We start from the raw sequence: 70889 nt of genomic DNA, 5'->3' as shown, positions 1-70889 counted from the left end.
AAGTAGTGAATGATGAAATTGGAGAGATGGGTTGCGAATTAATCATGTAATGAAAAAAGTACAATGCTTCATTCAGAGTAAATTACCTGATCGACAGTTTTCTTGGAGGAATTTAGCAAGTGAGGATCGTTCTAGGGGTTTTTTCGAAAGAATACAAAACTTCATTGTTGGAGCTTGAAGTTGTGAGGTTGTGTAAGTGAGCTAACAAAGATGAAATATGACCTTTCAGAGATGGGTTTCGAGAGATTGAAGACGAACGAAATGGGGATCTCAAAGCCATGTATGAAGAGCGTTTTCCAGGTTCAAGGTTGGATGGTTGCTTTTCGGTTGCAGGGGGTTTTACTTTTTAAATTCCAAAATTATCCAGTTGACCAAACCAACTAAAGTAAATCTTGTTATTGAAATTTGAATTTAATTTACAATAATATTAAAAATGTTTTTCTTTTTCTATTTGTTCTTTAAAATTTTAAATATATCAAAATTTATATTTCATATAGATGAATGTGATATATTAAAAATTAAAGATATTGGTTTTACTTTTTAAAAGTTATATGAATAATTTTTTCATATAGCTTTTATGAAATATTTGTATTATTAAAATAATATTGTGTATAATTTATTATGATTACTAATTTTATATTATATAAAAGAGTTATATTGACAGTCTTGAATACTAATTTTATATTATATAAAAAATTTATATTGACAGTCTTGAAGTTTGATATAATAAAAATAATCTAATTTATGAAATAATAAAAATTGTTACTGTTAAATTATAAAGGTTAATTTATAAATATATGTTTAAGTGGCAAACTAATAGTTTATCAATAACAAAGATAATTTTATTATTTTAAAAATCTTAAGAGAATTTATATAATTATAGTGAACCTCAAAATAGTTGATTTGATGTCTTTAACTCTTTATGATACTATTGTAATATTCCACATTATTTTTTTAGTAAATAATTTCTATTATGAATGTGTTTTCAATAATATTGTAGTCTCTGTTATGACCCTGACTGCTTACAAAATTTCGAAACAATGGTACCCATTAACAAGAATTGGATAACAGATGGTAGAACAATTATAATTTGCATAAGCATTTCAAATGCTTTTTTAATACAATACAACTCATTGCTACAAACAAATTGGATGACAGTAATAAGTTATAGAAACCAATCAATGATATAAACATTCTCTTGACAGTGTGATAAAGGAGTGACTGTAAAAGATCATTAAGCATTTTACCATCCAGTACCTTTAGAATGCAAGCAACTTTTCAAAATTATGCTTGATATCTATACAAAGATTCTTCCTTTACTTTTATTTTAATCTCATTCTTAAGGTTTGGCCTTGTTAGAACCCATGGGATTGCCCATCTGGCCAACAATGCATGTAACATGGTCTTGTAAGAGCCTATGGAATTGCCTATGGCTACATCGAAGCAAACTACCAAAAGCATCGTTATTTTTTTTTATCAAAAACGTTGGATCAAATTTGATTCGAATATGATATTGGAATATTTGGAGTTCACATATCCTTGATCATCTTCTCAATAATTTACAAAGTTAAATTCAGTACAAATATATCTAATGGTCAATGAAAAGATACCTTGAATCTTTCTTCTGCTTGAAACTTTTGGCTAAGTAGATGAGATGAGATTCAACATTTCAAGCAATCGCGACTATTAAAGACAGTGGATATCTAATGGTCAATTAAAAGATTGAACAATTTTGAGACAAAGCCTAATTAAGCTACCAGATTATGTACAAGCAGTTTAAAACTCAGTCGACAAAAACATTGAGTCATGGAATCATTGCCAATCGTTTACCACTGTATAGGCATTGGGTTCATGCAATATCCTGTAATTACGAAGAAATGACGCGACGAGAGCTGGTAGATAGCATATCAACAATGTTTTTGATTTCTTTCTACAATTAAGGAAGCTTTTGCTAGACCATTTAGTTTTGTTGAAATATTTGTATTATTAAAATAATATTATGTATAGTTCATTATAATTACTAATTTTATATTATATAAAAGAATCATACTGACGATCTTGCGGTTTGATATAATAAAAATAGTCTAATTTATGAAGTAATAAAAATCTTTATTGTTAAATCATAAATATTAAAATAATATAACGAGAACAATTTAATAATACTTATTAATTTATAGATATATGTTCTAGCAAAAGACGAATAGTTTATTAATAACCAAAGAAATTTTATTATTTAAAAAATCATAAGAGAATTTATATAATTATACTAAACCTAAAAGTAGTCGATTTGATATCCTTATCTGTTTATAATCTTTATAATACTATTATAATGTTCCACGTCAGTTTATCCATAGTGTTCAAAATCTCTGTCACCCTCTCATCATTGTAAGCAAGTTGAGCTATTCTGGTTTTTCCCAAACCTCCTAATCCAACTATAGGGATAACCGAAATTTTTCCATTGACCCCACTTCCTCCATTTGATAATACTTGCCGTACTATAACTTCTTTATCTTGACCACTTCCAACAACTTTTGATTCAATTAGGAAAGACCCAGTTTGTCTGTTCTCTTCAACATCACACCTTCTTTCAACAACCCCTTCTTTCAAGTGAAAGTTAAGCCTTTCAACAACCAAAAAGTCTAATCTTTTTCTAATTTCTTTTAGCTTAGGGAACAATTCAAGATAAACTACAATTGGTTTCAAAGAAGGAAAGAAGTCAATAAATACCTTGATCATGAAGAAGCCTTGGCTCCTAGCCATTAGAGCATCCAAGCAAAACTCATCAAGTAAATTGTCAGCATCATAAGCAATATCTTTAAGCTCACCCAACCATATTTTCACTGCTTTCTCCTTCACTTGTCGCTCTTCTGCATCTTCAAGAACTGCTTGAATGGTGTTTAGTGGTGGAACAGCTAAACTAAAGGTTCTTTACCTACGGCTATTACGACAGTTAAGGACGATAGCAAAAGAGTCAGCTTGAGAAGATAAAGTGCAAGTACAACCTGAATCAATTTCAAAACAGTGTAAGCCCAAAATTCGACAAAGCAAATATCGAGCATAAAGCAAAAGAGAGAAACCACAACATAATGTTGATGTTGGATCTACACCCATCAAATAACAAATATTTATTACAACAATTGTAAGAATAACAAGGGAGAAAATAACTTATAATTAACCAGTAATTGCATTTATTATGATCCAAAGAATCATATCAAAACTAGGCGAAGGTATGCTTAGAACTTTGAGACCAAATCCGTAGAGAAGGCATATCAAATGGTCAGTAGAACTGAAAAATCTTCCAAACAATCAACTTGACGATATAATCACATAAACTGACAAAAGCCAAGAGGATAGTGAAGGCAAGAGCCCATTGAAATGCACCATAACGAAAATGATGAACTAATAAAATCCAACTTAAAAACATGCTCTACAAAGCAAGGTCTTTTAGTGAATATCAGTTGTATTTTACTTAAAATTTGAGCAATTTATTACATATGGGCTTTCAGTTGCAATAACACACAAAAATGCCTCATTCATCAATACAAAAATAAATATAGAAAACCAATTAACAGATATCCTTCAGACAGTGATACCTGACATAACTAGATATCGGGTATCAGACAACAACTTGAGTGCTAATGCAAATGATTAGGGCTTGTACCAAGCACAACCCAGTCAAATAATTTTTATATACCTGGAACAGTTTTGATGTTTCCTATCATGTTGATATTGAGTCATTAGCTTTGCCACCCAAGATAACCAAGCAAACACTAATAGACTTATAACAACATTATCTTCAGCCCAACAATTTCAAAAGGTTGCATCTCTGATAAAATTAACTAGTAATAGTATTAATGGGTGGATATATTGAACACGGGTAACATATTGCATCCTGGAGTTCATATTGTTTTGTGGTAAATTAATGAAGTTTGGCAATAATGGGTGCATTTAACACTAGTGCAAGGAAAGTGAACCTATCGAATAATATAGACGGGCTATGGCAAACTGGGAAATGAGAGCCTGATGGTGATGAGCAGGATTTCTGGATCATACACAAATTAAGGTAAACTAAATTAACTATCGGTTTCATTATGATATCTTTTAAGTTCAACTATTATGATTTAATAGTTAATTAATTAGAAGAAAGACAAGATTTACATATTACTTGTTGATCAAGCCTTGCTTTAATATCCCCACATGAACAGATATTAATTGCATGATCAAGCCTGTATGGCAAAAAACTTAAAATTAACTAGTAATCGTATTAATTATGATCCTAGAGGATCTTTATATTAAAAATCTAGTATACTAAGTAAAATAAACTCATAATGCCAAAATTTATGTGGGACATGAGAACAGATAACTTTAATGTACCATGCAAGGCAGAAGAATCAGAGTCAAAATCCATGCCTTGATGAAGTTATTCCAACCAACCCCTTTGGCCAATGTTCTTAAATTCCAAATCCCCTGGTTCCATAAAAATGCTATTCTTGCGATTGGTTTTTTTCTTAGAGTTTCTGAGATCTGAAAACTAGACAAAGGTATGCTAGGAACTTTGAGACCGAATCTGTAGAGAAAGAATATCACATAGTCAGTAGAGCTGAAAAATCTTCCAAGCTATCAACTTGACGACATAACCACGTAAACTGATAAAAGCCAAGACATCAGTGAAGGCAAAAGCTTAATAAAAAATGGATATTTTACAATATGAAAAGCACTGTAAACTGAAAAATGGAGAAAGTACATACAAAAATGAGTCACTTGTAACTTACCAAAAGTGTTCTATTAAAAACTACCCCCTGATTTAAGTACCTAAAAATAATCAAAAATGAATTTTTGACAAGATTTTATAGTAGTCAGTATAAACTGGAAAACACAAATCACCGAACGGTGGCGAAAAGTCGCTGAAATGGTGTACGACCGACTAGATCTAGTCGATAGTGTGCTGATCTGGCCTTTTTCGATCAGATCCACCATAGATCTGGCTGTTGACGACGGCCATATCTTGGCCATCGATTGGCCATCAACGACGGCCAAGATATGGCTATCACTGATGACTAGATCTTGGTCGTAGATCTGACCTTTTTCGGCCAAATTCATAGTAGATCTAGCCGAAAAAGGCCAGATAGGCACACGACTGGCCACATCCAGCCAGTCATGTGCCATTCCAAAAGATTCAAGCCACCTTCCGATGGTGGTGGCCGGCTGCCGGGAATATGTGGGTAGATGAGAGTGTTTTTGTCAATTTATAAACTTTTATATTTGAGAGTGTTTAGTTAAATTAACAAACATAGGGAGTCAAAAAAATCTAAATATTTTGAGTTGAATATAATAGGATTGGATTTTGAGAATATTGAAATAAATGTATATTCTATGTAACAATTACCATAAAAATCATGTCATTACCCTTAGAAGGTGCTAGCCCTCTTCGAATAGTCATTTCTCTCTCTTATTCTTCTCTAACTTTTCAAGGCTATTGGTCTGACCATGTGGGTCCACCATGGATTAGCCATGAGCCAGTTCTGGATGAATTCGAAAATCTGTCCGGAGGCCCAACGGCTATGGTAAACATCTAGCAATATGTCATAGTCCCTAAACCATAATGAAAAAAATACTTCATCGAACCCTTTTCAGATCATATGTACCATGTAGGTAAAGTCCCTCCATTAATACATCATGATCGAGTACAGATTCATGGAAAGTCAAAAATCCTAAACTCGATCTTCTACCAAATCGTCAATTAATATGTCCGGAACTTGTCATCACAAACTTACTTCCACGTGACTAATAATATACTCTGGCCAGAGATTTTGGTTTCTAACATTTATCGACATTTGTCCAGGAACCCAGATCCAGATGGAGTCAACGATACTCCTAATCCTATATTTATAAGTCAATGGATCCTGTCTTGACCATCGTTTGTTTCCGCATATGAGCAACGTATGACCAAATAGGATTTCTTATACGAAACATAACTAGTCTCGTACTTATACACCATATGAACCATACTCATCCGTTTCGAATCCGACCTCTATGTCTCAGGTCAAAGGACCACATCGTGCACTGATATAACCAAACGATAAATCATTGACTAGATGCTTTTCCAAGTGATTTATCGTTATTTGGTCACGTTAGAAAAATAGTTCACCAATTGCTAATCCATACTAATGCCCTAACGACATGACTATCATTATCATCCGTACTTATATCAACTCATGATATCTTTTGGAAGCATCTAGTATGCCTACTATGCAATATAGTTGCCCAAATAATATTACTTTCGTGAGGAACCTTTTGATACATTCATATACATACTTTATTTTAAATGCATGACTGAATAAAGGAAGCAATTTATATATATGAATTGAAAAACTCCTTCTTCTATCATTTATGATATATTGATACAAAACATAATGCTCTGAAACTGAAAACACAAATGGTTTCTAGGGCATACACTAACAAACTCCCACTCGTACTAAAGCCATTTGATGTTGTATGTCATACCCATCTTCTCAATATGATGGTCCAATTACTTTAGTGTCATCGCCTTGGTCAGTGGATCAGCTACATTTTCTACTGAAGGTGTCTTCAGAATTATAACCTCCAACGAATTCTCTTAAAATATGATACTTGCGCTGAATATGTTTGGATTTTTGGTGTGCCCTTGGTTCTTGTGCTTGTGTAATAGCTCTAGTATTGTCACAGAACATGCTTATCGGCTAAGCCATGTTCGAAACCACACCTAGTTCAATTACGAACTTTTGCATCCAAACAGCCTCCTTTTGCTACTTCTGAAACAGCAATGTATTTAGCTTCTATAGTGGAGTCTGATGTAATTGTCTATTTGGAATTTTTCCAACTAACAGCACCTTGACAAACATACAAAGTTTAATCCTTCACAAATGCACGAGTCACAATCACAGCATAGTGTACAATAATGGTCAATCCCCAAAAACTGGAAGTGCTCTTGCGATCCTAGAAACTGTGCCTTGATGAAAATAACAAGAATTGAAATAAAGAAAACATATAAACGACATTAAAATAAATCTAAATCTAACTGTCTACAAAGAATCCTAAGGCTCTAACTCCATCATAATTATCAGGCTATGTGTTGGTCGCTGATGGGGTTTACGCAGCGGAAAACAAAAATAAAATCCCCAATAACAACATTGAACCCAAGAACCTTATACCTGATTTACGTTATTTACATATGAAATGATATTGAATATAAAATTTCCAGATTTCATACCAACATTTGGAGGCTCCTTCAATCGATACGAATTGCTTCCACTCTAAGATAAGAGTGAACTCTCGGTATCCACAGGAAGACAGGGAGGTGATCGACTTGCGGTCCAAGTGCTAGCAAGACACAAAAGCAAAAAGGATGCAAAATTTTTCTTCAAGAAAAATTCTCTTCTCCACCAAGTGAAAAACGTGAGAGAGAGTGAGGTAAGTGGCCTGGATTTAATTAATGTGTTCACCCATTTTATTTTAATTTTAAGTTGCCTTTTATATGCAACAAAAATTAAAACCCTAATCTAGTTAGGAATAAATTTATTCTATGACTAGAACAGTTAATCCTCATCACCAAGTAAGGTAATAATCCACATGGCATCTTATTCAAATTCAAATATGATTTTTATATTCATATATTATCTTTATTAATATCATCAAATATTAATATTAAATAATATATATAATATTTAAATATATGAATATATTTAAATACATAATCTCACTAATTTTAATTTCACTATGAAATTAAATATAGACAACGACCTCAACAAATTTAATTACACTTTGAGATTACCAAAATGTCCTTGCATCTCAAAAGACAAAAATATCATTTCCATCATAAATGACAAAAATACCCTGTCTCACCAATTCATCCTTAATCTGTCTACTATGTGTGTGACCCGAAGGCTTCTCATCATATCAGCAGTGAGTAGTCTAGCAATTGACATCAATCAATCGTCTCACTAAACACAGACCAAGATTGGCCTCTAGCAAGGCATCATGGCCACCCAATAGGTTTGAATTCAGCGAAACAGCTTGCCTATCAATGATATGGTTACCGTGCAAACCAATCCTTTCATCATCTGTTATCTCATCGAGGCTAAGGTACAGAAATAGTGTCAACCTCAGTTATCTTCAATATCTTTGTATTCAATTACTGGACCAATGACCGGAATAATAAATTAGATTGAGCAACAACTCAATCCCACTGTGGCCATAGCTTTAGTATCATTGTCATTCACTGAATTACGCCGTGAGATAACTTCTCCCATACCCGGGAGTGATGAATCCTTTGTCAATCCACCATAGTCTTGATACACTCCTCGATGCAGCCAATCATTACCGTATTGATAGCTCTAAATAGAACTACGTTAGGCTAGTGTCAAACTACATCAGTCAGTGCACAAGACGTTCTAGTGATCTCAAGTCTAAGGATCACATGCACTACCATTTGTTAGAGAATTTCCAGTGAACTTACCTACAACAAGCACCAATGTGTCACACCAGGTTGTCAGCAAACAACCTTGACAAGTGAGATCAGTCATTGTCTTTCGACAGGGTCGTTCAACACTATGATAGCACTTACCGTATTATTTATGTCCTTAGTCAAAATAATACTAGGGCTACGGACATTTCTAGAATGGCCACCATATGTGATCATAGGGTTCTCACTATCAAGATTTGAAACACTTGATATCCTCGTCACAGTTCTACCATCCTAAGGACATATATTAATACACGCAATTATGATTTACATGATATAGAGGAAAATTGTCTTTTATTGATTAATAAAAATTATTTCAGAGAGTTAATTCTACAATAATTGATTGGCTCTAGGGCACCTACTCTAACACAATGTATTCATCATCAAACTATCATTCTTTTTGCTCCGTTCTAGGGTTCGTACATCATCGGGTTCAACCTAGTACTTTCATCATTCAAACTAGCTAGTGGCATATAGCCTAGTTTAAACAACAAAGGAACCAATTCGCATAGGCACAAATTATCCATTCACAGAGCAAATTAAGATAGACGCGATGTCTCTCGTTTCTAAGGTATTATCGCGGCCATTTGGAATAACCTAGTGTTTCCATCAACTAAACTAGCTAGTGGCGTATAGCCTAGTCTAATAACGAAAACCTATTAAGTGCAAGACGATTTTAAAGACAAAACCAATCTATACCCAGGCAGGGTTACAAATCAATCATTCCATAACCAATCATGTCTCATACAGTCAATTAACTAACATCAAGGTTGATCAGGCCTTATATCAACTAAAGATTGAGTTAAATGCAATGAATGAATCTAGAACATAATAGAATGGATCAAACAAATAGAATAATAATAAAGCACAAGCCTTCAATTAGATTACATCAAATCCCTAGAAAACAAACCACAACATAAAGGAAAAGAAATGATTACACCTAGAACCATAATCGTGAAGAACAAAGGAGGAGGAGAGGAAGAGAACCTCCTCTCCTCTCCAAGCTCCACCTTTCCAAGAAGCCCTAAATGTATTCTCTCCAAAATGTGAATCTCAAACCTAAAAGCTTCCTAAAAAAAGACTAAAGTTGCCTTTATATAGTTTTTAGACAAAATGGCAAACTTGTAAATACTAGTCGCCAAAATTAGGATTAGAAATGCGACATTTTTACATTCTACGCAATTTGCACCTCAGCACAGTTTATTTGCGCCACAGCTCAGTTTAATTGCGCCCCAACGCAGTTGAATTGCACCCTGTTGCTTTTCAGGCTATTTCTTCTTCGAAAAAAATCGTACCATATCGCAGCTTAGGAAATCATGTTGCGATGCAAAGTCGGAATTTCACTCTTTTTTTCTTCTCGCCTTGATTTATCCGCACTCAATGGGTCCAAGATGTCTGAACACTAGCATAAGCACGAATAATCCATTCTTTTGCACCTAAATACATGAAAACACGCACAAAACCCGTGATTCAGAAAGATAATGAAACATGCAAGGATTCACATCATAAATCATGCATTAAACTTTAAATTCCTTACAGTTTCACCCCCCAAATCACTAAATAAATCTGCATTTCCAACACTCACACACCTCTATGACATATAAAAATGTACACTGATGTAGACTTTCTATCGTAAATATCTAACTGGAAATCAGATTCTAAGTATCCTTGAATGTTTAATTTTGAACATCCATAACTCAGAATTAGATCCTTAGTTCTTTTTAAGTACTTAAGGATCTATTTTACAATTGACCAATGTTTCTCCCCTGGATTTGACTGATATATGCTCGTAACACTTACAGCATAAGCTATATCAAGTCTTTTACATAGCATTGTGTACATTAAGCTGCCTACGGTAGACGCATAAGGCACACTACGCATCCGATGTTGCTCTTCATTGTTCTTTGGACCCATCTCTTTGGAAAGATGAAGATCGTGAGTGAAGGGCAAGACACCTCTCTTAGAGTTCTCCATGCTGAGTCTTTTCAGCATTTTCTCAATGTATAATTTCTAGGATAATCCAGTTATCCTTTTCATTATATCTCTATAGACATGAATGCCAAAGACATAGGTCGTTTCTCTTAAGTCTTTCATTGAGAAGGTTCTAGATAACCAGACTTTAACCTCAGTCATCATACCTACGTCATTTCCCATAAAAAATATGTCATCTACATATAATATGAGAAACGTGATGGCATGATCTTTAACCCATTTGTAACACAGGGTTCATCCGGATTCTTGACAAAACCAAACGATTTGATTATGTCGTTAACTCGAATGTTCCAACTTCTTGAAGCTTGCTTCAATCTATAAATGGATTAATGCAACTTGCATACTTTATGTTTTTCAACAGAGGATATAAAACCTATTCATTGTTCCATATAGATGTTTTCCTCAATAAACTCATTAAGGAAAGCTGCTTGGACATCCATCTACCAAATTTCATAATCATGGTATGCTACGATGGCTAGCATTATACAGATGGATTAATCATAGCTACAGGTAAAAAGGTTTCCTCATAATCAAATCCTTGTTTCTGAGTATAACCTTTCACTACCAAACGAGCTCTGAGGTCTCTACCTTCCCATTCTTGCCAACTTTTCTCTTGTAGACCCATTTACAGCCTATAGGAATTATTCCCTTTGGTGGATCCACAAGTGACCATACTTGATTGGCTTGCATTGATTCTATCTCATAATCCATTACTTCTAGCCACTTTCCTGAATCTCTATCCAGTATTACTTCTTCGTACCTTCTAGGATCATCACATGATCATCTACTCCCACTAAGTAAGATTCAAAATCTTGCTCATGTATGAACACATATCTTTCCAAAGGTTTAGATATTCTAGAAGACTTTCACACTGGAACTATAGTATCTAATACTAAGGTTCGCTGAGTGGATGTTCCAGCTTTAGCAATCTCGATTCTTGGCTTTTCGGACTCTTCCTTGAGTTCAATATTTCTTCAAACACTGCCTTTCTATAAGAACTCATTCTCAAGAAAGCGTGCATTTCTACTGATCCAAACTCTTTGATCACTTGGGAAGTAAAAGTAATATCCTAAACCATCTTTAGGATATCCAATGAACCGACCCTTCTTAGATTTAACATCCAGCTTATCATATTTAATTAATTTAACATATGTTGGATAGCCTCAAATCTTCATGTAATTTAGACTTCGACAGTTTCCATACCATATCTCATACGGTGTTTTTTGGACAATTTTAGACGGGACCCTATTAAGGATGTGCACGACTGGTCTGGAGAACATATCCCCACAAAGACATTGGCAAGTCTGGAAAACTCATCATCGATCGCACCATATCCAATAGGATACAATTTCTCCTTTCAAACACTCCATTAAGCTGGGGTGTATAACGAGGAGTTAATTGTGAGATGATCCAATTTCTTTTAAGAACTCCCGAAACTCTATACTCAAGTATTCACCCCTTATGATCTGATTGTAGTATTTTAATACTCTTTCCAGTTTGATTTTCTACTTCATTCTTGAATTCTCTAAATTTTTCAAAGGATTCAGATTTGTATTTCATTAAATACGAATACCCATATCGTGACATATCATTTGCAAAGGTAATGAAGTATTCAAATCCTCCCTTGGCTAAAGTACTGAATGGTCCACACACATTTGTATATATGAGTCCTAATAGTTCTTTAGCTCACTCTCCTTTATTCTTAAATGGAGACTTGGTTATCTTTCCTTGGATACACAATTTGCAGGTTGGATAGGGTTTAAAACCTAATGAGTTTATGATCCCACTTTCTCCAAGCTATACTAATCTTCTCTCTCCTATATGATCCAATCTATGATGCCATATAATTTTAGGATTTGATTCAGATCGAGTTCTTTTATTGGAAATGGCATTGATTGAAGCATAATCATTTTGTTCCAAGACATACAAGCCGTTTGTATTCACAGTTTTACCAAAATATATTGAACATTCATTTTCATTAAATAGTACATGGTAACCTGCTTTACACAAAGCAAAAATAGAAATGATGTGTCCTAGTGGCTTTTTCAAAGTACAATACTTTAAATAAATTCAAAACATATCCTAAAGGTAGTTTTATTGGGCAAGTCCCCAAGGCCTCGATTACAACTCGTGCCCATTTGCCATCCTCAAAATGATCTCACCCTTTGTCACCTCAGAACTATTCTGAAATACATGCAAAGATGAACAAAGATGAGATGTTGCTGCTAAATCTAGTATCCTGGAATGACTATCTGAATTAACACCTAATTCATATTCAATCATAAGACATTGGTTTGTACCTGCTTTTCCTTTGCCTTTTCTCAGACTGTTTAGGTATTGAGGACAATTCCTCTTCCACTGTCCATCTTCTCCATAGTGGAAATATTTTCCTTTTGCATTGACCTTCTCTGCCTTTGCCGTTGGCTTCTTGAAGCTCTTATTCTTGGGTCCGACCTTTGGACATTTCTTCTATATGATCACATAATTAATTATAACATTACATAATTAAATAATTACTTAATTAATTATGACATTATATTATAAAAATTAGTAATTTACTACATCAGCATAATACTTAATTAAATGAATAGAAATTTAATTAATTATAATATTACATTATAAATTTATAGTATGATTACTTAATTAATTATAACATTATGTTATAAACAAATGATTACTTAATTAATTATAACATTCTATTATAAACATTAGTACAATACTTAATTAAATGAATAGAAATTTAATTAATTATAATATTACATTATAAATTTATAGTATGATTACTTAATTAATTATAACATTATGTTATAAACAAATGATTACTTAATTAATTATAACATTCTATTATAAACATTAGTACAATACTTAATTAAATAATTACAAATTTAATTAATTAAAACATTACATTATAGTTAAATAATTACTTAATTAATTCTAACATTACATTATAGATTTATAATATGATTACTTAATTAATTATAATATTTCATTATAAATATTTGTACAATACTTAATTAAATGATTAGAAATTTAATTCATTATAATATTAAATTATAGATTTATAGTATGATTGTTTAATTAAATTAATTAATTGTTTTGGTTTTGGTTTTGATTGAGGAATTTTATGTGAATTGTGATGAATTGATTGAATTCAAATGTTGAGATTAGAGGATTTATGAGTCACATTGGACACAGATGAATGAGTAATCAAAATTTGTTAGGAGTGTATTTGTAAACTTTTAAGGTATTTTTGTTATTTTTTTAACTAATAGGGGGGTAATTGATTTTACCTGTATTTTAGTTCCGGTTCCTTGAATTTAAGAACCTACACTGTGCGGTTCCGATTCCTTTTTTTGAGAACCTGCACTGTGTGGTTTCAATTCCGGTTCTCTTGAAAAATACAGGATACCCGAAACCGCTCACCCCCAATTTTATAAGTAGATTTGATGGTTTTTCACTTTTTCTCTCCAATTGGCTTTGCATTTCCCGCGTGTGATTTGTGTTGGGCGATAGTTAGTCCAACCCTTCTTCCTTCATGAGATCTAGTAAATCGATCAAGATCTAGCCCGGGATGGATCTTTTTTATTTTTGATTTGGGTTCAAATTTCATAGTAAATTTATGAATAACTAATATTAAATATTTTTTAGTAAATTCTAAAAATTGTTTAGTTTTAGGTTTCACTATCTTGAATTGTTGCCACAACTTTGACTATCTAATACGGTTCAATAAATTACCAATTAGATTAAATTAAGGGATATTACTTAATTACCCATAATTTGTACCAAAATAAAACGACTAACTTCCATGACCCTAAACCAAGTGAACTAACTAATTTAATTTATTACCATCATGTCCATTTTATATACACTCTACACTTCTCCATAGGGATGTGCAAGAATTTAGGATAGAATCGGAATCAATGGGTACCCAAGGTTCTGGTTTCTACCTGGAATCGAGCCTATGAGGGTCATGTCTGGTTCTCGAAAGTTAGAATCAAGAACCAGACTAAATTAAAATTTTATAAAAATATGGGGACCATTTGAAAATTTGACAAGTCAATTAAATAAGCCAAAAAGGAAAACGCAAAATTCAATTTATGATTTGTAGAAGCCCTAAGTTTAGTTCCATATAAAGAACGTCATTGAGCTTCATGAAGCAAAGCCTCTAACGATTAGATGTGTACCATGGTGAGAGCTTCGAAGACCAAGACAGAGTAAGCAGAAGAATCTGAGGCTGAAATGGGGTTGTTTTTGTTATCAGATGAGGAGGAGGTGGTGCCATGAAGGCTTCGCCATGGTGTCTTTTGATTTGAAACAAAACGAATTCTTTTATGATTTTAGAAGCATTATAAATTTGTTGTAGTAGGAGTGATGGAGAACTAGCAGAAGAACAAGATAGATTATAGAGAAAGAGTAATACTACACTTACAAAGAAATTTTATAAATATCTCCACACAAAGTGATGTGACAAAAAATGAATGGAATAATGAATTTAATGAGTTTGACTTTTTGTTTCACTCTTCCATTCATTTTTTGCCACTTCACTTTGTATAAAAATCTTTGTAAGATTTTTTTGTAAATATAGTATTATTGATAGAGAAATAGGGAGAAAAAACCGAGGATAGACTAGGGAGTTCTACATAATGTAATAACAAGTTCTACGTAATGCTGTCATAGCAGTATATACGTATTACCATATAATATATATAGTTCACATAAATTCCATTAGCTCTTACATCTAAATAGTAGTATATCATCTATCACTTCTTTATTCAATTATTTATATTCCAGCTAGAAATAAATTGAATGTACGAGATATAAATAAATTGAATGTACGAGATATAGCTTTAGATGCACTTCTTTGAGCATCAAGTATAATTAGGTCTTTAACTCTTATCATTTAATTAATTACAACAGCCAATAAATGCATCTGTGTTGATGTAGAATAATAAAACTAGCAGTTGTCTATGTAATACATGCATCTTTTTATTGTGGTTACTTGTCATGCTTCATGTATGTGTTTATAGAGTATTACTCTAAACATTATTAATACTCCATGAAAATGCTAGTATTACTATAAACATGTCTCCCCAAATTCAAAACACGTCTAACATGTTTGCACGGAGATGAATAATATGCTGAATATCACCGAAGTACCCGGCCAGAATGTGGCTGCATCAGTATCAAAGAATTAGTTTGTATATGGTTACAATAGTAATATGTATATCTGTATATTTTAACTAAGTGTTTTTTGCAGTAACAAACATAAAGAGGAGATGCATCAGTAAAATAATGTATTAGTTGATAGCTTTCCTATTTGAATTTGCAGATTAAATGATCAATCTGGATTTCGGAAACATGCATGTATGAGTTAAATTTAAGTTGGACTAGAGAAACACGAGTTAAAAAGTCAGATTAAATTGAAGTGAAAAATATCTTTTAGTTATCGCTCATTCAAGTCAATTAATAATTCAATTTGATAATATTCATTAATTTTTAACTCAATCTTCGTTCAGGTAGTGCGGAATCAAGAGACTCCACTAACACCAACATTGTGGAATGAACATGAGCTGATTAAGAATTTCTTTAATTAAATTATGTTATGTTTTTGTATTTGTATTTGTAAATTATAATTTTGTATTTATGTTATTTTGTTTGTATTTGTGTTTTAGTGTTTATGTATTTGTTCTCTATAGACTATATGCTTGCTGGTTTTAAATTGATGAGAAAGTGGTGAATTGAATTAAATTTGGAGTAGTTGATTGTGAGGGTGTGTAATTGTAAAAAATAAAATTGTAGAAATTGTGTGGGTATAACCGTCAAAATTGAAAACTAGAGTCAATAGTACAGGTAGACTATATGCTTGCTGGTTTTAAATTGAAAACGGGCGAGTGGGCGGGCTGGGTAAAGACCCAACCGGTACAGATCTAAATAGATCCAAAATATTAAACTCGAACCTTACGCTATACGGTTACAATTGGACTTGCAGGTATCCATATTGTTCACTCAAATTTTCAATTTTGACAGTTACACCCTTATAATTCCTACAGTTTTCATTTTTTACAATTATACTCCCATAATCAACCACTCCAAATTCAATTCAATTCAGCACATAAGTTCACGACCAACTCAATTTCTCATCAATTTAAGACCCGCAAGCATATAATCTATAGAAAACAAGTACATAAACACTAAAACACAAGAAATTAAATATGTAAATTTGAAGAAAATCTGAAGCCCAATCTCCATCAGGGCAGTTTATAACAAAATGCATAACAAAATGTAGGTAACATGGTACACTCAAAAGTTTTCTCAATGGATGTGAATGAATTCTTGTGGTAGAGTACATAGACCATCCTTACATATTATAATAGGAGCCAATCAGTGCTTATACATAACATGGATTAAGCAACATTTTTCAACTCCCTAACCATGTTTTAAAACCTGATCCGTTCAACCGGTCATACCGGATCTGGGGCCTTTACTAGTCCAGACTCCAGACACTCATTAAACCTGGTTATAGGATTTAACCCTCATTAAACCTGGTTATTTGAAACAGTAGCAAACCATTGATTCAATCGGTCCGGTGCCAAAATGGGGTCAGTGAAAATGCAAAATCCCTAACAAAATTTCTTTCTGCATTTTCAAAGTTCCATCTTCAGATTTCAATCTTCATCTTCAAAGTTTCAAAGCCACTCTTACCCAAAATCTCTTTGATCGTTTGGATGGTTTTCCTCACTCCCACAGACAAAATTTGAGTCCCACTTTCGATTCACGCTGACCCACCACTAGTGACCATCTCAAACACCACACGCCGCTGCCACAATCACCACCGAGACAAAAACCCAAACACTCACTAAACTCCAATTTCAACACAAACCCACCAAGTTTCCACCCCAGAACAAGAGACCCAATACGCAGAAACACTCAATTAAAGAGCTTGAAATGCGTAAAGTGTCTGGTTTCGAGTTTGGTTGGTTATAGCAGGATCTCGAGCACCGGCAGTGGATTTAGGTTGTAATAAGCGAGCCCAAATAACTCCTTTGAAAGCTTGCTCGACTTCAAAGCCGTTGACTTAAACAAGCTGAGGTCTTCGTAGTTCAGATTCGTCAACCAATGATCGTTTTGAAACTGCCAACTACATTTACAGGCATTAATTAAGCCACTCTGATCGCAGAAGAAAGATCTACTACTTTCGTGAGGAATTTTATGGGTTTCGTTTGAAGAGTTTGAGATGGAGATCACCGCTGATCTTTTGAAGTTTGTTAAAGACAGCTGAAGGTCGTTGAAATTAACCAAGTTGGGAACTCATAAAGGGGTTAAAGAAAGTAGAAGCATTTAGAGATTTTTTGCTCTCTACTGACGTTGAGCTTTTGCTATAGCCTCCTTTTGTGCTGACCTCTGATTTCTAACTGTAACTATTCTCAAAATTTAATATGGTACCAGCTTAGTATTTTTGTTTTTATCTTTATGTTTGGCTGAATAACGTCCACCCACCCATAGTTTGTCATAAAGACATGTTGGTACCCAAAAAATTTAGAAATGATAAACACCCACTCTCCGTCAGGTCTGTTAGTGAATTTCGTCAGTTGAAGGATAATGTGGTAAATTCAAAAACAAATAAAGGATAATTATGTCATTTTATCGCTTTCTTGTTCAGTTAAACTCACCTTTCTTCCATCAACGCTCCATCTTCCACATTTCTTCTTCAAAGCCGCAGCCGTCGCTGGCATTCTTGTTGGCTTTCTTTCCTTTTTCCTTCACCTTTTCTGTTGATCTCACCTCCCATCACCATCCTCCTCCATCCCCAACCGGATTTGAAAAATCGGTTTTAGAAATATTCAATCAAAATCAAGTCTCTCTAGCAACCATGAATTCGATGTTCAACATCTTTGATGCTTTCTGTGCTGAATTCTTTCTGCAGAAGGTGAGGGCTTCTTTTTCTTTTTGCAACGAAGAAGGTAAACAACATGCAGTCGGAGTCGAAGGATTCTACAAGGGTGAATAAAACTTCCCACATGGAGAAGAAGCAAGTGGGTTTATCTTCATCAAACCGAGTTTTGGGAAGGCTAGATTTGCTCCAGATTTAGATGGACTCAACTATTTTGAGACAATCATCTCCTATTGATTCATTTTTGTGCTTATTATATTGTTGAAGAAGCTGATGCCTTTTTTATTGAAGAGCTACAAACATATTCTCTCTCTCAAGTGAAGAGTTTTTACTTGTTTAAGGGAATTTAGTTGATTCATAGGAATTAGAGTTAGTGAATACAGGATTTTCCTCCTCCATTCTTTCATTCGTATCTCTGTAAAATCAAGATTACTTAATTGATAATATGCTTTTTAATCTTAATGTTTAAGGTTTGTTATTCTTCTTCCTTTTTCTTCCTACTATTATTATTTGGGGTAAATAATTGTTGATCTTGAGCAAACCGACTCTCCTCTTCAAAACCCATTCCTCCACTAGCACTCTCCACTTGTCATTTGCCGTCCATGACCTGCATTTGTCACTGCGAGACAGTCACGTTTTGCGGCCTTTTCTTTCATGTTTTGCTAGTTTTTTGGTGCTTGATAGGTGGGTGGCTGTTTAGAAGTGTTTGTGTTGCTGTTGTGGTATTTTTTCTTGGTCGCCGTAGCTTTATTGTCAGCCACCACTTGTTCGACTTTTTGTCGCATCCAACTCTTAGTCTGCCCAACAACCGACTGCTGGAGTCTAGGCTTATTGGTGACTGATTGTAAGATTTCTCCGGTCATTTCCTGTCACCGGCTACCAAAAATTTTATGGATTTGAAAACGTCCACCACTTGTTTGCTTTTTTTTTTTCGGCTAAATAAAAAATTACCACACTGTCCTTCAACAGATGGAATTCACTAACAGAATCTAACTAAAAGTGGGTATTTGTTATTTCCAAACTTTTTAGGTACCAAATTGTCTTTACGATAAACTATGGGTGGGTGCATGTTGTTTGGCCTTTATGTATTAATCAAATTTTGGATTTAATTTAGCTCAAGAGTGTGTGTTTGTTAGATTTCAAACTTACAAGGGATGTGTTTGTTAGATTTCAAACTTGTTGAATATGGCGATGTCACTAAACCCACGAAACCATAGAAAAGTAGCATACCTAGGGGCTAGGCATACAAAATCAAAATTTCGTTTAGAATAAAGATAAATTGACAAACATTTTTCACAAACGTTGATGTGTCAGCTCGTAATTGGTTAGTTTGTATTTGAATAACATGACTTATTGTAAACTGACTAATCACGAACTGACACATCGCGTTTGTGAGAGAAAGTTAATGACAAATATTTGTGAATATAATATTATTGATCTCTAGACAATCATATTCAACTCCTTCAAAAACTACAATAGAAACAAAAAATCATAAAATTTGAACCAACTCAGCTGGAGATAAGCATCTATTAACATGTATATCCAAAAAAAAAAAAAAAAAAAAGCACGGATAGGAACAAAATCACATTCAGTTACAAGTAAAGAGAGCAAAACCCCCCAAAATCATCACAGTATTTACCAGAAAACTCAAAACAAAGTTACAAAACTCTTAAACTTGGAAGAAAGCCAGATCAAAGAATACAACTTTCGTCAAATTTCATGAACAAACAAAACAAAGAAACTTGTTCTCGATTTAGCAATTTCAAGAGGCTCGTTTCCAGCAACACACAACTCTTATTGCATTCAAATTTTGTGAGCAATTTAAAGAAAAAGGCCATTTCAATTTGGGATAATATCTTTGAATACTGACAGTTATGTGTTGTTGGAAATAATTCAAAAATCCACATGGGACAATTTTGATATCTTAATTAACTACCACGTAATCATAGTTAGAATATTAAAAGTTAAATATAGGTGGATTCAGTGATTTGATCTCTGTTTTAGCTTTTGTTTATTATTAATTCAGAGATTTAAGTTCATTTTAATTTACTAGAATTAGTTTTTGTGAACTAAGTTAGTAATAGATTTAATTTAATTAATTAATTTTTTCTTTTGTAGACAATCCTTGTGAATTCGATTTCATATATCATTTGATCTATACTTGAATAGATTCTTACGTTTGCGAGTTTTATTTAAAACAACATGAGTTAAAATTTCAAAGTCAAATTCGGGATATGCTTGAGATTCAAAAATTTAAAAATAAAAAAAGAACAAGAAAATGTCAAAATTTAAACATCTTGGAATAGATACAAAATTATTGAAGCACAACCAAAAGATAACAAAAATCTTGTCTTTTTTAACTCTTAAACAAGCACAACTAAACGAACAATAACTGGACATTGTAACAATGAAAATTATAGAAAGAACAATCCCAGAAAAAGACGTTGCATAGACTTCAAAAGGATGCCCATGTGGATTCCATAGGTTTAGACGCCTCTATGAATGATATGGCAAGAGTTGAAGTTGCAGTTGAGTCGAACCAACCCAACTTCTCCATGAGTTTATCAATTAGTTCTCCAGCTAAATACGACACACAAGATACCACAACCCCTGTGCTTAAGTAGTATAGTGTTGTTTTGATATAAGATTTTGGGGGTGACTTATTAACATGACACTTGGCAATAACAAGTAGAATAATGCATATAAGAGATACACCCAGAACAACTGCTAGTTTCAGGTCCTTATTGTCACTTTCACGAAATGAGAAGCCATAGATTACAGGTGGCAGCAACCCAAAAAAGAGGAAGGATATCACTGCTAAGCTTGCATGAAGTGGGAAGTTTCCTCTTCGTCCAAGTAGTTTTTGATATCGACCTTCTTCATTCAATTGGTTTGGATTCTCTCCATATTGCTCATTTTTCATTTGTCTAAGCTGTATATAAATTAAATTCCACTATAATTTCTACGTTTAACAATAAACGATGGCTTTATATATAAAGTATTTTTAATCGAGTTAATTGACCATTAAATGACATCAATATATATCACTCACATTATGACCAAGGACGAAAAGTCCAGCTACCAAATTTGCCAATCCCATAGCTAAAATGTTCACTGCAATAACCCAAGATCAATGTGATTAAGTTTGTAAGTAAATAATTAACATATTAATTATTTAAGATAAAATCAATTGCATTAATCTAATAAAATGTAGGCGTTGGAAGTAAACACTCACATGTGGTGGCACCAGCACCTGCTGCAGAAGACACTACTCCTAAACTTGTAATTGATTCCATTAAACCACCATAAACAATACTCTTTAAGATATCCCATCCCTGGCCTTCTCTAATTTCAACTCCTGTAGTACTCCCAGGCTCGGACGCCACTTGTAAAATAACATCACCTCCTGCATCATGTCATTATAAATAATGTTACTGTGACATGCAATAATTTTTACAGAATTCGTATCCGTAGTATGACATGTATATTCATCACAAGTGGTTTCCTAATAGTATAATAAATATACTAATCGCAATTATGCCATGAATATCTCAAGATTGAATAGCTTAATTCTACAAAACAAAGAAGTTAATGTATTGGAACTTGCCATGGTGAGAGCTCCCCCAACTTTTGGCCAAACATCAACATCAAGATGTGAAAAATAATATTTATGTTATAATGTGCTTGCAACATCAAATATATATGTATATGATCTCAGTTTGTGAATACCTGTGATGTTTCCAACCATTGCATCATCTTGTTTTTGTTTTGAAGGAATTACAGTATTTTTAGGAGTGCTACCATCAAAAGTTTCAGAGGGTAAAATTTGTCCAATATGTTGGGCAGGTGCGATAAACTCCAATCCACCTTGATCACCTTGCGGAGAATTAACATGGAAATCTCTTACAGGTTGCTTATTGCCTTCATTCTTCTCTTCTATATGATCAGAGGGGTCCGATACCCTATTACCTACACCAATGTTATATAAAACAAAGATGAGGAAATTGCATTCATTTGTATTTGCCTTTCCAACAACACGCATAATTTGTCAAATATTATAGTGTGTGTATCTATATGAATATATAGTTTAAGATCAAAGTAACTTATTTAATTAAATACTAGCGATTTGTCATACATATATGTTAATTATCAGTTACAGGAAACATGTTTTCTCATGCACATAATATCATCTTGGATTTTAGGGAATAATTAATTCTGAAGGTAATAATATATATGCTGATCTGTAATCATTAATAAGGAGCTAGCTATATATTTACCTGTTTTCTTGTTGGTGATTGGTATAAAAAAAGACCAGGGCCAATATGCCTTTGCTCCAGCACTTTCACTTCCGGCTGCCTCTTCCTTCCTATTCGCATCTTTATTTCCAAAGTTGACAGCAAATTAAATTCAATAAAATAATTAAGCTCTTCGATATTTGCCCCAAAACCATTGATAATTTATAATAATAATAATAATAATAATAATATAACATACCTCTAGGAATGAAAAAGCTGAAGCATGATAGGCACCTGAAATACACATCTTCTTCAGTTTTTCTTTTGTCGATTAGAGGTTCAGTTTTTGGAGGAACATTTGAAAAAGTATGTTCAGTGTCTTCACGAACATCTAACGGGGCTTCAGGCTTTCTTGTTGGCTTTGTTTTATTGCGTCCACCGATAGGTACTACAAATTTTGGCTTTTTCTTTCGAACAAGGATTACCGTTCTGGTAATACAAGACTTACACTTGGGACAAACTAAATCATGCGTATCTTGTTTCTTTATTACCTCCTCAACATCAAATTCGGTCAATTCCGGGTGGTCAATCTCTTCAATTAAGTCAGCATCTACATTTGATCCATTTGTATTATGAAGATGCACGTCAGAACTAATTGTTTTTTCTTCTTCACGTGACGCCACTTGTATTGCTGATATGATTTCATTATCCTCCAATATTTTAAAATTTTGATTGCTGACCCTGACCTCGGTGGTTAAACTTGTTTGAATGTCCCATTCCTCTTTTTTATGATTTATCTCATTCGAAATAGTGCCTGAAAACCATGCAAAATATAAGCAAATATATAATTATAGACCTAAGAAATTTTGATATAAATTTAAGAGTAATGCTACACTTATAACCTCTTCTTATAAGTTTTCTCTAACAATTCTAATCTGATCATTTGTAATTGATCATCTCATATTTTCTTAAATTTAATTACCATATAGTAACCAACAACAAATCACCCTCGTTCAAGTAAATCTCACAAACAAGGACATTTAGAGATCTTGTTAGTCAATCAAGCTTAAAGATTATTAATTAGTAATTAATTAAGCAGAAAAAAAATTTCCTGTAGTAAAAAGCACGATCAAGATTTATCTCCTAGAACATAAATTACATTGACCAACCTCTGTGATAAGTGATGGACACTTAAATAAATAAATCAATTATCTTCATGTAAACACAAAGAGGAACATCCATACTTAATTTCAGAACTCCATTGAACATACGCTTTCAAGTTATACTACTTTCGATGAGACCCAACACGATAAATGCAGATCTTTAGTGTGCAACTCAAAGATTTTATGAATAAGTACATTTATATATAGAAAAAAAAAAATTAACGAACTTTTCTGCATAGAAATTATCTTCCCTTTTTACTCAGTGATTATCAAATATAAAACCCATAAAAACTAAATTAGCTATTAAATATATGGTGTTTGTCAAAGTAAACTCAAGTTTTCTACAGCGTATTACGTACCCTCCTTATCTTCTTCTGCAAACCCAGCAGCAGCCTTGTAAAGCTCGTCATGATTTGAATATGCTCTCGCTTCTTTCACTTCTTCTTGATGTCCGTTGTAAGTAGGAACAACAATGCGTACATTGGAGCTGTTGCGGAGGCGAGACTGCCTTCCTTGCAGTTGCGAAGCTTCATCATTTTCTTCATCTTGTTGTTGGTCTTCCCATGGATAATGCTTTTGTTGTTCCATATCAATTTGAGATACAGCCCACAGGACTAACAACAAAACTGCTCAACTTGGTTCCTCGTGCATTTGGTTTTTATATACAAGTCAAGTCCGTGTCCCTGAACCCTGATCATGACAAGTAATGGTCACTGTATTACTCATTTTCTGACATTCACATGGATCCCTTATTAATAATTTACTGAATTAATTAAAAACTAACTAACCTTCTTCAAGTTCACACGCACCCATCACCATGCTAATATATTATTATTAGGTTGAGTCAACGAGAAACGTTTTCTACGTGTGTCCCTTACATGTGTGAAATCCAGCTGGCTATCTCTTTCACTTGAAAGTACACTTGTTTTAGAGTAATACTAATTTTACAAAGAGACATACAAAGAACTATATAAAGAGTCAAATCTAGCCTTTAAAATTTATGATTGTCTTTTTTTCTCTCTCTTTTTTCTTTCTTTCAAGGATTAGATTTAACTCTTTACATAACTCTTTATATGACTCTTTGTATACCTATTTATAAGGCTACTGTTACACCTCTTTTATTATTTATTATATTGTGACTGCATTAAATGGTCATGTGCAGAGGGACGGTAAGTTGTATAAATAAAATAATTAAATCGTTTACTAAAGACCAACCACACAATCCTAATCCGAGATATATGACTAATAATTATATGACACCTGGATACCTAATTTTAATTTAATTCAAATATTGTCACATTGATATAGGAGAATTTCTAGATGTTAATTTAATAGAATATATTAATAACAATAGGACAAAAAAGGAAGTTCATTCAAGGTGTTACGTAAAAAGATGAAAAATAAATCCATACCATTATATTTATAACAGTAAAGATTATGTTATAAATAATAAATAAAAGTAAAGAAGTCCAAGAATTTTCCTTTTTGTGCATACCACCAATGTGAATTTTTTTTTATCAATTTATTTAGTTGAAGAGAAAACTTACTGTTAAATATGGAAGCCTGAAACAGCGTCGTTTAAGTAACAATAATATAGCGTCGTTTTAGACATATTAACTTGGACGAATTCAGACCACAGAATGCACTCTAAATCTAACGGCCAAGATCAACCACGAAGTCAAACCATATATAAGCGCACGTTCGTTCAGATTTGGAGAGAGAGACAGACGTTAGGGTTCTCTGGGTTTGCACTTCTCTGTGTTAGGGTTGAGATTATTTCTTCCAGATTGTGAGTTAAATCAGTCAAGTGATTAGGGGGTTTAAATCATTCAGGTGAGAGTGTTGTTCTCTCGGGTTAGGGATATTCAGAGAGTATCTTATAAGGCTGGTTGCTGTTGTAATCGGATAGATCTAGTGAGTGTTGAATCTGTGTAATCTTGACTATTTCTAATAATCGAAGTGTAGTGAGCTTATACCATTCTTGAGTTCAACGTGGATATAGCTTATCCATAAAAAGATAAATGAACTATGGTAAATCGTGATTTGTCTGTGTTTAATTTTGTGGTGTTTTCTTATTTTTTAGTGTGATTGTTTTGTGTTGGTGTATAGATCGGTATTAAGTTTTCGGTTATAACACTTACAAAAGTAGGTAAAGTTTGGTATGCTAGCAACCTCATTAATGGCCATCAATTTTGAATTCTGTTTAAAACTTTCCTATGAATTAATTAATAGAATTATTCTGTTTTTATTTATTTATTTTCTATTTCTAACCTATTGAATTAAATGTCAACTACAACATTTAATAATATATCGTACAAAAACTACTTTTAAAGTGCACACTTTCCTAGATCTCGAAATGGTGGTTTGTAGGGGAACGTTTACACCTACCCAAGGTTTTCTGTAATGATAGATTGGTATCAAAAAGATTTAAAAACGATAAACAGATACCTTCTATGATGTACCGTTAATGATTTTCATTTGCTAATAGTGAAAAAATTAGAATGTCTTTAAAAGTTTGATATTTTAGTATTTTATAAATTTAAAAATTTATAAAAAAACCTCCTAAATTTGTTAATTTAATTAAACACCCCAATATATAAAAAATTTATAAAATGACAAAAACAATCCCATCATCCGTAGTGTCAGACTCCGGCCACCACCGCTGGAATCTGGCCAGAAAATTACATTACAACACAGACCGGTCAAATCTGTATCGTAACGCGTCGATATGACCTTTTTCGGTCGAAAAATATCAAATCTATGGCCAAATGTGGCCGTTGACAGCCACAAATGTCCATCTTTTAGCCGTCAGCGATGGTCAAAGAAATGGCCGTCGTTGACCATCAACAACGGCCAGATCTAGCCAGAAAAGGGCAGATCAGTGAATTACTGGCAATTTCCAATGGTGGTGTAGACCGTTGTGATAGATTCCGACTACCACCAGTGGTGGTTGTTGGAATTTGGCAAGTATAGGTGGATGGGGGTGTTTTTATTAATTTTTAAACTTTTTTCTAGGGGTATTTGATGAAATTAATAAATTTAAGAGGTCTAAAAATAATTAAAAAAATAGACTAATATTTCTCAAATAAAGTTTGGTGATTGTACATGAAATTACTTTATTATCCTTTTACAAACGAAAATCAGTAACAACATATAACAGAAAGTATTAGTTTATCGTTTCCAAACTTTTTGGGTACCAATTGTCATTACGACAAACCTTGGATAGGTGTAAGTCGTTCGACCGTGGTTTGTACCTTGTATAACAAAAAATTATTATTAGCGGTTTAGGCACACTTTCCTAGATCTTAAAATAGCGGTTTGTACTTTGTATAAAAAATATATTATATTATCAGTAATATTTTATTATAAAAATATATTATATTAACAATAATGTTTTATTATAAAAGAATATTATATTAATAAAAAAAATCATTTTAAAGATTATTATAAATGTTTAGAAAATATGTTTAGTTGGTTCGAATAAATTGGTAAATAATATATTTGATTGGGAGGATAAATAGATGAGTATATTATATAATAAAACTAAATTCCTATCATTTTTAAATATTAATATAATAGCATTTTTTATTATTTTTTTTTAATCATTATTTTTAAATCTCTATATTTGAAATTTTGTTAAAACACTCTAGCAATGTAAAACTTTAATTTATAGCAAAATCACCCCCACCCACTACCAGCAGCCAACCACCACCGCCGACTGTCGTCAGCAGTCAACGAAATGGCACATGACTGGTCGTATATGGCTGGCCGTGCATCGATAAAGTTAGAAATGGCTATGGATCACAAATCCATGGTTGTGAAAAGGTCAATCTTTGACCGTACCATTTCACAGCCACATCTTTGGCCGTGAAACAACCATAGAAACACTAGATTTAGCTATTTTCGACCATGGATCACATCCATGGTTGAAAAAGGCCTTACCAGCGCATGACTGTCAAATCTCGTTGGTCGTGCACTATTACGGCAATTGACGCCAACTACCGACGATGGTGAGTCACAACCGACATTGGTCTTGGGTGATTGGATTTATTTTGTTAACTTTTAAACTTTTTTGTGGTTGGGGCGTTTTAGCTCATTTTTCAAATATAAGGGGGTTGGATAATTATTATTTGGTAGATATTTAAGGGCAATTGTGTTCGAAATGGTTTTTAATTATAGGCAAAATAGATAGAAAAATCAGATTACCTCGGTAATGTTTTAATAATAACCCCTAATAAAGTAATAAGATTACCTCCTATATTACCAATAGTAAACACTATTTACAATAAAAGATTATCATAATATTTTATTACTTGTAAACCAAACACAAGAATCTTACAAAATAAATAAAGATTACTCCTGTTATCTTATGTACCCCGATCCAAACGGCGCTTATTATATTGACAAGTGTTGCACAAAGTTTTATTTTTTAAACAATAATGTTATAAAGTTAGGACCCGTTTGCTGTGGTCATTCACATTAATTATCGGATAGTTACTTATCTCATTATCTTGCAATCAATATAGTGCATTAGTGTGATTATACGTGTATTAATATAGTCATCACTTCATCATATAATCATTATAGTACTACAACAATTCTCACATAGGTGAGATACCTTTATGGCCGATAATTGAGCCAAATTGTACATATTGGGCCATAGGGCACATGTGGGCTTTTGGCGTACCTTAAAGATGTTCTTTACTGGGCTTTGCTTAGGACACCCACACAACAACCAACATTATAAGCAACGGAGGCAGTTGATGTTTCAAACAAAAGGTTTCTCATCGCACCTGCTTCAGTCTTCAAAGGATTTTTACTTTTCGTTCTTTTGTGTCGAACAAGGTAATCTCTCACCATCATTCTTTTCTTCTATTTCAATTCAACATGTTTAGCTCTTCGCTTTCATGTCTCTGGTTTTTCTTTCTGATTATCTATCTTCAAGGCATTAATTAGGTCAAAATATGTTGTGTTTTTTTTTTTAGAAAAATCTTTAATCTTGTACCAACAGTCAGAGCAAATCCAGAATTTCTGTTGTTGTGAAATTATTTATACGTCTTGGTCTCGAAATGGACTGAATTGTTGATCGATATTGAAATTAAGCGAATGCTATTTGAACAGGTTTTGAACGATTGCAGATGAAAACTTTAAAGCTGAAATTCCTATTAAAGAAAATGTAGCTTCGGAGCCTGTAGATGGCAATTAAGTTTCAAAAATTATCAAAATGATATAAATCTGTTCACCAAAAGTACAAAAATTGAAGAAGATAAGGTAAAAAACCTGTTGAAGTTTGAATAGGGGATTGCTCACGCAACTGGACAGAACAAAAGGCCGGATGTCTAGTCGTTGTCATGTCTGTTGTGGTGAGGGGTGGAGTTAGCGACGGCGCAGCAGATTGTTTGTGTTGCGTTGGTTGAGTGTTGGGAGTGAGTTTGAAGAGTAATGGAAGGGGCATTAAGAAAATAACTTTCTTTTTTTTTTACTCTCAATTTATAGTTTTCTATTTTTTAACTCTTTTTGGGTAAAAAAATGACATGTACAGCCCATATGGAGGGCTAAATTTGTTTAATTTTATCCGCAGTGGATTTTTGGTTAGAAGTTGATGTGTTGGAACAAGAACATAAGTAACTACCTTGCACTAGAATAATGGCTGGTAATTGATGTTACAAAACTAAGCCAAAAATTTAAGTTAGAATTGCTTCACCTTCTGTTTTATTTTTTCAAGAATTGCATGTTTACGTCATGCCCGGGAATTCGCTATCCCTACCACCTGTCTTTTTCGATGTTGTATAAATTTGGGCATTCCAAGGCAAGTGTTAATACTCCTGAAACCTCAACCTTTAACCCTTTCTCTTTTTGTTGTTTGTGATTAAATTAGTGTCATGCTCTTCTGCATCATGCGCAAACCTTTTCTTTTTTTCTTTTTTTATGATTTTACGTCACTAATTAAATTAATCGACAATTTATGAATTTCACTGTTTGCATGTATTTCTCTCAATGTCATCTAATACGATATTATGTGGGTTGCCATTTCCATTTAGGTTTATCCTTATTGTAAGGGTGATGGATTGTGATAATTTGCTGCTATGAGTGATGCTGATGGTGAGATTGTATGTGGGCTTAATCTTATTTAACTCTGAACTAATGAGTCTGCTGTATATTGCAATCAACTATCTCACTACTTTAAAAAGTAATTGATCAGTCTGCAGATCAAGTATGTCAGAATTAAGCCAGGGTATACTTATAGATATTTTGGACGAGGAATGGATGAGAGACACTCTTCCAGATGACGGTAATATCTTTGGACCAAATAAAAGAAAAAGAATCTCTTCATGGCTCATTTGTTCATATTCTACTTTTATTAATGCAGAGCTTCAATTGCCACCAGTGGTTGATCGGCCTGATGATGCTGAAGACTCAAGTATGTCCATCATTTGATTAATTGCACTCTTCATCTAGATATAAAATTTGCATACAAGGAGAAAGCTCATATCTATTTGTAGTTGATAGCACTTGAAAAATGAAAAGAATACATTTTCAAAATTTCTGATTGTTCTCTTCATTCCCAATATCACAGTTACTTTATGTTTCTTCATTTGTCAACTTTGTATTGACATTTAATTATTTTCAATTTCCAGATCAGGAGACTCAGCAAAAGAATGAAGATGCTTGGCATGATCTTGCAGTGGGGTCTCAGTGAGACTATAGGATGTGAAGTGTGATCTTGCAGTGGACCCTTTTAAGGTTTCTGATGTTTGTGATGTTAGTTTCTAGTTCTGAGTTGTACCCAAGCACTGATGTTTGAGTTGGTAAAATGCAATTGCACTCATGATATGGAAAAATACGTCCCCTGAATTCAAGGTTGCCTCTCTCATCTTTATTTAAATTGGAAAATGCAGGAAAATAAGGGTGCAGGATCAGAATATTTAAGGTGCTGTACACTAGTAGCAATGGTTGAAAACGGAGTAGGAGCTTTTGAATTTGTTGACTTTGTGAAATTTAGAGGAGTTCGTACTCTCTTAAACCAAGTGATCAAATAGTTTAGTTTAATTAAATATTTCCTTGTTACAGTAAAAATTTTAGCATTAGATTAAATGTATAAAGGAAAATGATAGAGTTACCGAAAGTTACACACCGAATTTGTGCACCGAATGACGTTGTAAAATCTTGACAATTGATTAATATTAATTTATAATGAATCAATGGTTAGGATTTTGTCACGTCATTCGGTGTACAAATTCGGTGCACACTCTTTGATAACTGTAGCATTACTCATATATAAATTATCGGAAGTCAAGCTGCATATTATATTTGGGGAACATAGACAAGATCTGATGCTCATAGCAGCAAGTTATAGCATATGGCTTAAAAAATTGGTTTCTTAATAGGATGCAAGCAGCCAAGCAGCATTTTGGGAAAATTATCTAGGGTGAGCAGTTTTGGGTATCCTATATTTTTCGGAGGAGTCGGAACTGTGCAGTGCGGGTTCTCAAAAAAAAGAATCGAAACCGTACAGTGTAGGTTCTTAAATTCAAAGGAACCGGAACCTGCATTTTGGTTCCTTTCTCGTTTATCCTATAAAAAATCAATTACCCCCCTATTAGTTTAAAAAATGACAAAAATATCTTAAAAGTTTACAAATACAATCCTAACATACTTCGATTACTCATTCATTTATGTTTAATGTGACTCATAAATCTTCTAATCTCTAGAAAATACTTGAATTTAATCAATTCATCACAAGTCACATAAAATTCCTCAATCAAAAGCAAAACACAAACAATAAAAATTAATTTAATTAATTAAACAATCATACTATAAATATATAATTTACTATTATAACTAATTAAATTTCAAATCATTTAATTAAGTATTATACTAATATTTATAATGAAATATTATAATTAATTAAGTAATCATATTATAAATTTATAATGTAATGTTATAATTATTTAAATTTTAATAATTTAATTAAGTAATATCCTAATGTAATAAATTACTAATGATTATAATGTAATGTTATAAATTTATAATTAATTAAGTAATTTAACTATGTAATGTTATAATTAATTAAATGATTATAATTTAATGTAATGTTACTATTAATTAAGTAATTATAATGTAATGTTTTAATTAATTATATTTCTAATAATTTAATTAAGTATTGTATTAATGTTTAATATAAAATGTTATAATTAATTATGTAATCATTTAATTAAGTAATAGTTTGTTTATAACATAATGTTATAATTAATTAAGTAATCATATAATAAATTTATATTATAATGTTATAATCAATTAAATTTTTAATCACTTAATTAGGTATTATACTAATGTAGTAAATTACTAATGTTTATAATATAATGTCATAATTATTTATGTAATCATTTAATTATGTAATATTATAATTAATTATGTAATCATACTATAATGTAATGTTATAATAAATTAACTAATCATATTATAAATTTATAATGCAATGTTATAATTAATTAAATTTTTAATCATTTAATTAAGTATTGTGCTAATGTAGTAAATTACTAATGTTATAATTAATTAAGTAATCATTTAATTATGTAATGTTATAATTAATTATATGATCATATTATAATGTAATATTATAATAAATTAAGTAATCATACTGTATAAATCTTTGATGTAACATTATAATTAATTAAATTTTTAATCATTTAATTAAGTATTGTACTAATGTTTATAATGGAATGTTATAACTAATTAAGTAATCATTTGTTTATAATGTAATATTATAATTAAGTAATTATATTATAAATCTATAATATAATGTTATAATTAATTAAATTTTTAATTACTTAATTAAGTAATGTACAAAATTACTAATGTAATGTTATAAACTTATAATTAATTAAGTAATCATTTAACTATACTGTAATGTTATAATTGATTAAGTAATTATTTAATTAGTAATATATTGATGTTTATCAATTTATCATATATAATTAATTAATTATTAATTTGCTACATGTATACTTAGAACTTGATAATTGAAATAAATAACTAAATATTATATTATTTAATCAAATATACTATTTTATTCAAAAATAATTCTTTCAATAACATTAAAACATTTTTAATTGGTATTAATTCCTGATATACTCTTAATTAATCAAAATTTTAATATTAATATATTATAATATATTAAAAAAATTTATATGGTACAGTTTATATGTAGTAAGTATAATTGTATATTTATTTAATTAGGTTATTGTAAAAATTTAAATTTTTTATATGTAAAATTACATAGACTCCCCATTCTTTACAGATATTTAATTTCAGCCTAGGTTCCAAAACAAGGTACTTGTTGTAAGTTCTAAGCAGATTCCAAGCCAGGTACCCGCTGCAGGTTCTTTTTTTCAGGTTTCAGTTTCAATTCTGATTCCTCCACATGTAAGAACTGGAACCGAAACCGGAACTGCACAATATTGATTCCAAAAAAAAAGGAACCAAAACCTACCCACAAAATGTCGACTCCAAGTAAATTCCGATTCTGATTTTGGTTCTACTCGCAGGTTCCAGTTCTACCCGTGCTCACCCATTTTAATTATCTACAATAACTTTTGCTCTATCAAATTCTTATGATCCTTTTTTTTTTAAATATCTTGTATAAACGCCATCAGAATAAGTCCACAAAATGCACATCCTCATTGAAAAGACATAAACTGAAAACATTACTAAAACATAATTTCTTCCTATAGCATAATATACACACTAAAAAAAAAAAAGAGAAATTGACCACCAAAAATATAGGCATCGGTAGAAATTGGTACAAATTCCGCTTCTGTTTCCACTCAATGTTACACAACTCCCTCTATATGGACTCCAGATCCCAATAAATTGAAAGAATCAATAGAAGAGTTTTTACTATGTGCTAATTTCAACAGTTTGCTTCAACTTGCTAGTCAAATAAGTGGGGGTCAATCATTGGCATTGTAGCTGGAACATTTTTTGCCTGCACTTCTGGTACCTGTGGTTTTTCCTCGGAAACTGGTACCTGTGGTTTTTCCTCGGAAACTGGTACCTGTGGTTTTTCCTCAGAAACTGGTACCTGTGATTTTTCCTGAGAATCTGGCTCTGGTGGTTTTTCCTGGGAATCTGGTACTGGTGACTTTTCCAGGGAATCTGGTGCCTGGGATGATACCTCAGGAGCCGCTGCATCAGTTGTAGATGTTGCTGGAGCATTTTCTCCTGCAGCTTCCAGATTAGTATTACTCCCTGAGGATGGGATAGGGGCTTTATCATCTGCTGTGGTTCCATTAGCTTCTGGTTGGGGTGGACCATTCACTGCTGGTGTAGTTTTGGGAGGTGCTTCTAATGCCAATGGTTTGCCTGGTTGCTGCTGGGAACTCTGTGTAGCAGGAACAGGCTTTTTCTGGATTGCAATTGCAGCAGAAAGGGAAGGCATCCCTGGAGGAAGAATTTCAATTGCTGGTTTCTTCCCTGCATCTGCCAAACTTGTAAGCTTGGTTTCCTCAAGAGATGCCAGAAACGCAGCCGCAGCATCAGTTTTTGTTGCTGGAGTGTGTTCGACTTCCTTCTGCAACATTTTGTTCCAAGCCTCAACCAAGTTCTTCAAAGTTGGTCGCCCATGAGCCTGGAGATATTCATGAGGCTGATTACATCCAAGTATTAAATTCATTGATTAAAATTAAACATTGCAAATAAACAAGTCATACATGAGCATGAAGCACAGCCTCAGCAAGCATCCCAGTATCCTGCCATGCCTTCTCCATGAGGGCATTGTCTCCCAAAACTGCAGCTGAAAATGCTGCTTCACGCCCAAAGCCGACTGAGATCAAATTGTTCACCAAATTCTGCAGTAGATGATCAATAAAACATTTTAACATGCATCAAATTTGAACCGGTATGAATGAGATACATGAATAATATGCTACATACACTCAATCTTGTCAACTCTCCATGATTAGCAAGTCGTAATGCAAGTCCTCTTAACTCGTGACTCTGTAATGCTCCTTTCACTGAACCTGCAGCAGCTAATCTCTTCAGAGCTTCGCGAGCAATGTTAGCTTGTGCAGTAGCATCTGCAGCATCAATGAGGTCCAGAAACTCCTTAGCAAATTTCTCTATTCCTTGAACAGCTTCCACAATATTTTCCTTCTTAGCTGTTAAATTGAGAATATCATTCAAATCGGCTTGGTCTTGTCCTATGTCCCTGCTGTTGCTCATCGTAAGAAGGCACTGAAGAGCTCTTTTCAAATCATTGCTCTGCATGGCAAGATCAAACTCCAACCTATAAAAGAATGAGAACTGAGTCATAATACAAGACAAACCAAATGCTCTAATAGCAATTAAGTTTAAACATACCTCTTTGGGAAAGATTAATACTTAAATTTTATTATATTAAGCAGGTGAATATGTCTAGTACATGCATAAAGCGATTGACATGTTAACTGACAATATAATACATTTAAGGGAATATCAATCTTTGATATGGAAAACTATGGCTGAGATGGATAAAACATCAGTTCATAAATTAAACAGTTGAAAGATAATGATAATAACAGCCATAGGAACCCTAAAATAATAGTAAAGATTTAATTGAATATGGTATACCTTTTAGATATTCCAGGCAAATGAAGTGCTTCAGTAGCATAGCCCATTCCCATCATGAATTGTGCTAAATCATCATGATGTTCTCTGCCAAGTCTACTTGCCCTGCATAAGAAATACAATTTAGATTTACATAATTATATCACCATCAATCACTGAACAATGAAACCAATAAAGTACCATTTCACTGCACTAACTGCATCTCCATAGGCAGCAAGACACCGGCAACGAATTCCAGGATGGCTTAGGGATATGGCATGTGCACACATGTACCTAACAAATAAAATTTATGTAGATGTCATAAAAAATCTTATTTATCTATTACTAACATTCACTAACCATGTGAAATAGATTAACACATTCGTATGGGATGGAAAGTGATACCAAAGATATTAGAAGGTATTCCCGAAGGACTCTAACTAACCCTTCGGCCTTCTGTCAACTCATTTTTATCTCAGTTAAAATTCCATGATAGAAGTTTTCAAGCAGGCAAAAACATTGGATAACATAAAAAAAAAAAAGGGTCAATGTATACTAGCTCTAACTAGAAGGAGGATAATTAATAGTAGAGCAAGTAATTATATTAAAAACTTAAAAACAGAAGTTGATACCAAATTATGAAATAAAAGAGTAAGTCGAACTCCTTTTTTAGTATTAATTTAACATGAAACAGTATGAATTCCTGAATTAGCCATTGAATTATACAAAGGGATCCATACCGGTCAATAAGCCAAAGAACTCCATCTCTGACACCCACCACAATTAGGGGTCCGATAGGTCGCTTCTGCTCTGATGGAAAACGAGTGACTGCTACTGCCACGCCTCCACCACCAACAGCCACTTCATTAACCTTTCTTTCTTCTATATTTGGCATCATTGAATCATCAGCATCAGCTTTATTTTGTTTTGGCAATGTTAAGAAAGGTGGCACAGAAAGCGCCTGCTGGAAAGAAGCTAACCTGACCACCTGAATGAAAAAAACATTAATAAACACAGAGATAAAGGAGAAAATTTGTGTGATGACATTTCACATGATCGCTGCATGCAAGTGAATTATTTGAGAAATTTTAGGCCCAAAATATGGTAACAAACGAATCAGTCAACCAACTGCAGGCTACTGAGAATTTTAAATGGAGCATTTAGAATAGATCTGATGGATCTTTCAAAACTTGCTAATTTGAATTTCATTCTTTCCCTAAACACTTCGGCTCATGGAAACTTAACAAACATAAAAGAAAGCTGAGTCCAAAGTTCCAGTATACCGATAAACCTTGAACAAGATTCACATTATTCATCAAAGATCTCAGCAACTAAACAAGACTCACATAATTATGAACAGAAGTATTCAATTTTTTATCAATAGAAAATTTTAAACAGCCAAAATCAGAGCTTTAAATAAATTTTAATTGATGTTTAAACCAATAAATACTAGAGTTTTCTTACTCTCAGATTAAGTTTATTATTGTATTCGTTTCACTTTTGTGAACTTATATCACAACTAAAATAGAGCATAAAGAACACTTCTAGCAAGCTGAAAAAAAAAAATTTCATAGCTCAAACAAGGTAGCAACCCTTTTAGCATCAAAATTGCAAATTTAAATATCTAGTTACCATCTATTCAAGTTAACAATTAAACAGAAACCCACACAGTAGAATTTAGAATGATCAACCTGTAGCATTGGGGGTCTCAATGTTATTCTTTCGTTTGCAGTGTTATGGGAACCTTCCACATTGATTAGAGCCAACTCTCCATGCTCAGCAATTGCTCTTGCCTGTGCCTCTTTCATTTTCATCTCTTCTTTCATCTTTCGTGTTTCCACATCAATTGGTGCAACTCCAGCATCCACAAAAACACATCTAAAATATAGCAAAGCAAAAATGTAAGGTTTAATTAGTACTCCAATTCTTAACTCCTCTGATAACGCAGCTAATTTGAAAACATAAGACCACCTTTAACTTTGAAGGCAGGAACTAGGAACATAGATATAAGTAAAGAGTACATAAAAGCGTTTCGAACCACTGAATATAAGCATAAGTTTTGTATCAATATCTTACTCGATGGTAGTTGGTGTAGCCACAAACAACTGTCGCCGATGCCAAACAGCTCCAGTAGCATACGGTATTGCAACGTCTCCAAGGTATCTATATTGGGGACGCAAAGAAGATATAACTATATATTGCTGATAAGCAAAGGCACAATACTCAACAGTTTGGTCCCATGCAGTCCATTCTGGCTGAGGAAGTAGGCCACCCACAGGCTGAAAAGTTTCCCAACTGCACATTGTAACCTTAATTAAACATTACATAGAAACACCTATATAAAGAAAGCCTGTGCTCAGTCGAAAAGCCAAAAAAAATGCAGTTAAAAGTATTTTTTGATTTTATATATCAGATGGCTATTTTTAGCCCTAATATTCTTCTCTTCAAAAATTGCCATGTATCGAAAGAAACATATGCCAAATAGCTGGTTGCACGTCTGTGTGATTCTTTTCATGTACGTTTGTGTGTGCGTTTGAACATTAGTAAAGATTCCACATCAATGTAGCAAAACTCATAAGGATACTTCTAAATGAAGTAAACTGCGGACAATAGAGGGGACAATCTGTTTTCCCACTTGTACAGTGACTCATGGCAGAAAAATAATATTATATTTCCAGAAAAGAGCTGTAAATACAGGAGATTGGCCCTTTTTTTTTTTTTTTTTCATTACATACCCTAAAATCTTCCAACTTTTTTACAACTTCACCCAGTAGGAGAGATGGGCTCATGGCTTTGACAACTAAATGTTCCGTCAAACATACAATATATATCAGAATGATGGCACTTCAAAAGCTTGAACTTTGCTCGGAAGGGTCAATGGGGTGGACTAGATANGGACAATAGAGGGGACAATCTGTTTTCCCACTTGTACAGTGACTCATGGCAGAAAAATAATATTATATTTCCAGAAAAGAGCTGTAAATACAGGAGATTGGCCCTTTTTTTTCGTTACATACCCTAAAATCTCCCAACTTTTTTACAACTTCACCCAGTAGGAGAGACGGGCTCATGGCTTTGACAACTAAATGTTCCGTCAAACATACAATATATATCAGAATGATGGCACTTCAAAAGCTTGAACTTTGCTCGGAAGGGTCAATGGGGTGGACTAGATACAAACTAAATTATTAACTGCTCCAAGAAGGATTAATCCTCAAATTTCAGAGATCAAAACTGAAGGAAAAGAGGAAATTAAAAGGGATAAAATGAGATTCCTTTCTCAAACATTACAAATCACTACTATTTATTTTTCCTCATATTTTCTGAGAACTAAGTGGAAGAAAAAGGATAACGATGGGAGAGCAAACAACGCAAGGATAAACACAAAGCATTATTGAGTCATATATTATCAAAACCTCAAGACCTTGGAAAGAAAACGGCCAAAAACAAACCAAGAGAGCTCCTTTTGGAATGCCGGGAGCCCAACACTTGTACTTTCATAAGCAATAGCCCCTTAATGACAGACAAGTTATACAAGAAAATCCCAAGCCCACCTGTAAAGCTGAAAGTTCTGAGGTGCTGCCTCAGCAGGAGATCTCTGAGAAGAAACTCCATCATCAAAAGCTGTAAAAGAAGAAAGGCCACTACTTCCAAAGCCTGACAGGGGCATAGACTGAATTGTTGAAATGGCTGTGGCAGTAGTAGGACTAATCCTCCGAGATGTTCGATAAGCCACACCAAGTAGTGCTCCCCCATGCAATCCAATAACCTACAAGAAATTTAATAAATAAGAAAGGAAATATAAGCACTTAATTTTCCAGGACTGAGCTCAATTGGTCAGAGCATTGCCTCATAAAGGAGTCTGCTGAAGGTCCTTCCCTGTCAGCTCCAAACTAAGCATTACACCCTTCTTAACCATCGCCAATACTATTTATCCCCAAATTTCAAAAACAATTATTATAATTTCAGCCCTTTTTTTAATGCCCAAATATCTCTTAATCCTTCCTACAAGCTGGGAAAATCTGCCTATAAAGCAGAACTAGAAGATACCCATAATTAATTTCTATCAACTTCAAGCATGAAATGCTGCCTTTTTGCAACTGCAGAAAGAACTAGAAGCTACCCATATTTAATTTCTATCAACATAGAGAAGGTATACAGCGAAAAAGAGATCAAGTACCGGTTCAGCCCTTTTTTTTCAGCCCAAATATCTCTTAATCCTTCCAACATGTTCACCAAGGTCTACAAGCTTGGAAAGTCTGCCTATAAAGCAGAACTAGAAGATACCCATAATTATTTTCTATCAACTTCAAGCAAGAAATGCTGCTTTTTTGCAACTGCAGCAAGAACTAGAAGCTACCCATATTTAATTTCTATCAACATAGAGAAGGTATACAGTGAAAAAGAGATCAAGTACCGGTTCACTGAAGCCACCAATAGACCTCATTAATATGTTTGATGTTCCATCATCCAACAAGATACGAGCTTGAACAGTAGCTGAGGAAGCAGCAGTAGCAGCTGCTGCTGCTGCTTGGGCTGCAGCTGCAGCAGCTTCTTTTGCCTTTCTTGATGACCCACCCTTAGGAATCACAGGGATTCTAGGAGCTAAAGCAGATTCCAATATAGCAAATCTGTCACGACAAGTATCCCAAGCCAGAAGCCTTGCACTGCCAGAATCGACAATAGACCAATCGCTAACTTTATAGATGGAGAAGTAGGGAATATCTGGCCACACAATTGCTAGATACCTGCAACCAAATTTTGCTATAAGAAGCAGATACCCATCTCAAAAGAGGAAATAGTAAAACCAAACAATGCAAGTATAAAATATAGAAAAATATTTCAGCTAAAATATCTCATATCAGAGTAAAACTTATGTTGTAGTTAACATATATAAGATGAATCTAAAGCAGGCTTCCACAAATATAGAAGCTCCCTTCTAGCTTGGGACAGATAAGAACAAAAAGATTTGCATACTTCATACTACATGAAGATAGTGAAACTGATAAAAATAATTCATCAGTTCAACTGCATGTCCAAGTAAAAATTCACCCCCTATCATAAGCTTTAAAGTTGACAACCCGAAAACCAAACATCCAGTGTTAAAGTGAAATTCAAAAGCACTTACTTCCCTGAACTGCTTACAGAAAGAATTGAATACGAGTCATGTGGAACAGGAGTACTAATGTGCTTTTTGATCTGCTTAACATGTAATGGTTCGGATGAGTCCCCTCTGAATCGTCCCGTTTCAGATAAGGAGCCATTATTTCCAAGAGATGGATTTGCCGTGCTGGATAACTGAAAGTTGAGTAGTTTCAACTCCCTCTCAACTACATATACAGCTGAATGCTCCCGACTTCCGGATGGGGTTGGTAAAGGAGCTACAGGTGGGAGAGATCTAGGATCAAACTCGCTGACTATAACTCCAATATTCGTTCCAGTAGCGACAAGGTGTGGCTGTAAAGGATGTGCCACCATACAATAAACCTGCAGAAGAAACTCTGGGATGTCAAGCAAGATGTATTCAAGATTGAGGAAAAGAAACACATTACAAGTTGTTTAAGGTCCTTGGATCAAATGGATATGTAAAATCGCACACAAGAAGCATGAATTGCCAACTGTCTGATGCATGAGTTCAACTTGAAAACTTTGTTTTCTGCAGCAAATAATAGATGGTTCATATTTCTGCTATTTTCAAAATCAACAGAATACCACTGCTTTGAATCTACTAAGTTTATAGATTTGCTGAAAAATTTAGTAAAAAGTCATGTCAAGGAGGATATTTTCCTTCATATTGAAATCAAGCTACCCCTTGATGTTAGAAGATATGTAACAATGAGGGATAGTTTCAAACATTATTACTTTTCCACCAGTAACTTAACAATAATCTAATAAGAGGCTTTCTTATATTAAAAAAACATAAAAAGGTCATAAAATTGAAAGGAACTACTAACTAAATTTAGGAAATAGACAGTGAAAAAACCACAACATACCCTAAGTTTCTTGCTTGGTGCAAGTACTTGAGGAGGTATTAACGAGGAAAGTTCACACAAGGGCCTTGTGAGGGCTGAATAAGTGGGGTGTTCAATAGCCCTGCAAAAAGCACAAATAGTTATAAGGTCATCCATAAATAAAAAAATGAAATGGCATTATGCCTGAATTTGTCATTATTTAACTTTTTTATTAATAGCTGTGACAATTGTCAGATTAATCACTGCAGCAAGATTCATGAATAAACAACTGAGAAAAAACTCTGTAATTGATGCTGCTGAGAAAGAAGAATAGGCTTACCATATATGGGAATCTTTGACACAAGTTAAAATATCAAGGTTTGGAGCGCGAGGGTGGCACCAAGATGCCACACTGTGACAAGCAAGTCTTGGGACAGGTTTAATTCGCCGCAGTTCCTGTAAAGGAAAAGCACATGAAAATAAATTTTTAAGAACTAAAATTTTAAGAAAGTGACAACTCCTCAAGGTTGGTACAACACCTTAAAAGAGACTGTGTCCCATATGGCTAATGTCTTATCCGCACCAATTGTAATAAGCTGTGGAGCACCTCCAATCACTCTAGAAAGCTCAACAGCCACAACCCCACCATCATGTGCCTATTCGTATTGTGAATAAAAATACCAAAAACCTTTATCAATGCCACTAGTTCTAGACAGATTGTATATGCAAATAAATAAAAGAGAATAAGAAAATAAAATCATCCGTTGTCCACAGGAAAATACAGAAGAAGAGCTTCAAAGTAAAATCTAAAGCATAACAATCAAGAATTACCACAGGATAAGATTGAGAAAGAAGAGGAGATGAAAAGCCAGGACAAAAGCATTCAGAAATTTTATGCCTATAATGTGTTCAAAATCTTGAAATACCAAATATAATAATCCAATTTCAGTATTTCAAATATGTTCACATTTATTAAGAAGTCACCAGATTAGACATGCTATGTGCCAGATAACAATATAATGGCAAAGTCCCCGCAGAGTTTTAGGAGAATAAAATAAAAATACATAAACTAAAATAAGTGATGCTTGGTCAGCTATTAAACATTTAACGAGATGAAAATACACAAAGTGCCCAAGTAGAGATTAAGGAAATAGATACCTTTAAACTTAGCTTGGGCACAAGTTCTCGTGAATCTTGGCCATGATCTGCACTCCAAAGTACAAGTAAACCATCACTAGCACCCGAAACAAGAAGTGCCTACAATCATATAAAATTACAACAGAAAGAATGTAGGTTAAAAAAGAATGGGAAACTCCATAAAAGGAACTCTGCAATGATTTTCCATGTCCATTGAACTGGTTCAAAAATCTTTTTATACAATTATTTGCAAGAACTTCAACTTCTAACAATCCTCAAACACTCTATCATGTGGACCAAAAACAACAACAAAATTGACATAACTACCGGATCCACAAACACAACTTACTATGTTTAATTAATACAATAGGGGTATTCGAACACAAGATGAAGTTATCAATCTAATTTTGATACTATTCTAAGTTACAATTTAACCTAAAAGCTTAAACTTCTTAAGCTCTAACAAGATTACAGCGACACAATATTTGATTATGCAATCATCATAACAACCCAGCACTAATTATTAATATACTATCAAATGAAAAAGATATCTCCTGAAAAGGCAGATAGAATAACCATAGGAACTGAAGAAACAGCAGCGTAAAGCATGAAAGATAGACAATCATTATGTATATATATTCTGATCAACTCAAGCATGTTAATTCAACATACCAATCTACATTAAGACTATGACAATAGATAAAATGAACAGATCCATGCAAAGAAAATAACTTAAACTTAAAAAACTAATGATCTACCTCACCGGAAGACGCCATGAAAGTCATCAAACAAGCTATTGATCCCTTATGCCCTCCAGTGTATCTACGTACAAGCTGCAAAGAAGCAAAAATTACCACAGAAGTAAAGATCATAATTAACATGAAAGAGCAACAAGTTGATGAACCCCAAACCTTCCATGTTATCATTGAAAGAACCCTGATGACACCATCTGATCCACCAAAGGCAACAAGGGGAACATCACCAGCGGCAGATCTAGAGAGGAACTCCATACTGCAGAAAATAAATAAATAAATAAAATGAACAAAAAAATATGCTTACCCACTTCCATAATGTGTTTATAGACGTCGCAAATAATGACTTAAAACTTTAAATAATTGAAATTAGGTAAGAAATCCACAACAGAAGAAACTAGAACATCTGAACGCATAATACTCAGAATGACCCTTTCAAAACATGTTTACAGAATTTGCAATTCATCGGTTAAATTTAAAATAACTGACATTAGATGAGAAATCCATAACAGAAGAATCTAAAACACTAGACACATATTTCTTAAAGTGCCATGAACACAAAAAGGCTAAAAATCACAACTTTCTGCACGTCACATTCATTCCATTGGTCTAAGAAGAATTATCAACAGGAGAGAAGACAAAAGGGTTACAAAAGCAGCTCATCCTGACACAAAGGCAACCAAAGTCATACAAACTCAAACTTGCCCTTCACATAACAGCAGCTACTGAAGTATAATTTATAAACAACATGAACTAAAAGCAGTGAAATACAATGAGCACTTGCCAGAGAAGTGACTTGTTGTCAAGTTCCTGCTTGGGTACATCACGGCCACGCATTGTTACCAAGTCCAGAAAGATGGCTTTGTTTTCACAACAGATGACAAGAAAATGCCTCCCTTTAGTTGAGGGAGGAGGAGAAGTAAAACCTGAAGTAACATTATTCACAGCCGCTGGAGCCTCCGCAGCTGCCGCGCGATTCCGCCAAAGTTGCCAAAACCGTACATCGTCATCGTAAAAATTCACCTGCTTAACACTTAAACAGCCAAATGCCGCCACAAGACGAGCACGTTTCAGTAAATAGAAACATAAAAGAAGCGCAAATTAAATTGCAGAGATCATTACCTCCCTCCACGTATGGCTTCGGTAGGTTTCCCTTTCGAATCTGTAACTAACATCAAAGAGAATTTAATAAAAGATCTCGATCCCCCAATTAAACACCAATTAATTAGTAAACAGAACGAGATTACTGGAACCTGATTCGCCTTCTGCAAGCTTATCTAATTTGACCCCAACCAAACGGCGCTCATCGACGCCACCGGCTTTTAGCTCATAGATGACCTGTCGGTGCTCCCAATTCCAAACGGAGACGCGATCCGATGAATCAGCGGTGACGAGCCATGGATGAGTAGGATGGAGTTGTATCTTCACAATTTTATCGTTGGTCGGCCGAAATGCTCTCAGCCGTAGCATTTTGTTTCTACTTTCGCCGAATTCAATCTGAGATTTCGTTCACTGTTTCCTAATATCATTAATTCATTTCCAAAGCTCGTCGGATTCGAGTTGTCTCAGTAAAGTTTCCAAATCCCAGATCTCTTCTTTTTCCACCAAGTAAATTTCAACACTAAAGTTAAAAAAATAACCATATTTCGGAGCGGGGCCTCAAAATGTGGTTATTTTCTAACTTAGGGGTTGAGAAATCAGGACAGTTCTTTAAAAATAGCCACTTCTGTTTTCACTATAACATTCGAACATGTTGGGCAAGGCTAGTAGGCTACTGATCTAATCTAATACAATAAACAGGACAAAGTTTGGTCAAATATTAAAAAGAGGGTTATTTTCCAAAATAGTTCCTATAATCAGGGTGAAATTAGGGAAATTAACATCGAGTCAAATTGGGTTACCATTAGGGCGCGTTTGGTTGGCGGTAATGTCAGAATATTGGGGTAATGTCATATGATATTACTTGATTACCACGTTTAGTTGTCAAGTAATATAAGATTACGGCGGTAATGTCAGAATATTGGGGTAATGTCATATGATATTACTTGATTACCACGTTTAGTTGTCAAGTAATATAAGATTACGGTAATCTTCAAATACTAATAATAACTACTATTGATAATATTAGAGGTAATCAGATTACCTCCATTTTCTTAGGTATTCTGAGATTACCAGGATTATCCTTTTTTATTACAATTTTTTCCCTTATTAATGAAAATTTTGGATAATAATGCCCTCATTTTAAAATAAATTTACATTAATATTCTATTTCAATTTTACCCTTGTTTAACTAAAATTTTGGACAATAATGTCCTTGAATTTAAAACAATTTACAAACCACTGCCACTCAGCCACCACACCACTGCCACTCAGCCACCATCACCACTGCCACCCAGCCACCACCGCCTACAGCGGCCAACCACCACGGACCACCTCGAAAAACTTGCCGGAGTCCCTAAAAAAGAACGAGTTTCGATGGGAGGCTCCGGGAGTCATCGTTATGGCTGTTTTCGGCCATATTGATGGCCGAAAACGGCCAGATCTGGCCGAAAATGGCCAGAATAGATCTGGCCATTTCTGGCCATATCGAAGCCTCTTGGTCACGGTGAGTTGCTAATGGGGACTTTCGGAGACTTCCGGCGGTGGTCTGCGGTGGCGGCAGGCGGCGGTAGGAGGCGAGGGTGATTTCATAATAAATTAAAGTTTTATATAAGCAGGGGTGTTTTAACTAAATTTGAAATATTGGGGGTTAAAAGAAATTATTCGAAAATTAATAATAAAAATAATATTATATTAATATTTGTAAAGGGGACAATTTAGTAATTTAAATAACATACCCACCAATTTATTCCCCATAACCAACCATATTAATATAAGATACCCACCAACTAACCAAACACATTTTCTTAAAGATTCCCCGTAATCTTTCAAGGAATCTATCTTTCCAGTAATCCAATATTTCAAGTAATCTAACATTCCTGAACCAAAAGCCCCCTTATGGCCATTAATTGGGCCAAATTGTAAATATTGGGCCATAGGCACATGTGGGCTTTTAGCAGACCTTAAAGAAGCTCTTTACTGGGCTTGCTTAGGACACCCACACACCAACCAACATTGAGCAATGGAGGCGTTGATGTTATAAACAAAAGGTTTCTCATCGCAGCTGCTTCAATCTTCAAAGGGTTTAACTTTTCGGTTTTTTTGTGTCGAACAAGGAATCTCTGACCACCATTCATTTCTTTATTTCACTTCAACATGTTTAGCTCTTCGCTTCATATATCTGGTTTGTTTTGATCATATATCTTCAAGGCATTAATTAGGTCAAAATATGTTGTGTTTTTTAGAAAAATCTTTATTCTTGCACAACAGTGCGATCAAATCCAGAGTTTCTGTTGTACGAAAATTTTTACGTCTTGGTCTCGAAATGGACTGATTGTTGACGATATTGAAATTATGTGAATGTATGTGAACAGGTTTTGAATGATGGCAGATGAAAACTTTAATGCTGAAATCCTATCAAAGCAAATGGAGCTTCGGAGCTGTAGATGGCAATGAAGAGGCCTCTGATGTTTCTTCTTCAGTACAAAAAGATGGAGATGTGCAAAAGGATGAAGATGAGGGAAAAGGTTATTTAACGTTATGTCTTTTGCTTGTGCATAATACCTTTTTTTTTTTTCATGAGAAATGACCTTGTTTGGTATTGGTTATTGATTATGATTTTCTAATACTGACTAGGTGAGTTTGTTCAATTTCCATTGATGACATTTCATGTTGATTATTAATTAATGATATAAAATATGATAAGTAAAAATGTTTCAAATGCTATTAGTATAATGTTTTCGTTTTTAGGGATTCCCTCTTTTGTGTTAGATTCTTTTGATGTGGCAGCCAAGAATTAGTATTTGTCAATTGTTTTGCTTGAACACCTTCATGGAATTGTGAATTCTTTAGGGTTTTATTCCATGACTTCACCACATATATCTTGCTCTTATGAATTCCATGCTAGGCCCCGTTTCATGTTTATTTGATCTTCATTTTCGTGAGATATATGCTTTGTGACAGTTCTGATATTGAGCTAGCTTCTGCAGTGGTTTTTCTAGAGTCTACAGATTGTTGAACTCTTACTGCTTTTTGTGAATTGATGCTCTTGCAATCTTGTCTGCCTCTGTACAATATCAAGGGGATACTAACTTGATCATTGCTCAATATTTTGTGATGTTTTAGTGAGGACATGATATGGGGAAAGCATAAAACATTAAACATCAACAACATTAATTGACTTAGCTTAAGTGAGGAAAATAAGAAGGCAAACCTCTCTCTTTCTCTTTCGATAAATATGTGATGGTGATACAGGTACATAGCATCAAGAAACTTACAATGATGAGTCAAAAGCGCTTCTGATGCCTGCTTTTTGTTGGTCCTGCAAATACATTTTTGTTAAATTATTTGCTTACATTTTACAGCACTGAACCGACTGGAGTTATTATAAATTAGCATATACACATTAGCTATATGATGATACTTAAATTGTGATTGTTTCCCTACTGTTTACTTAATCTACTTGAAAGATACCTTTATTGCATTATGCAGTTAGTACCTCTTCCAAGGGTTAAGTCCTTAGTGTTAAACTTACCCCTTTGTGGTTGAGTTGTCTTAGTTTAATAAAACTGTTGTCTTTATGAATTTTAATTCGATAAACGGTTGTTGCTTTAATGATTTCATTATTCAAATTTTCTGCCACTTGACTTATAATTTCACATGTCTGCATCTGAAAACCTTTTTTCTAGCAGAAGTTTCATCAAAGAAGAAAAAGAAGAAAAACAAAAGCAAGTGAGGGCCTGTATCCTGCTTTAATGTCCTTTTGCGGTCGGAAAAATTGACTTGGAAGTTAATATTGTCTGCTCTTTAATTCTCAGGAAAAAGAAGGAAGTGCCTTTGCAAACTGATCCACCTTCTATGCCTGTAATTGACCTTTTCCCATCAGGGGAATTTCCTGAGGGTGAAATTCAACAGTACAAGGACGAGTGAGCATACGTTGTTTCCCTTTGATTACAATTTCTGTTTTTTTTTTTTTTTAAATTATTTGGGAACTTGATATTTAAATTTGATGCCAATATGTCAGTAATATATGGAGGACTACATCTGAAGAGAAGCGAGAATTAGAGCGCCTTGAAAAACCAAAGTACAATTCAGTTCGTCAAGCGGCAGAAGTTCATCGCCAGGTTGCAATATTGTCTTAGATATACTAGTATTGCTGCTTGATATGAGAACCAATTATGTATATGTTGCCTTGAGTAGTATGTAGGCATATTTTGCTTGCATATCATTTTGCTTTTTTGATATTCACTTGAATTTATGTTACTTATTATTAGGTACGAAAATATATGAAGAGCATTGTGAAGCCAGGAATGTTAATGACTGACCTCTGTGAGACATTGGAGAACACAGTCCGTAAATTAATATCAGAAGATGGTCTGCATGCTGGCATAGCTTTTCCTACTGGATGCTCTCTGAACTGGTGAGTTTTGTATATATCATATGAGGATACTTCTATGGCTCCCTCTTTACTTGAAGCTCTTTCTCATTGCCAGGGTTGCTGCTCATTGGACACCGAATTCAGGAGATAAGACTGTGCTTCAGTATGATGATGTGATGAAGTTGGATTTTGGGACTCATATTGATGGTAATGCCATGTTTTCTTCATCTGCCTTTCCTGATCCTGTCAATATGATTTGCTACCTTTGTTGTTATCCGTTAGGATCCCACATTGGAAAGGAAAAGGGTGGGCATGTGGGTTATAAAGGGCTTGGGCACCCTTCCTTGGCAAGCTGGTTTTTTGAGGAAAGTTCTATTTAAGCCCACAAAAGGTCCACTGCCAACCCAATTCCTATCAAAGGCCTACTGTCCAGCCAATTCATATCAATTTGGGAGTGGGTTCCTATCATTATCTTGGTGTGTGGCCTTATTTATTGACTGGATTGAGTGTTTGGTTTTGCAGGATATATAGTTGACTGTGCCTTTACAGTGGCATTCAATCCGATGTTTGATCCACTGCTTCAAGCCTCACGTGATGCAACAAATACGGGTATCAAGGTGATCTCCTAATTATAATATGCTTATTGTCTAAGCATGTTTGAACATCTGAGTATTTTGTTTCTAAAGTAGTGAAACCATGCATATTCTGCGAGTTACTATTACATATTTTAAAGTAGTAAAACTGGGGTAGGGGGTGGGGGGTTGTTTTATAGGGTTGTGGAACATGCAAACGTTTTGTTTCTAAAGAAGCGAAACTTTCTGCTATTCTAGTTGGTTACTATTACATATTTTAAAGAACTTGTATCCACTTTTTTGTGGTTCAACTATTGCATATTCTTCTCCTAATTAAACTGCAAATCCTGAATAATTCTAGAACCCCTATCCCACCAACTTGCTACTTGATTGTTTAAGCTGATTTCTGCATGCAGCTTGCCTTTTTTAACTCTTTATGTTTTTCATATACAAAATTTTGGCTTTCTGAGAATTGTCTAATACTCCAATAATATTACTATTAGAACCAAAAATGTAGTACAATCATTTTTTTCTAGTGGGAGAGTTGGAAGGGAAAGGAAATTACCTTTTTTGTAGTTCAGTTGGATGAAATTGAAAGGTGTGGTTTTCTCTGTAGGCCTAGCTGAATTTATTGGCCCTGACGGAGAGGTGGAAGGAAATTTTTTTGATAGGATGAAGTATCTTCCTTGCATATATTATTTTGCTGGGGCCTAATACTTTGCTTCCCAAATCTGTCTCTCACTCATATATAGGACTGCTGCTTTAACCTCTTTGCCCATCCTTGTCATATTTTTTTTTTCTTTGTCCTACCATTTTTTTCTTTGTGTTCTTTGGGCAATAGTTGCCGGGCTTGCAACATACCTACTTTTCCCAATTATTATTTGGATAATCCATTTGAAATTTACTGTCTTTAACAAATGTGTAGTTGATAATCTGATTGAATTCAATGATACAAAGTTCTTTACCAAAACTTAAACAACGTCATTGATAGTTGTTCTATCATTTAGGAAGCTGGGATCGATGTCCGACTTTGTGATATTGGTGCCGCAATCCAAGAGGTGATGGAATCATATGAGGTTGAAATTAATGGAAAGATGTTTCAAGGTATAGTCTTCATTGGAAATTGTTTTTTATTGAATGTTTAGTCTTCACATGTGTACTGGTAAGTACTTCAACACATGATTTGAATGGGACGGTTGTTGGTATCCATGTTTCCGCAGATGGTTCATTCTTCTTGACCTCTTTGCGTATTAGATTAACATTCATACTAATTGAATGATCTTGTAAGTGGGCTTGTTCTAAATGGTAGTGTCATCAACATAATTGCTTTGAAATGAAATTCTAAAAGTTATGAAACTGATTGCATTTGATTATTGTATTAAATCCAATTTTAGTTTGGGGATTTTGATATTAATGACATCCAAACGCATTGTAGGTTTTTTTTTTTTTTTTTTTTTTTTTTGTAAGATTATTGTACAAAGTTATCCAGGTGGCAAAAATTAAATTGTCATTCCAGCACCTTGTAATTTTCCTTCAAAACATGTTTCTGGTTTTGATAAAGCAGAAAAAGGTTTAAATCTTATGTGTTGAGCTGTTTTAGCTACTTCTTGGGTGATTTAACGAGAGAAAATAAAAAACTAAGAAAAAAAATAACTTTTCAAGATAGATGTGTGGAAGATGTTCTAAATTTTTGGGACAGAGTCCTTTTTGCTTCTTTTCGGGTTTGGTGTCTAAATCATTTAGATATTCCTTTTTTTTCTTTATATATATTGGATTCTGATTGCATTTAGTTTGTTTGGTGCAATTTTTTTCACTTGGCCAATGATCCCAATTATACGTGTTTTCAAAGGACCTCAGCATTAATTTGAGTAAATGGTCTTCCAGCTTGGCAAATGTTATTAAAAGCACACATTTGAATTTCAAAATTTCTATTTTGACATGAAGTTATCGCTTCTTTTACTAATTAAAATTCAATTTTTGGATGTAAGTATTTTGTTTGTGCTCATTCAATTAACAGTAATAACTAAAATGAAAGATTTATTAGAGGAAGTCTTTGTTGAATAAATTTCCATTTGTCTTGTTACAGTGCTTTTAGTGGAGTTAATAATTGACCTACCTTGTTAGTCAGCTTGCTAGTCGAAGACGGAATGAAAATAACCAATTTGCTTAACATTTATGCTTGTTTCAAAATTTTGGGTCATCTGGAGTGAAAGTCCTGTTTTAGATCAATTCAACATTCATGGTGATATTTACAGCAGTTATGAACAAATCCAATTTGATCATAGATAAATGGATCTATTTTCCATCTCATAGGTTTGGTTTTTTCTTTTAAAACTGTACTTTTGTGCTTGTATATTCTGCAGTCACCAGGAAAATCTGGTTCTGGAAGTTCAGGGTTTTCCCCTGTTTTTGTTTGGCTAATGGATTCATGATTTATAGTTTGCATGTCTGCAAATCTCACATATAATAACATATGGTTATTTGTTTATATTTAAATTGACACTAAAATGTTTCTGGCAGTTAAAAGTATCCGAAACTTGAATGGGCACAGTATTGGGCAATATCAGATCCATGCTGGAAAGTCTGTCCCCATTGTAAAAGGAGGGGAGCAGACAAAGATGGAAGAGGGTGAATTTTATGCAATTGAAACTTTTGCATCTACAGGTAATTGTTCTTTTTGACTGTCGGGGAATTGATGTAATAAAAGAGCTAGCAGGAATATGCATTATGACCTACAGTTTAATTAGCTGTTTATTGTTCCATGCAGGGAAAGGATATGTCAGAGAAGATCTAGAGTGCAGCCATTACATGAAAAATTTTGATGTTGGTCACATCCCGCTGAGGTTGCCCAGAGCAAAGCAACTGCTAGCAACAATCAACAAGAACTTCTCTACATTAGCTTTCTGCAGACGGTATTTGGATCGCCTGGGAGAGACCAAGTATCTTATGGCACTGAAGAATTTGTGTGATTCTGGCATTGTTCAGGTACTTCTCTCCATTTAGCATTACCAATCTTTAATGATATTTATAAAAATGAACTGTGTTAACATTCATTTTACTTAACTCCAATTTCCCACTCTTTTTAACTATTCCATGTTAACTTCAAAACCTGAATTCTTCCAATTGCTTCAGTTGCTCCATTGGTTCATAAATTTGGTGTTAAATATTTATTCATGTTCTTGTGGAATTAAAAGTATATTTCAATAGTTCAGTTCTTGTACAAGTATTAAATTTCAGAGATGAGATGAAACCTTTGACACCCTATATCTTTAAAGAAAGGAAAAAAATTGTCATGCTCTAATTTTCAAATTTCATAGATTGACTTGCAAGCACTGGGAAAGGTGAAATCAGAATATAATGGTCAGCTGAAGTAGATCAAATAGAATAACCAAGTTGGGAGTTTATATTACAGTATAATGTTTAATACCGAGATTATTTTGATATTTCTGCAAACCAACATCCATCTGGATTACACAAAAGATTTTTGCTCTGAAGAGCCATGATACTGTAGGATACTATGATTGGTTAGTAAATTCTTAAAACTTACATACCATTGTCACTGTGTTTTCTATTGGCAGCCGTATCCTCCTCTGTGCGATGTTAAGGGGAGCTATGTTTCCCAGTTTGAGCATACCATCTTACTACGGCCAACTTGCAAAGAGGTGATATCCAGAGGTGATGACTACTGAAATGAAAGGGGTTAAAATTTTGTCAGTAACTACATGCATGATAGCTGTGTACCATTACCTTTTAGACTGTAAATTTTCAGTTCAGTTTCTGAGTTTAATTTGTTATGATGTTAGCTTTTGAACTTTGTTTTCCGATAAATTAATGCGCTAGTGCTGGATAATAGTGAAGAACAGTATCTATAATGTTATGGTACCTTGTTGTGAGTGTGTTGGTCAGCAGAGACACAGGATATATGGGAATGTTTGAAGTGTTGTTGGGAGCACAATGGCACTACTAAAATAAGGATCAGCTACGAGTATTGGTGTTTTATAGAATGATTTACTTTGTTAATTTTAAAATGTTTATTCTTCAATATCCGTTGTGAGTTATTTTACTAATTTGGATCTAAAGAAAAGGATGGTTTGGAAGTTGCTAGTTTGCAAATGTTAATTATATGGTATCTACAACTAGATTTTCTGGTAACATGAATTGCAATTCACCCAACCTAGTCTTATGAGTAACATTAATATGTTCACTTAGGGTTGATATGAATATTGTAGGCATCTATTTTTATTGGCAAATAATCTTATGGGGGCATTTGGTTGGCGGTAATGTGAGATAATGAGGATTATGTCATCTTATATTACTTAATTACGATGTTTGGTTGTCAAGTAATATAAGATTTCGGTAATCTTCAAATACCAATAGTAGTTACTATTGGTAATATTGGAGGTAATTTGATCATCTCCATTTTTTTAGGTATTCTAAAATTATCAAGATTATCTTTTTTTATTACAATTTTATCCCTTATTAATAAAAAATTTGGACAATAATACTCTCATTTTAAAATAAATTTACATTAATATCCTATTTCAATTTTACCCTTATTTAATTAAAAATTTGGATAATAATGTCCTTATATTTAAAACAATTTATAGACCATCAATGTCACCCAGCCACTACCACCATTGCCACCCAGCCACCACCGTTGACAACGGGCCAACCACTATGGACTATTGTCGAAAAGTCGTTAGAGTCCCTAAAAAAGAACGAGATTTAGTGGGAGGCTTTGATAGGGTCGTTTCTGGCCATATTGATGGTCGAAAACAGCCATATCAGGTTAGATCTGGCCATTAATAGTTAGATCTCTGGCCATTAACGGTCACAGACATGGCCATTAACGGTCATATCTATTCTGGCCGTTGAAGGCCAGGTCTATGGCTATTAACGGCCAGATCTCGTCCAGATCTGGTCAACAATGGTTAAGGATCTGGCCATTAACGGTCAGAACTGGCTTGATATGACCGTTTTCGGCCATCAATATGGCCAGAAACGGTTATATCGGAGCCTCTTGGTCACGGCGAGCGATTGACAAGGACTTTTGGAGACTTTCGGCGGTGGTTTACGGTGGCGGCAGGAGGTAGGGGTGATTTCATAATAAACTAAAGTTTTATATAAGCGCGTGTTTTAACTAAATCTGAAATATTGGGGTTAAAAGAAATTATTTAAAAATTAATAATAAAAATAATATTATATTAATATTTGAAAGGGGGACGATTTAATAATTTAAATAACATACCCACCAATTTATTTCCCATAACCAAACATATTAATATAACATACCCACAAACTAACCAAACATATTTTCCTAAAGATTCTCAGTAATCTTCCAAGATAATCTATCTTTCCAGTAATCCAACATTCCCAATAATCTAACATTTCTAAACCAAACGCCCTCTATGAGTAATGTTAGTCATAATTAAATCTCACAATCTCTAACGTAACAGTTTGTCATTTGTCAGTTCATAAAATGAGTTTCGTCTATTTGTATAGGTCTTGTCTCCAATGACAAATTGTCTCGTGGAGGTTGTAAAAGAATATTGTAAGATTGAGTTGTAGACTTATAATTTTATATTATGACATTTGATATTACTCATTCAATATCAGAATGATTAAAAACATATTTCATCAATAATTTTAACCTTATTGTAAGTTAATTATCAAATCTTTTAAGGTTGGAGAATAATTTTGTCTGAATTTGTCATCCTATATTATTACTTATACAAAAATATCGATTAAACGTTACCTCAACAATCCTCCGAGCTCTCAAATTTTCCTCTCATCTTTTTTTGGGAAGAGTGTGACGGTTAGGGGTGGAACAAATGGGCCGGATTAGACGGGTCAACCCTAACCTGGCCCGCATAAGGCGGTCCAGGTTGAACCCAACCTGCATGCAACCCCCAGGCGGGCCGGGTTGCTATTTGTTTACAATAGCCAACCCGGCGGGTTGGCTTGGGTTGGCCCAAAAAAAATTAAAAATTAATTATTTTTTTTCAAATTTCTCCCATTTTTTTAATTCTTTTAATTAAACTATTATGATTGAACTCTTACAAATAATTTTACACAATAATATTAATCTATACTTCTAAATCATAAATATTAAAATGTATAAAACTTCGTAATATTTGACACATTGTTATTATTATTTTTTATGATACGTAAAATATAAAAAAATTAAATACTAAAGTCTTATTCTTAAATTTATATGTCTTGTATAAAATATAATTCATTTTTATGCTAAAGTTTCATCAATTGAATGAATAAATCTAATTTTTCTTATATTACAATTTTATTGTATTAAAATTGAATTAATATTTAAAATGTTAATAAAAAAAATTAATTTAATTGAATTATTGATATTTGAAAAGTTAACTAAAAACAATTACATTTATTCATTTATAAATCGTTAATTATTTATTTGAAAAGTTAACTAAATAAAAAAAAAAAAAAAAATAGGGTTAACCCGGCCCGACCAGCAGCCTAACCCGGCAGGTTAAGGTTGGAGGGCCGGGTTGGGCCAACCATTACCCCAAAAATGACGGGCCTAATCCGGCCTGCCTTTGTTGACAAGCGGGTTAGAACCAACCCACCAAAAGAAGTAATCCACCACGGGTCGGGTCGGTCCGGGTCAAGCCGAGCGGGTTACTTTTTCATCTCTAGTGACGGTGTAGAAGTAGAAAAGTAGCAGAAGTTTGATAATGATAGTCGTTTAACTGTTTATCTAGTCCAACCCAAAGCTTGCAACAATACCCGCCACTCGCCGTTAAGGAGAGTAAGAAGAAGAATACTTCAGATTAATTAAACGTTAATGGCAACAACTACTATGGCCGTTGGAGCCAACATTTTGAGAGGCGGCGCTGGCAGCGTTCGTATCCAGCTCCTCCTTTCCTCCTTCTCTTCCGCCAAATTTTCAAATCCATCCCTTTCCTTTTCGCGCTCATCGCTAAAACTTACCACCATCCTCCAAACTCCACGATTCTTTCACTTTCACTGCCATCATCCTAACATTAACACCAATCTCTCCCTCTCATTTTGCACTTCTCCTGCTACCACCCCAGACACCGCCGCCGCCTCCACCACTTCGTCATTCTCAGATAAGGATAAGGATAAGGATAAGGATAACAATGTTAACATAAAGGATGCAGCCAACATGCTCGACATAAGGGTTGGGCGAATCATCAAAGCTTGGAGACACGAGGAGGCGGATTCGCTTTACGTGGAAGAAGTGGACGTGGGTGAGGCTGAGCCCAGAATTATATGCAGTGGTCTCGTTAAGTACATCCCCGTTGATTTCTTGCAGGATAGAAAAGTAATTGTGCTTGCTAATTTGAAGCCCAGAAATATGCGAGGTGTGAAGTCTAATGGAATGCTTTTGGCTGCTTCTGATGCCGCTCATGAGAATGTTGAGCTGCTTGAACCTCCTGAGGGTTCACTCCCTGGAGAAAGAATATGGTTTGGTTCTGAAGAAGATAAAGAAAATCAATCTGCTCCGGCCACGCCTAACCAGGTTGATTAATTCTCTTCAAATTTTATAATGTTTGATTTGAGATGTTGCTAATTGCATGTTCTTCTTTTATTTTATTTATACTCTAATTGTATTGAAACCAAACATATGAATGGCGTGTTCATTTGGTGTGCCGTTAGGCACATTTCCTTATTTTCATATTATGTTGTGTTGTTCCTGGCTACTTCAGTTGGTTCACACAAGGTGGGAAGGGTGGCCTCACTCTCAAACTAATGGCAAGACTCTTCATTTTGTTCTGTTCATCTCAATTGTGAATGGGTTAGTCTTAGATGGTTGTCTTAGATAGAGGATCTTGTTTTTTGTAATAAGTGTACATATAATTATACAAATCTGTATCACTTCACTCTTTTATGGTTTTTTGATACCCCAATCAGGTTGTTTTGTACTGATTGAGCACGTCTTCTTTTTTCTTTAATATATTTTCAGTTTCTTATCAAAATAAATATAAAAGAATACTATATTGATTCAGTTAAATTTGATATCTTGGAAATATAAATCAGCAAGATTCCCTTTTTTTTTTTTTAATTTGAATGACGGATTGGCTTGATACTTCTTTCATTAAACAATAAAACATTGGCAATTAAGAGGAATGTTATTGAACTGTCATGACATGGTTGATGTCCTTAAAGCTGCGTTTTGTTTTGCTTGTAACATTTTGCAGATTCAGAAGAAAAAGATTTGGGAATTGGTTCAGCCTCATCTTAAGACGGATGATTCCTGTATTGCTATGCTTGGAGAGCAATTAATGCAGACTTCTGCAGGTGCAGTGATGAGCAGATCTCTGAAGAATGCAAAAATCAGCTGATCAGCCTTTGACCTTCATGTTACTTACTCCTGCACTGGTTTTTGGTACCCATAAATCCTAGATGTCATATGATTTTCTTTTTTCAGGTTTAACTGGAGAGGAAAGTGAATGTAGTATTAATCATTCAAATCTTCAACAATGAGAAGCATTTTGTCAGCTATTTTACATTGTCATCATCATGCATGATTGTGTTGCATTATCTTTGTTATGATTACTGAGAGTTTAATAAGAAAATGTGGTTTTGGGTCCTTGAAGTGCCATCATGTATGCCACTTGCTTGCTCATGTTGATGCTTCGTTGAAAAGTTATTAAGCGATCATTATGGTGCCCATTTTGTGTTTCTTGCTGTGTCATTGCTGCTTTTTTCCTCTGTTGCATAGATTCAACCCCAACACTGGCTAAGGTAAGGGATGATAATGTACTTTTTACTTCAGATAAAAGCCCGAATGTCTATTTCAAAGTTATTTCAGATTAATTGGTGTACCTTTTTGCATATGAAGTCTTAGAGGTTAGAACTACTCCTCCCCATTCTTTGTTTTTTTTTTTTGGTAAACAGAATAGCCCGCATAACTTACAGCCACTACTGCCCTTCTTCAAGCCTCCTATAAAGCTACCACCCAAAAACATTTTCAGTTTCCACGAGTTTGTGGATTTTGTAGAGACTGTATAGATTTCAGAGTCAGTTGTGGTATATTTCCAATTTGAACCAGAAAGTTTGTCAGCCTTATGACTAGCTTCAGGGATGTGCCTTCCAGAATCCAGTTAATGAAGCTATTAATTCAACAAAACGAATGTGTGTCACCTTCCTGTTACCTTCTCATTTGAGACTCCTTTGCTTTTATAAACCTTAAAGTATTCATAACCTCATTGGCAAATAATATATTATAAGTTACAGAACAACAATTTGCAGATCTCCATTTCCATCCAACAAACAGTACTATATGCAAACCCCAAATGTAGTTTGCTCTAACCAGTAACCAGTAGGGAGGTATCAAAATCCCAATTATCTTATTAGTACAAGCAAGTAATAATAATATAATTCAATACATTCCAATTGCAAATAGAATTATAATTCAATTTGAGTAAGGCACCACCGTCAATGGCTTCAATGGGCTTCAATATTAGGAGCTGAGTTGAACAATTCATCTCATATATCTGTAAAAACAGAGAAGATATCGCCGTGGATGTAGTCATTTTCTACCAAGCTAACCAAATAATAGCTGCTCTGCACCTGTAAATATATTAAGAAAGAAGCATTATGGTGACTACGCTACATGAGCGAATAATTACTAATATATGAGATGACATATTTTTAAAATTAGAATCAAACCTGTTCAAGCAATTTTCTTGATAAGTCACCCTCTGGGTATAAGGCAGCCCATGATCTTGACCATATTTCAAATGCCTCGTCCTTCCACACCACAAAACTAGCAGGATCAACAACAGTAGGTTGGATAATCTCCCTCCCTGGGAAGACTCCCCAAGTTACGGCATTCACATTTGTTTTACTGCCATTGGATATCCAATTCCCTTCTTTGTTTACAGCCATATAAGTTATAAATGGCAGGGCCTTGCATTTCTCAACAAGTACATTCAACTTCTCCTTAGAGCAGAAAAACTCTAGATAGGCCTTCTGGTAAACATATCCTCCTGGCCCACCCCATCCTGCAAACACATGTCATTCATTGTAAAACAAGTTAGAAATGCGAGACATGGTTGTGCACACTCCGCTGTGGAGCAAAATTATTGAGAAATGGAAGGGGACCAGAAAAAACATATTAATTCAAAAGAAGGCGAAAAAGGTCATAAAAACAGGATTCCTTGTGAACAGCCACAAACTGTTGCCAATCTCAGTAAAATAAAACTTTTATCTAAAGTCTCACTAGCTTAGCAAAAGTAGCAAACAAATTTAATATAGGTAGACCGAATACAAAAACAAGTAAATCTTATGTAATAAGATAATTTTCAAAAGAGCACGTGAATAGACAAATAACAAGCACACATCTGCACACGGGTTTTACTTACCAACAATTGGTGAATCAGATCTTTCCCCGTTAACAGCAGGTTGGCTATTGATTGTGAGAAAACCTTTCAAGTTGATCTTCCCTAGCTGTTCATTTATGATTTTTGTCTCTGGCTGAAGGTCTAACTCAGACCAAGGACTGCTTCTCAACTTCCCGAGGCAGTATTTCTTAAATTTCTGATATATAACAATCCCAACATAACCATGTTAACATGTGCAATTATAATTATTTGATTCATGAAGAAAAAATACAATGCATCAGAGATGAAGCTTTACTTCACAAATATCTTCAATGCTTTTCAAGGGGGCAGCCCATTCGTCGCGAAGTCTCTTGTCACGTGCACGTGGACGCATGAACTGTTGAGAAAATTATAAATTGAGTCAAACATGGCATATTCACAAGGCATAAATTAAATGATAAGCAAACAAACACTGCTCAACTATGTTGTGGTTTTTCATCATAACAAGATCAGATCTCAAGTACCATAATCAAACGAATAATTAAGGATCATATCACATGAAAAGAGATACCAAGAATTGAACTATAATATAAATAGAAGAATGCAACACCTACACGTCGATATAATTTACACAACCATGGCATTTTACATTCAAGTCATGCATCATCTTAACAGAAATCATAACAGAGAATTCCAAGAACAAGTGAACATAGAGCCAAATTCCAAGGGGTAGTGTCCTTTATCATTATCAGACAAAGAAGTGTGGACTGTGGCGCACTAGATCCACAATAATGCATAACACCAATCACAGCACTTCTACACATGTATTCACTCCAAAAATATCTACAACAGCGCATACAACACCTTATTAAGAACCACTTTTTCTTTGTATCATAATTTGTAATTCAACGACTTTAAGAATATATTTGTCTATATTAAGAATAATATTCTCCAACAAGAGTATCAAATACAACAATTTCTTTTCTTCCCATCACCTATCGCTGTCTGTGATACCCTGTAATTTCTGTTAATTACATTAAGAAGGGCTTTTTTTTTTAATTTAGGGGGCAAAGTGTAAAGACTTGGAACTTTGAAAGAGGAAGGTGTCACAACCGAAAAATGTTCCAATTAGTATAAAAGAGCTAGAGTTCTCTCATTTTGGGCAAAAATTGGCAGATGAGGAAGAAGAAGAAAAGACGAAGAAAAAGAAGAAGAAGAAAGGAGAGAAATTAGGGAAAATCCAAAATTTATTCAAGGTAAGTTTAGTTCATGCATGCATTTAATCCTAAACTCCAACATTTTCTATTTTCTTCCTTTAATCTTAAGGAGTAACTAATAATGGGTTGATTTGGGGACAATAGGTGAAGAGGAGTAAGGATCCGAGTACCTAAGCTAAGGAGGAAGAATTCGTGAGTGGAATATTATAAATATTGCATCAAACTCATATTTTAGAAAATCATCTTTTGTGTGTTGATCATGGATGCATTATATGTGTGAGATTGGTGTAGTTGAATGGAAATCCAACCATTTTTGGAAGGGTTGGTTTGTTTGTATGGGTTATGGCAGAGTTAAGAGTTGTAGAGAGAGAGAGAGAGAGAGAGAGAGAGATGGGTTTATGGGTTGAATTATGGGATCATGGAGATCTCAAATTCAAGTGTTTTGTGTGCATTGTATGTTTAGGATGATTCATTGCATGCATACGGGTGTGTTGAAGTGTAGATAAGGTGTGGAAAATGGAGGAGAAGAGAGAAGGTTGAGAGAAAACGCAGCTGGGTAGAGAAGAAACCCAGACTTGTGAAAAATCTGGTTTTCGCCGCAGCAAGGTAGCTTCTAGAAGGTTCTGGGAGATTTCGGGAGAACTTCGCCACGGCGAAGCACTCAGGGGGTAATTTATAACTTTTGAAATCTGTCATATAGATAGGGGGTAAATACAAAGATTTAAAAGTTGGAGGACCGAACTGTAATAAGTAATAAATATGTGGGCACCTCTTCCATCGTTTTTGACCTGCTTATGATCTACTAAAGGGGTAAATCCGGCTTGTAATAATTACACGGGTTACGAAACAATGCCGAATAGTATTACGGAGCTGCGAGATTTCATTATCAAGAACATTCAAGATTTCCATCACCACGTGTCTCATCCATCTTATCAGGTCTCGTAAACCCTATCCGGCTTGGATCAATAGTGTACCATTTCCGCCTGGGTATGTAAAGCCTTAATTCTGTATGGTTGTGCATGATGGATTGGATCGAAGACCAACTTTCGACAGTACCCATCCCCTCCAGACTTTAGCTAGCGATATTATTTGACCTCATCTGTGCATAGAGATGGCCCGTACTATTAAAAAATGACGAGCTTAGACCATCCTACCAGAACAGGACAGGCGCCTGATGAGCTCCAAGCAGATTGACACCCCGAGGATAGATCGTGGGTGGGACTTGACATAGACGCCCCAAGGATAGACTATGGGCGAGATTCTACGATGGGATGCCATATCATGACAACCCGAGGATAAACTGTGGGTCAAGTATGGCTAACTTAGGATGATTTTAGTCATCCCAAGGATAGACTGTGGATGGAACCACCCCAAGGATAGATTGTGGGTGGCCTAGTGGATTGTCTGTATTAGAGACCTACACTTAGAGGTGTGGTCCAAGTCCCCTAGGTACTAGGACGGTGGTGGCAAGTATGAGTACATATATGGATCAATGGTTGTGTGACATTCATCAAGCTTTTTCATGAAATATATTTCCCTTTTCCAAATATTTTCTCTATAAATGTATTATCCACTCACTGGGGCTTCCCAGCTCACTGTTTTATGTTTTTCTCCCCCCAGCGCTTACTACCAGGATTGTGCAGAGTTGCTTGTATGCTCTAGGTTGGCCTACGGATGCACGTTCTACCTCATGATGTGTGTTCATTTTGTGTACTCTGATACTATATTTTGTAACTGACTTTCTATAGTTACGTTTTCTGAGACTATCTGTACATGCATGGATAACTATTTTACTTGACTTATGTTTTAATAAACTGATTTTACAAATGACTTTACTATTTATTCACCTTCCTTTGAGGTTCTTGGGTCCCTTGGAGCACCCGGATCCGATGGGATAGGGACTACCCAGGAAAGGGTGTGACACTGTCTATCTTCTCTCATATCATCTCTAATTTTCCTCTTGATCTATGTTTTCTATACTTGAACAAAAACATTGAGCTCACACACCCATCAAATTAGAGCATATAGACCACATGAATAAAAGACTAACAGAAATATATGAAACAGACCAAAGAAACACAAAAAAACATGAAGATTAAATATGTGCATTGCCGTATCTGTTTTGGGTGTCATTTAGGCATAGGTTTCAAAATCACTGAAATCAGTACACAACAAGATTTTTATCGCAACAAAGATAGATTGTGAATTAAACAAAAGCATTAAATTTTTTTCAAAAGAAATATACTCAGAGATTGAAGAAAAGAATAAATTTGATTAAAATTTGAAACTTATCATAGTATCTGGAAGAAAAAGGTTGAAGTTCAATGATCACATCTTTACCTGATAGTCAGATAAAGCACCATATGATGGATTACGAGAATCACCCCATCGCCCATTAGGATACTGGTCCCAACCTGTTGTCCTCAACAAGTAACTCTTTGGACGATTAGACCTGTAGCCATAAGCCAGAAAATAAGATGTCTACAAAAGCTTACAAATTACCATGTAATAAAATGTTGCACCGTTAATAAGCAAGTTAATTTTGGGCCAAATTTTGCAGCCTAATTTACATGCTTACCAAAATATAGGACGAACATCTTCTTTAACACGGAAAACATTAGTAGGGGGTCTCCAAGGTAAGGGTCTGGAAATTTTGGACTCTTCAATCAGACCAAGATTCTGCAAATGTAAGTCTATCATTAGGAAGGACCAACCTTAATGATAAAATATTAATCACAAACGGCATAGTTCAAATCTGAATAGGATATCAGAAAATAACCATTAAAATGGCTAATGCTGACTTCTCCATATTTAGTGTATAAAGATGCAATGTCTTGATCCCATTAGCTAAGATTTTCTTGCACATTTCTGTTCCAAGGTGAATTCCATAGGCTTTAACAGCTTCTTCATTGTCTTTGATAGGCTCCAAGGCAGCAGTAACCTCAGCTGGTATCTACAATATACCATCAAATGCAAACTTAATGTCAATAAAGATAGCAGAACGACAAAATTCTATCAAATATTATCAACAATCCACAAGATGAAGGATGAATGCAAGGAAGCACAGCCAAGGTCAAAATTCCCAGTTAATCACTTTCTCCAATTCTATCCATTTCAAATATGTGTAGAAATTGATGGTAACAGCTAATATTTCACAATTTTTAGAAAGTTCGGCTAGGTGAATATGCAGGAACTACCATACCTTTGTTTTGCAAAAACCAGTCATTCGCAAGAAGCCCTTGTAGTTATTAATTGGCATAATTCCAGGTACAATGGGGCAAGTTATTCCAATTTGGTGACAGTCATTCACAAACTTGAGAAAAATATCAGTATCATAAAACAGTTGAGTAACAATCAGATCTGCACCAGCATCCACCTATCAAATCAAACCATCAGAACACTAAACTCAATCCATCACAACTTCAATAGAAACTCTATAAATCATCAATTCAAAACATGATTAGCTATTGACTATGAGTTAATTGTTGCAAGAAATGCATATTAGTAAGACCTTTTTCTTCAGATATTGAAGATCGTTGGTATAAGATTCCAAAGTAGCCACTCCATTAGGTCCAATGGCATCGGGGTGTGCCTCTGATCATCAACATAGATTATCATTATTATTAATAAAATCACAACTAATCAATCACTATTGAAAAATATCTAATTATTCAACAAAAATAACAACCTGGGTAACCAGCAACAGTAATGCCAAAGTAGTCACCATACTGGGATCTAATATGTTTCACCTGCAAAATCAGTCAACAACAATCATTCATACTAATACAAATATGTACTAGAAATCTACACCAACAAGTAACCACACTAGTCATAAGTCATATTTTGTAGTAACTATTTTACACTCGCAAACCAAATCATAGTCATGTGGAACCAAAAGATCGGCAGGGGACCATAGTAAATGTAAGTGTAAATAACTCACTTGACTCGGCAACCTTACATAACAATGGTTCAGTTAAAAATAAATAGATTTTCAGCTCCCAATTATATCAAACTACTTTATACGCTAACATTACTTAGCATCAGAAATGCAGGTGTAGAATACATACGAGGTCGAGAGCGCAGGCAAAGCCACCCTCGATCTGGACGAACTTATCCTGGCCGTGAGGAGGATCGCCACGAAGAGCGAGAACATTCTGAATGCCATTAGACTTGATAGTTTGAAGAGCGTGGTCGATCTTTTCAACAGGCATGTTAGTACAGGTGAGATGCATCATAGTCTCGACACAGATGACGTTCTGCATACGGTTAGCGATGTCGAGAGTGAGATCAGCGGTGGAGCCACCGGCCCCCCAGGTGATATCGCAAAATGCGGGATTGTGAGCGACCATACGGTCCATACGGTCGAAGAGGTTCTCGACGCCATCCTCGGTCTTGGGAGGGAAGAATTCGAAGGAGAAGACGACCTTATTTGAAGAAGTGCCATCTCTAATCTTATCAATAACCTTCATTTTGAAGAAAAAGGAAATGGCACCGACAGAGAGTGAAGGTGTTGGTCGAGATCTCTAAAGAGGAAAATGAAGAAATGTGGAAGAGAGAGTGGGATGGAGAGTAGCGTTTTATATGAGATTGGGCCACCACCAACCACGATTCTGGCAGACGATCAATTGAAATTTGTAATTAGAATGTATACTACTGCTTACGTCATCCCCGATCTCTTATTTTGTACTTCTATTCCAAAACCAAAACAAAAGGCAATTAATAGTCTCACTTTTTCCGTTCCAAGTTTCATATGTTATAATACCATATTAATTTTAAATCGGTCATTTTACCATTTAACATAGTTATATTTAATTATATAATTTTTTTTAAACAAAATATCTGAACTAGTCTTCGCACAACTCAACTGATACTATAAACGATTGATAAAACATCCTACTGTTATAATTATTTACTTAGATAGCCAAGAGAATTTTAATTATAGGGGGCGTTTGGTTGGGGGTATTGGAGATTCAACAATGCTACAGATACCGGGGTTTTTACACCGAAATTTTATACCGGCTTACGGGTCTGCTGACTCAGACCATTCAACATATTTTAAATTATTAAATTTTTTCTAATGAACTTACATGGACTCCCGTCCATATTATATGGACGGGAGTCCATTTACTACGGACGGGCGTCCTCATTTAAAGGATGTCTGTCCATTGGTAAATGAAATAAAAAAAATTAAGGACGGTCGTTCATAGGTTATGAACAGTCGTCCATACATATTGGACGAGCGTTCGTATGTTAATAGACGCCCGTCCCTTAATTTTGGACGGACGCCTGCAAATAAAGGACGCTTGTCCTTTTTTTAAAATATAAAAATTTTAAAAAAATCTAGGACTCCCGTCCAAAAATTGTGGACGGGCGTCCGTAATGGGTGGACGGGCATCCGTTTAGAATGGACGCCCGTCCATAATTTGGTTTTAAAATATTTGGACGCTTAAGTATGGACGGGCGTCCATAAGGAATGGACGCCCGTCCATTCCACGTCCATTCCTTATGGACGCCCGTCCATATGGAATGGACGACCGTCCATTGTGTAAGGACGGTCGTCCGTATATAATGGACGCTCGTCCATAAGGAATGGACGACTGTTCTTTATTTTTGGACGAGCGTCCCTACTCTAATTGAAAACAAAAATGTTGAATTAAATAACGTTTAGGTTAAAAAAATTTGGGGAAAGTGTTTCAAAAAACAATTCAGTCGCGATCTTCTTCTTCTTCTTCCATCTGCGCTCTGGTTCATCATCTTCTTCATCTCATCTGCGCTCTGGCTCATCATCTTCTTCATCTCAAAAAACAAATCAGCTGCGGTAATTAGACACTTTCGTTTTTCAATTTTTTTTTTTTTTTTTTTATGTTGGATGAATGTGTTGGATTTACATTTGTGTTGAATGGAGTTGAGTTGATAAAGAGAAATCCAGTCAATTTGGTGGGACTGGTTTGTGTGATTGACAAATAGAAGTTTTTTGTTTTGGGTGTTTTTGGCTTGGAAAAAGCTAACATTTTTGTTGGTTGGGAGCAAATAGAACTGGGAAATTTGTAACCTTTTTTGTGTTGTTCTCTGTTGATTATGTCTAAAATTTGTAGTCAACCATTGCATTGCTAGGCAAAAATTAGTGTGTCCAGTGGACAAGGTTAGATGATAGGGGTTGTGTAGTTCCTACCGTATATAATGTCCCTTAGCGTCCTCATTCAAACTTGAAATCATTCCCCTTTTATCTTGAGACCAAACTTATTCGATCCAAACATCAATTTTCTTCCTAGTGGTAAAGAAAAAGTAAAATGGGCAGTGTACTCATAAAGCAGAGAGTCCAAGTAACTGTCTGCAACTTTGGTGTTAAAGTCTTGGCTCCACCATTGCAATAACTCAACTTCATAGTGGTTGTTTTTTTAAAGTAAAAGTTTTGGTTGCCTTCTAATGTCTTCTTTTTTCTTCCTAGTTGTTCATGGTGTAGTGGTTGCTTTTTTAAAGTAAAAGTTTTGGTTGCCTTCTAATGTCTTCTTTTTTCTTCCTAGTTGTTCATGGTGTGTTTTGTTTGTTTTTTAAAAGTAAAATGGCCAGGTATGTTGTTAGGCTCTCCAGTTTTAGTTTATGTCTGTCATACTCCTATAGAACCATTCACTATAGAAAAAAACCAACTAAATCCAAGGAAAGAGGGTAAAATAGGGGCCTTGTTTTTGGTCGGCAGAAGGTGTTCCAAAAAAGTCTTATACCTGCATGAAGTTTCAATGTTAACTCATTGTATATTAAAGTGAAGGAAGAATTATCTACATCTCCAACTATAGTATATACTAAACTTTGGCCTCTATGAGCCAGACAATAACAGTCAACAACGTTTTTGGTAATACCAAATTAATGGCTCCATCTTCAGTCATGCCTGCGGCCCCACATAGGAGTCCCTCGCGGTGCCCACACAGGTACGTGACTCACTAGGTATTGTCCCCCCCCCCCTTCCCTTCTCTTAAGGGATTTCTTTTGTCTCCCCCATGGCTCGAACCCATACCCAAGGGGCTATAGGCAAATGGGAAGCACCATGAGTACCATCAGGCTAGAAATCCCTTTGGGGGGGGGGGACAGTACGTACCTAGTGAGTCACGTACCTGTGTGGGCACCGGGAGGGACTCCTGTGTGGGGCCATGCTGTGTGATCATGGCCGGACGGAGTGGGCCAACCATGCTATCTGTTACATAAAAAGGCGCATTTTTTATGTAATGGACCGCCTGGCTCGAACACCCTGACTGGCCCGGCCACGGAGTTCACACAGCTCCCTACGTGGTAGGTACTATCCCCCCCCTCCCCCCCCTCCTTTAAGGGATTAGTTGGCCTGATGGTACTCATGGTGCTTCCCATTTGCCTATAGCCCCTTGGGCATGGGTTCGAGCCGTGGGGGAGGCGAAGAAATCCCTTTAAAAGGGGGGGGGGGGGGGGGGGGGGGGGGGGGGGGGGGGGGGGAGGGTGGGGGACGGACAGTACCTGCCACGTAGCAAGCTATGTGAACTCCGTGGCCGGGCAAGTCAGGGTGTCAGAGCGAGGCGGTCCATTACATCTTCTTATACAATGTTTCTTCTTTGTTTATACAATGTGATTGTTATGTTAAGAAAGCAGTGGGTTGTTATACAATATGATATCTTTTTATATTTACTAGTCTGATGAGAGGATCAATATTCTAGTGTTCTCAGTAGCCTAAGAGTCACATTTGATCAAAATGTTGCATTTTCTTGAATCAGTATTTGCTTCTGCCAGTGTTGGTTTGGGCAGATATATTGGCATTTGGTTTTGATGAAATACTTTGTTGTTTTATCTTATGTTGCAATTGTTATAATGGGATATATATTATTCCTATTCAATATATTTAGAATTGTTTTAATAAGATTTCATTTTTTTGGAGCATTATATCAATACTTTTTTAATTAGATATGTACCTAGTTTTCCAATAGGGTTTACAGAAATTTAAAGTATGTAACTCCATATCAACGTGTGCAATTTTGTCTTATTTGGATGAGTACATCATTTCTATCCTTGTCTCTGTTATGAAAATTATGATATAGTATGGCTTCAGTTGTCAATCTCATATTCTTAATTATTTTTCTAAAATCAATTGAAGGGTGCAAAACAGTAAAACCATGATGGTGTATTTTAAATATCAAGCTTTATAACTTATTGGAAAATTTAGAAAATTAGAGGACAATTCCCCAACTTGAAGATTTTTAAAAACTTGACCTTCCTGTGCTGGCTCCACAGTGAGTGGAATTGGTTTTTGAAATCCATTACCTGAACGATTGACTCATGCATAAAATTTTGGCACCGACTGAACTTTCTTACTAAACTTGACCTTCCTGTGCTAGCTCCTCAGGCTTGTAATTACTTACATGTGTATAATGTGATCACCAACAATCATAAGCTCCTCCCTAATAGGATTCTTCATTTCATCAGTACGTAAATATCTAAGCACAAGCACTAGATGTGCACCAAATCGGATCATCTGAGGATCACCATGAGGCTTGAGGGGAACCGAAGTGATTGTTCAGCAAAATGATTCAACCAGCCAAAAAAATAAAATAAAATAAAAAATAAAGAATCCAGTGAATTTGAAAAATAAAATTTAAATGCACTTCATGACTAGAATATGTCGGGCTGTGTACAGTTCCATCAACTGTGAAGGGTATTTGGTGAAGTGAGAACTATTTTTACATCTTGCTGATGTCTTGGAAAAATATATGTTTAGCTTATCAGTGTCTTTAAAATTTCTATCATGAATGCAGCCAGTGAAACATTTACAATCCAACAAAATATGTTGCCATTTTGATTAATTTCTCTTTCGATTGTCCGCAATGTGATTGATTTTGATAATATACTGTTAAAGTGGGATACATGGTTATGTTGTATGTGCTTTAAAGTTTAAGGTTAAGATTATGGTTGTAATATTGGTTTAATGTCATATATGTTTTGTCATATAACATGAATTACTTATGGATATGTTTTTTTTCAAGGTTTTAGAAGAAAGCAGAAAATGGTAAGAGCAAAAAACACAACCACTCCGAGTGGAGGCACATCATCATCTGGAGTCCAATTTTGAGACGTGCAACATAAAAAGCAATACAAAGAGATGACAAAAAGAGATATTTGTCTTGGAAGAAGTTTGGATTTAGGATTTATAACTAGTTTGGGTTTAGGTGATGAGATTAATGGTTGGATCCGTAATTTGAAATGGGAGCAATTGGCGAGTATTAGATATGACGGATATAAGCATTTGATTTACGAGTTTTTTAGTAGTTTGGAAGTTGTGGAGACAAGTACTGATGATTTACCGCCGTATACAATGTTTTTTAGAGAATCAGAATTGTGTAGTGAGGCCACAGGACTTAGCAACTGGATAGGGATTGATTTTGAAGGTTTGGATAACTACCCAGAACGTGGGATTCCAAACAAGCTTGGAGATTTTCTGGATAGGGGGGTATTCATCCACTAGGTGTAAATACAAAGTTAGGAATCCTGCCATGAGAGTTTTTCACAAATTTCTGACATTCACATTTAATGGCAGGAAAGAAACAAATGGAAGTGACAAGTGAAGGATTTATTGTTGATGGAGCAGCAGAGTAACAGGAAGCAAGTAAATTCAGCTAAGTTATTGATTAAGAAGTTGGAGAGATTAAAGTAGAAAAAGTGACATTTATTGGGGGATGGTTGTTACGCTAATATGTCAGAAGTTAGGTTTTGAGATCACCCCTTCAGATGAAGCCAATAAGATAACATTTTCTACAAAAATTGTTGGGGATGTCAATTATCTAAAATGGTTTGATTAAAAAGAATGTGTCAGGAGAATGGTTGCTGATTAGGGATGAAATGGAGGAAGAGGCACGATTTGGAAAGTGTCCCTGTTCCAAAGGGGAAAATGAAGGACGAGTCTATGTCGAAAAGAAGAAGAACGAGTATGAACCTGATCTTCTCAGAATGTAGAAGAAATGTCTTTCATACCTTAGAGACGAAATAGTAGCATAAGATCGAATTGAAAGGTTTCAAGAAGAGAGTTTTCACATATTGAGAGGAAAATAGGAAAAACAGGATCAGTCAAAGTGATTTAACTCG

The 70889-nt window shown here is 34.6% G+C and overlaps 6 protein-coding genes across 14 annotated transcripts; 3 read left to right on the top strand and 3 right to left on the bottom strand.

The window, feature by feature from the left end:
* Positions 1-20812: 20812 nt before the first annotated feature.
* On the bottom strand, positions 20813-24516 carry LOC116113792 (membrane protein of ER body-like protein). Of its 2 annotated transcripts, none has more exons than XM_031399958.1 (7): positions 24141-24516; positions 22878-23432; positions 22661-22759; positions 22113-22352; positions 21619-21789; positions 21436-21497; positions 20813-21315 (listed from the first exon to the last, which is right to left on the bottom strand). In XM_031399958.1, exons 1-7 carry the CDS (start codon positions 24367-24369, stop codon positions 20839-20841), a joined length of 1833 nt encoding a protein of 610 aa, XP_031255818.1. In that variant the 5' UTR covers positions 24370-24516; the 3' UTR covers positions 20813-20838. The 2 variants fall into 2 exon arrangements, with proteins under 2 accessions (XP_031255818.1, XP_031255822.1); XM_031399962.1 differs by having other exon boundaries at positions 21637-21789.
* Positions 24517-28532: 4016 nt separating this feature from the next.
* LOC116113610 (anaphase-promoting complex subunit 13) lies at positions 28533-30946 on the top strand. 4 transcript variants are annotated; one of them, XR_004125452.1, is made up of 5 exons: positions 28533-28626; positions 29984-30073; positions 30152-30202; positions 30420-30590; positions 30681-30946. XR_004125452.1 is itself a non-coding variant. In XM_031399766.1 (4 exons), exons 1-4 carry the CDS (start codon positions 28545-28547, stop codon positions 30479-30481), a joined length of 285 nt encoding a protein of 94 aa, XP_031255626.1. In that variant the 5' UTR covers positions 28533-28544; the 3' UTR covers positions 30482-30636. The 4 variants fall into 4 exon arrangements, 3 of the variants coding, with proteins under 3 accessions (XP_031255626.1, XP_031255633.1, XP_031255637.1); XM_031399766.1 differs by lacking the exon at positions 30681-30946 and having other exon boundaries at positions 30420-30636; XM_031399773.1 differs by lacking the exon at positions 30681-30946 and having other exon boundaries at positions 28563-28626; positions 29973-30073; positions 30420-30636.
* A 2518-nt stretch (positions 30947-33464) lies between these two features.
* LOC116113026 lies at positions 33465-44819 on the bottom strand. Of its 5 annotated transcripts, XM_031399198.1 has the most exons (21): positions 44455-44819; positions 44330-44375; positions 43992-44240; positions 43367-43466; positions 43214-43288; positions 42477-42575; positions 41858-41974; positions 41659-41774; positions 41361-41460; positions 40496-40854; positions 39785-40115; positions 38922-39136; positions 37444-37662; positions 37059-37245; positions 36108-36355; positions 35569-35661; positions 35392-35493; positions 34717-35068; positions 34494-34631; positions 33839-34411; positions 33465-33784 (listed from the first exon to the last, which is right to left on the bottom strand). In XM_031399198.1, exons 1-21 carry the CDS (start codon positions 44675-44677, stop codon positions 33716-33718), a joined length of 4011 nt encoding a protein of 1336 aa, XP_031255058.1. In that variant the 5' UTR covers positions 44678-44819; the 3' UTR covers positions 33465-33715. The 5 variants fall into 5 exon arrangements, with proteins under 5 accessions (XP_031255058.1, XP_031255025.1, XP_031255041.1 ...); XM_031399165.1 differs by having other exon boundaries at positions 33465-34411; XM_031399181.1 differs by having other exon boundaries at positions 33465-34411; positions 44330-44369.
* Positions 44820-46399: 1580 nt separating this feature from the next.
* On the top strand, positions 46400-53297 carry LOC116113667 (methionine aminopeptidase 2B). The gene is made up of 12 exons (XM_031399827.1): positions 46400-46422; positions 46681-46833; positions 47998-48037; positions 48124-48231; positions 48330-48429; positions 48580-48725; positions 48799-48890; positions 49206-49300; positions 50263-50359; positions 51776-51919; positions 52023-52240; positions 52834-53297. The coding sequence occupies exons 2-12, from the start codon at positions 46698-46700 to the stop codon at positions 52942-52944; spliced, it is 1287 nt and encodes a 428-aa protein (XP_031255687.1). The 5' UTR covers positions 46400-46422; positions 46681-46697; the 3' UTR covers positions 52945-53297.
* A 2674-nt stretch (positions 53298-55971) lies between these two features.
* LOC116113677 (tyrosine--tRNA ligase, cytoplasmic) lies at positions 55972-57851 on the top strand. Its single transcript, XM_031399838.1, has 2 exons — positions 55972-56771; positions 57451-57851. Exons 1-2 carry the CDS (start codon positions 56073-56075, stop codon positions 57592-57594), a joined length of 843 nt encoding a protein of 280 aa, XP_031255698.1. The 5' UTR covers positions 55972-56072; the 3' UTR covers positions 57595-57851.
* Positions 57852-58583: 732 nt separating this feature from the next.
* LOC116113095 (methylenetetrahydrofolate reductase 2-like) lies at positions 58584-65353 on the bottom strand. The gene is made up of 11 exons (XM_031399251.1): positions 64862-65353; positions 64483-64543; positions 64306-64388; positions 63997-64170; positions 63574-63747; positions 63373-63473; positions 63135-63246; positions 59894-59974; positions 59620-59794; positions 58925-59259; positions 58584-58825 (listed from the first exon to the last, which is right to left on the bottom strand). Exons 1-11 carry the CDS (start codon positions 65261-65263, stop codon positions 58742-58744), a joined length of 1782 nt encoding a protein of 593 aa, XP_031255111.1. The 5' UTR covers positions 65264-65353; the 3' UTR covers positions 58584-58741.
* Positions 65354-70889: the final 5536 nt, after the last annotated feature.

This window comes from Pistacia vera, unplaced genomic scaffold, assembly GCF_008641045.1.
Source record: "Pistacia vera cultivar Batoury unplaced genomic scaffold, PisVer_v2 Contig121, whole genome shotgun sequence".
NCBI lineage: Eukaryota > Viridiplantae > Streptophyta > Magnoliopsida > Sapindales > Anacardiaceae > Pistacia > Pistacia vera.
This window is presented reverse-complemented; position numbering and strand designations above follow the sequence as displayed.

Bases quoted from the DNA above. Each gene is read 5' to 3' on its own strand.
- LOC116113610 (XM_031399766.1), top strand. From the start codon at position 28,545: ATGTTTCAAACAAAAGGTTTCTCATCGCACCTGCTTCAGTCTTCAAAG. The intron at 30,074-30,151 runs GTAATATCTTTG...TTATTAATGCAG, and splicing joins AGACACTCTTCCAGATGACG to AGCTTCAATTGCCACCAGTG. The intron at 30,203-30,419 runs GTATGTCCATCA...TTCAATTTCCAG, and splicing joins TGATGATGCTGAAGACTCAA to ATCAGGAGACTCAGCAAAAG.
- LOC116113026 (XM_031399165.1), bottom strand. From the start codon at position 44,677: ATGCTACGGCTGAGAGCATTTCGGCCGACCAACGATAAAATTGTGAAG. The intron at 44,376-44,454 runs GTAATCTCGTTC...CTTTGATGTTAG, and splicing joins AGAAGGCGAATCAGGTTCCA to TTACAGATTCGAAAGGGAAA. The intron at 35,662-36,107 runs GTATGGATCCCT...TTTATTTGTTAG, and splicing joins GTTCTTTGGCTTATTGACCG to GTACATGTGTGCACATGCCA.
- LOC116113095 (XM_031399251.1), bottom strand. From the start codon at position 65,263: ATGAAGGTTATTGATAAGATTAGAGATGGCACTTCTTCAAATAAGGTC. The intron at 64,171-64,305 runs GTCTTACTAATA...TTGATTTGATAG, and splicing joins TTCAATATCTGAAGAAAAAG to GTGGATGCTGGTGCAGATCT. The intron at 58,826-58,924 runs GTTTGATTCTAA...ATATATTTACAG, and splicing joins CAAGAAAATTGCTTGAACAG to GTGCAGAGCAGCTATTATTT.
- LOC116113667 (XM_031399827.1), top strand. From the start codon at position 46,698: ATGAAAACTTTAATGCTGAAATCCTATCAAAGCAAATGGAGCTTCGGA. The intron at 48,232-48,329 runs GTGAGCATACGT...CCAATATGTCAG, and splicing joins ATTCAACAGTACAAGGACGA to TAATATATGGAGGACTACAT. The intron at 49,301-50,262 runs GTGATCTCCTAA...TCTATCATTTAG, and splicing joins CAACAAATACGGGTATCAAG to GAAGCTGGGATCGATGTCCG.
- LOC116113792 (XM_031399958.1), bottom strand. From the start codon at position 24,369: ATGGAACAACAAAAGCATTATCCATGGGAAGACCAACAACAAGATGAA. The intron at 23,433-24,140 runs GTACGTAATACG...CATGGTTTTCAG, and splicing joins TGCAGAAGAAGATAAGGAGG to GCACTATTTCGAATGAGATA. The intron at 22,353-22,660 runs GTAAATATATAG...ACATTGGTGTAG, and splicing joins AATCACCAACAAGAAAACAG to GTAATAGGGTATCGGACCCC.
- LOC116113677 (XM_031399838.1), top strand. From the start codon at position 56,073: ATGGCAACAACTACTATGGCCGTTGGAGCCAACATTTTGAGAGGCGGC. The intron at 56,772-57,450 runs GTTGATTAATTC...AACATTTTGCAG, and splicing joins CTCCGGCCACGCCTAACCAG to ATTCAGAAGAAAAAGATTTG.